Here is a 72,089-nt window from a genome sequence, read left to right as displayed (position 1 = left end):
GCAATATAGGCCTACCTCAAGAAACAGGAAAAATCTCAACTTAACAATCAAATTTTATACCCAAAGGAGCTAGAAAACGAAGAACAAAAAAAGCCCAAAGTCAGTAGAAGGAAGGAAATAATATACATCAGAGAGGGAATAAATGAAATAAAGACTAAAAATGAGAAAAAAAGAAACAATGGAACTAAGAGCTGGTTCTTTGAAAAGATTAACAAAAGTGACAAATCATAGCAAGACTAACCAAGAAAAAAAGAGAAAGGACTCCAATAAAGTCAAAAATGAAAGAGGAGATGTTACAACTGACACCACAGAAACACAAAGGATCATAAAAGACTATTATGAACCATTATATGCAACTGGACAACATAGAAGAAATGGATAAATTCCTAGAAACATACAACCTTATAAGGCCAAATCATGAAAAATTAGAAAATTTCAGTAGACCAATTACTAGTAAGGAGATTGAATCAGTAATCAAAAACCTCTCAACAAAGTGCAGGACCAGATGGCTTCAATGGTAATTTCTACCAAACATTCAGAAAAGAGTTTATACTTATATCCTTCTCAAGCTCTTTGAAAAAATTGAAGACGAGGGAACACGTCCAAACTCATTTCATGAAGCCAACATTATCTTGTTACCAAAACCAGGCAAGCACACCACAGAAAAGAAAATTACAGGCCAGTATCACTGATGAACATTCATGCAAAAATCTTAACAAAATATTAACAAACCAAATTCAATAATATATTAAAAGGACCCTACACCATGATCAAGGGAGACTTATTTCAGGGATTCAAGGATGATTTAGCATCTGCAAATCAACACCACATTAACAAAATGAAGGATTAAAAATCATATAATCATCTCAATAGATGCACAAAAAGCATTTGATAAGATTCAACATCCATTTATTATAAAAACTCTCAACAAAGTGGGTATAGAAAGAATGTACCACAACATAGTAAGACCATATATGACAAACCTACAGCTAACATCATACTGAATGATGAACAGCTGAAAGCTTTTCCTGAAAGATCAAGAACAAGATAAAGATGCCCACTCTTGCCACTTTTATTCAATGTTGTATTGGAAGTTATAGCCACAGCAATTAGTCAAGAAAAAAGATAAGAGACCCCCAAATGAGAAAGGAGAATTAGAACAGTCACTATTTACAGATGACATAATACTATATATAGAAAACCTAAAAGACTACACACACAGACACACACACACACACACACACACACACACACACACGACCTAATAAACGAATTCAGTAAAGTAGCAGGATACAAAATTAACATACAAAAATCTGTGGCTTTTCTATACACTAATAATGAACTATCAGAAAGAGGAAACAATCCCATTTACAATTGTGTCAAAAAGATTGAAATACCTAGGAATAAAACTAACCAAGAACAAATGAACAAAAACAAGTGCAAGATCCGTACACTGTAAATTACAAAACATTGATGAAAGAAGTTAAAGAAGATACAAATAAATAGAAAGGTGTTTCATGTTCATGGATTAGAAGAATTAATATTGTTAAAATGCACATACCACCCAAAGCAATCTAGAGATTGAATGCAATCCCTTTCAAAATTCCAATGACATTTTTCACAGACCTAGAACAAATAATTCTAAAATTTGAATGGAACCACAGAAGATTCCAAATAGCCAAAGAAACTCAACAGAAAGAACAAAGCTGGAGGTATCATGCTCCCTGATTTCAAACTACAATACAAACCTATAGTAATCAAAACACTATGGCATTAACATAAAAACAGAAACACAGATCAATAAAACAGAATTGAGAGCCCAGAATTAAACCCACACTACTATATGGACAATTAATTTATGACAAGAACTAAAGACATATAATGAAAAAAGAACAGTCTCTTCAATAATGATATTGGGACAGCCACATGCAAAAAAATGAAACTAGACCTTATCTTACACCACACAAAAAATTAGTGCGAAATGGGTAAAAGACTTAAACCTAAGACCTGAAACCATAAAATTCCTAGAAGAAAACATAGACAGTAAGCTCTTTGACATTGATCTTAGCAATATTTCTGTGGTTCTGATTCCAAATGCAAGGGAAACAAAAATAAAAATAAGCAAATGGGATTACATCAAACTAAAAAGCTTCTTCATGGAAAAAGAAACTATCATCAAACAAGAAGACAACCTACTGAATGGGAGTTTTTTGCAAATCTTAGATCTGACAAGGCATTAATATCCAAATATATAAAGAACTTATATAGCTCAACAACCACAAGGAAAACAAAAGCAAACAAACCCAAAAACTGGGCAGAGGATCTGAATTGACATTTTTCCAAAGAAATACAGGTGGACAACAGGCTTGTGAAAGCATGTTCAACATTACTATTACTATTATCACTCTTACTCTTACTCTTACTATTACTATTAGTGGAGATCAAAACCACAGTATCATTTCACACTGGTTAGAATGGCTGTTATCAAAAAGACAAGAGATAAGAAGTATTGGTGAGAATGTCGAAAAAAGAGAATCCTTGTGCACTGTTGGTGGGAATATAAATTGGTGCAGACACTGTGGAAAACAGTATGGGGATTCCTCAAAAAATTGAGGCTAGAACTACCCTGTGACCTAGCTATTCCATTTTTGGGCATTTATCTGAAGAATACAAAAACTCTGACTTGAAAAGATATATGAATCCCTATCTTTATTGCAGCATTATTTAGTCAAGAAATAGAAACAACCTCAATATCTATCCATAGATGAATGGATAAAGAAGATGTGATATCTTTAAAGATATATATATATATATATATATATATCTTTAAAAAAACATATCTTTAAAAAACAAATGAACAAAAGCAAACTCATAGATGCAGAGAGCAGATTGGTGGTTACCTAAGGGAAAAGGGGGTGAGGGGTGGGCAAAGTAGGTGAAGGGGGTCAATTGGACGGTGATGGATGGTAACTAGACTTTAGTGCTGATCATTTCGTAGTGCATACAGATGTCGAATTATAATGTACACCCAAAAATTACATAATGTTATATACCAATTTTACCTCAAATATATGTGCGTGTGTATACACACACACACACACACACACACACACAGAGACAAACCAGAAAAGTAGAAATCTAAAATTCTCTATCAGGTGAAACCTAAAAAGACATTTCTCAGAAACAATCCTTATAGAACTTTCACAGGAGCTATATACTCTGCAAAGAGCTAGGGAACAGATGATAGTGTATATTTGAAAACTATCCCACTTTTACAGACCTTACTCAAAGGCATACCACTTAGGCTGTACCCTAACTTCCCTGGCTGATGATCTCTATACTACAAATTCATCACCTGGTTTAGGACTGTAATTGGCAAATGGCACCAAATATTATAATGCTATTCAAAAATTACATAGAGATAATTTGACTAAAAATATATCATTATGTGGTCTTCTGGTATTGGACTTATGACAAAAGATTCTTGCTTATTCCCTGCAAATTAAACAAGTATCTGTTATCTTGGTAAACTGACACCTGCCTTCAGTATATCCTCTGATAGCATCAAGTGTCTTTCTGACCTATTTCCTGCCTCCAGAAAAAAAAGATCTTGACATAATTTAATTCAAAGACAAAAATTGGGCCTTGAATTAAGTTAAAAACTTTAGCCATTAAGAGGAAATTTAAACTGTCTTCTTCTGTCTCAAATTCTCTTTAAACATGGGGAAAATTACCCATGCTCTCATTCAGAGAATAAAAGGTGAATGGGACTATGTCACTAAGGCTGTATTGGTTTCCTATTAATTCTGCAACAAACTATCACAAACTCAGTGGCTAAAACAAAACAAATTTATCATCTTACAGTTCTGGAGGTCGGAGGTCCAAAATGCATTTCACAGAGCTAACATCCAGGTACTGGCAGAGCTGAGATCCTTCTGAAGTCCCTAGAGGAAAATTCATCTCCTCGAGTCTTCCAGCTCGAGGCGACCTGCGTCCATTGGCTCATAGCCTCCTTGCATTTTCAAAGCCAACAATCTCATCACTCTGACCACTGTTTCCATAGTCACAACTCCTTCTCTGTAACTGTCCTCCTTCCTCCTTTCACTTATAAGGCCCTTGTAATTATATTGTGCCCACCTGGATAAACTTAATGGTAAGGCCAGAGCTGAGTAGTAGTCTTAATTCCGTCTGCAACCTTAGCTCTCTCTTGCCGTGTAACAGCATATTCATAGGTTCCAGGATTGGGAGGCGGATACAGTTGGGGGCCTTTATTCTGTCTCTAACAGAAACCAACAGGTTCGTGAAAATTACACACTGATAGTTTGAAACAGAGTCACTTTAAACTCTGAGCTCCCCAGACGAAACAAGCGCTTTCTGAAGGAAAGAAAGCTACATTTATATCCCTATCTTGCAAGTATATTACTAATGAATGTGGGAAACAACAAAATCATGAAGGAAGGTAATGTGGCTAATATCCTTTATACGATTCTAAACTTTTTGGATTAGGAATAGGAAATGTTCTTTTGCTTTAATATGGGAACCCTTAGCTCCTGGCTTAGACGTATGTTACAAACATTGATCATAAGCCTTTTCTTAGTATTTGTGTTGCAGTTCTCAAATTTGTGATCTCTAGAGACTTAAATGCTGTTATGCATTTGCTATGGCTCAACACTCCAACAAATAATATTCCCACTTAAAAAACAAGAAAATTAGACAAATACAGAGATGGGGACAAATATCATCAGACGTTCTATACACTCACAGTGGTGCAGTTCTGGACTGATTGTTTTCCAGATGATAATCGCCTGCCTTCCAGCTTAAACTGAAGAATGACCAATAAGGAGACAGAACTGAAACCAACTTTACCCCTGAGTTAAACACTACTTGTATCTTGGAGCATAAATTCCTGTCTCATTATTGTGTTACGCAATACTGAGAACAAGCAAAGATAGCTTAGCTGCTTGCTTCAGAAAACATCTGTTCCTAGAAGATAAACTATCAACCAATAACCATCGATTACTTCTTATAGCTAACAACTCCTTCATCAAGTTCTTCAAGGGGCACCTGGCTGGCTCAGTCAGTAGAGCGCGTGTCTCGGCATCATGAGTTCAAGCCCCACATTAAGCCTAGAGCTTACTTAAAAACAAAGCTAAACATAAAAAAGTTCTTCAAGATCCTTACTTCTCTGTGTCTAAGCCAAAACTATTATAAATATTGCCTACTGCCAAAGAGTTCTTTACCTTGAAAGACCTTAAAATTACCCAGCCCACACTCTAAAGTCGAGAAATATTCTTCCCTGACTTTTCTAAGACAGTAGTGAGGGTCTGTCAAGGCACATTTTTCCTTTTGCTGCTGTAAGTCTAGTAAGTGAAGCTTGCATACGCAACAGGTTTTTTAGGTGGTCATTTGGGGAGTTTAGAGATGACAGGGTCCAAGCCGGAAAACTACCGTCTTATGGTAACTTCCCTGCCCCTATGCTGAACTATGCAAAAGTTGAAGGGGCAGCCATTGTTGCTACCCTTTACTGAGAAACTTCTTCATCAGTTCAGCTATGAAGTCTGTGTGAGGATCCACTGGGTTGTCACACAAATAAAACCACTGTCCGTCATCTTTGACGGTGTTCCAAAGGGGATAAGGTTTCCAAATGGGAGAAGATTGAGGGGAAGTTTACATTTGAAATAATATTATCATAATATCTTATATATAAAATCATACATATGGTAACACATTTGATATCATATATTCTATCCCATTTATGTATATTAAAATGTATATATAATATTTTAAAATTTAAATTTCTAATTTCATCAGGTGTCAGAAGAAAGTGATATGATAAATTTTCTTGACTAAATCTAAAATATATACAACTGATGCGTACGGATGAATCAAATTCTCAAAGAAGAGCATGACTTTACTAAAATACTTCTCAATATTTTTAGTTTCTATAAAAAAGGATATGCCTAGCTTATCTAATTATGATATTAGAGCATTTTTAGTAGAATGGTAATATCAATGAGACTCATTGTTTTATCAGTTTTTACTGAGAATTTGCGGGTCTATAATTATGAATCATCCGGATATACCATGCACACACTGTCATACTGTCTATTTTCCCTCACATATCATGGTTCTATCATGACTAGTTCTAATTATGATGATTATTGCTCAAGTAATCTAAAATTTTTTCTCTAAAATATAAAATTGGCTTAATTTATTCATGTTGAATAAGTCCCAAATGAATATTCTCACCTAAGCACATAATTTGCAGGTTAAGAAAATAACACATGGTTCAAGCTCAGGGTGAACTGTTAAATGTCCATAACCACTTGAGCCAATCCTTTTTATATAATTCATAGTCCAACATAGTAAATTAAGTCAAATTCAGGGAAAAAATAAAGAAGCAGATCTAAAGATCTGATTTTTTCATATAAGTTCAACATTTTCAAGATTTTATTGTTTATTGATTTTATTGTTTGAGTGGAACATAAAACAAAAAACTTAGGTAGGAAAGCAATGTTTATGAATTAAAACTAAAAGAGCCCTAACCCCAAAGAATATTTGAACAAACAAAATTCTAAATGCTTACCAACTCGATGCTCTCCAGGACATTATCTTATTTTGTCACTTCACCCACTTGATAATATTCTAATACAATACCTTGACTCTTGATTTAATTTGAATTTATTACATTGGTTCTTGATAAGCCCTTGCCTTAAGATATACCAAAAATAAATCATCTCCTTCACATTCAGATTATTTTTTTAAGCAAAGTTCATTTAAGACATAGAGGTTTTAAGTTGAAAACTAAGCTTCTCGATAAAGTCATCCTAGGGTCATCCAATCCCAGAATTGACTTTGATGTAGAACAAAAGTGATGATGGAAAAGCAAATGCACAGCGTATTTCAAACACTAGAGGGAGTGAAAAAAAGAATTTGAAGGATGGGATGTTTTGGGTTTGCAACAACTACAAGCAGATCTTTCTCAGAACATCAGCCATAATTCAACAATTAAATCTGCCAGTGCACGACCAACCTTGCTGTGCAACATGAATGGTCTGTCTCAGATTACTTAGCATTGGATATTCAAGCTATTCAGGAACCAAGTACTCTGTATTGCCTTGCTGTGTGACTTTGTACAAACCATTCCACCTCTCTGGGCCTTAACCCTCATGTATTAATTGAAAATAATGCAAAAAATAAAGTAGTCATAATTAATTAAGTAGTTATAAAGCTACTTGCTCTGTATTTTAAATTAAATTACTAATATTAATTAAAGGAGAAGCTGCTGAAAATTTCATGTAATGGTTACATTTTCAACAGATTAACTAGAGGGTAGCTTCACCACATGTCTCTGCATCAACTTTATCAAAGCTTTAAATAAATATGTAATGATATTAATAAATATAAATACATAAAATAATAAATATCTTTTCATTTTAATGGGGATCAAAATTGATGATCAATCTTAGATTGAAGAGTTACTTTCTCAAAGAAGCCTTCTCTGACACCCCCATCACCTCTTCTTCACATTTGTCTCCAAAAGACTAAAAGACCATCACCATCACCGCCATGTGTGGTTAAGCAGAGACATGCTATAGAAGGAATTGAATCATTAACAGAACAGTTCTGAGAGTAAGCAAGAACTGGTTTTAAATCCCCAAACTACCAAAATTCAAATTTTAGTGACCTTGAACTACCTACAAAACTTTTCTTAGCGCTTCTTTTCTTATCCATAAAATGGAGCTGATCCGTGTCTGAGGAATTTTGTAAGATTTATATATGGCAATGGAGTAAATCTGAAATTCTACCTTGGTAAACAGTAGTTATTAATACTTGACAAATGGTGTGGTTTTATAAAAGTGTGTTAGCCAGAAGATTCACCGCCAAATTCTAAAAGTCCCTTTCAAGGGTCTACGTTTCTACGCTACAATCGAATGAATCTACTCACATTAATCTAAAATGATTCTTTCCGAACTTTCCTTGATGTTATCAGAAAGTGGCAAACAGCTATTTTCATAAAACTGTGTAATGGTTGCTAACATACTTAGAGCAACTGTAAGATACCAGATATTGTAGAATACCATAAATTATTAAATGCATTAGAGAGGTGCTCCAATTTTTAAAATTTCTGTCTTAGAATCAATGAAGTATCCTTAACCATTCATAACTCATTAGAACTGGGACTTTCATCCCAATTCTACTTTCCAGAATTTTCTCACCAGCTCATTTACTTTCCTGCCTGCACACACTCATCCCCTCTCTTCCAATGTTCTCCTTCTTAATTTTACTCCACCTCCTCCTGATGTCTTCTCCTATCCTTCCTTCCCCAGAATACCTGCAGTCCTTTATTTGTTCCTATCATGTTGGAACATAAGGCATAATGTGTATGTTTTATTTGTTTTATCCTATATCAGAATGCAAAGTTCTGAAAGCCCAGAAAATCTTGTCCATTTTTGTGTTCTTCATAGGATAGAAACTCAATATTCATTGTTTAATCAAATAAATGAAACTATAGCAGAATTAGTTACATTTCAATGAATGGTAAGTTGTTTCTAAATATTTCAAAGATAACCAATTACATGGAGAAAAATGATGTTAACTTACATAATTCTTATTTTAAGTAATGTAAACACAGAATCGTTCATTCAATCAAGTAAAATGAAAACCAGAAATATTCTCCACCCCGTTTTTTGACCACTAAAGATGTTGTTTAGTTCAAAAGTCCTTAAACACACCCTTTAGTTTCCTGTTATTGGATACATCACCCTCTAAAGTGGAAAGAAAGACAGTATTTAATGATCATTATCTTTGCAATAAGGTCCTGAACTATATTGAACAATAATTATACGGAGACTCCTGTAATACCATGACATCCTATAAAATACTGCCCAAAACTGAAGGGTCTGAGATTCCACCCTGTTTACAAGTCAGTCTGCTCAGCTGCCGGGGCTTCATGCTAACGAGAGACACGGAACCTATGAGTCAAAACAAAAAAAAAGTTTATTACCCAAAGCAATACTAGTGGCCAAAGAATTATCATTTTTGTACTACTTCTCCAAAACCTCAATCCCCACCAGGTGATACAAAGAGGGTCACATGACACGTGGACACAGTTAGTAGCAGGAAAGAAATCCTGGGCTTAGGGAACCAAATCTTTTCTACTGGGCAGCAAGCATCCTTCCTCGTTGCTCTGGAAGGGAAATACTTTCTCAATCTTCCAACGCTGTAAACATATCTGCCCTCTGCTCCAGAGAGAGATACTTTCTCTAATTGTGGAGACTGCTTGCCGTATAAACATTCTCGAAAAGATTGTCTGGAAGAAAGACACTCTGTGCCTTTGCTCAGAAGATGGGCAGAAAAGTGAGACACCTACAGATAATTATCGCCCTACAAATGCTACTTACTGACTTCCATCAAAGCAGAGTTCCAGACTCCAAGATTCACTGCTCTATCACACGTAGAACAGAATCAGTTCTGCAATAATGTAACATAGGCATTCCTAAAAAGTGCAATGCTATGCAAAATTATGCGATAAAAATAACAGAGCTTATGGGAAAAAATGGTTTAAGGAGCACAACACTCAAAGCTTTGCCAATGACACACTAAAAATAATATAGAAACCTAATAAAAACAGTAGTGTGGCTTTACACATATGAAATATTTAGCTAAATATAAATACTCCAGTAAATATGACACTTTACCTTGAAAAAACTGAAGTTTATTTGTGGAATTGACTGTTGAGAATTTTGGTTCTGAGTTATTGTGAAGCAAGGGAGAAGGTTATCTAAAATCAGATGGAAAATGTAACAACAGATGTACATGGGTGTGACTCATAATACACGCAGCGACTGAGATAGGCGGCAAATGTTTGAGGCGCGTGTGCGTGTGTGTGTGTGTGTGTGTGTGTGTGTTGTGTTTTCCTCATGACTCAGCTGAGCTGGGTGCTGTTCTCTGCATTCACCTGCTGTTTCTCATGGATAAAATCAAACATAAAGGAAAAGAACGTTTGCGTTATGCTCAAATTATTCCCTAATCCATCAATCTTGTTGGGAAAAAATCACATTTTCAAGACAAATGCTATAACTATATGATGATCTAGTCACAAGTAACCCATTGTTCTTATTCATTCAGGAAAGCATACTTTTGTAGAACTTTACCAGCTAACATTCTTGTTGGCTTAATTTGAATTAATCTATGCATTTGAACATGCATTCTTTTTATTGGTTTGTGTTACCAAAATAAAATATAGTTTTAAAAATCTAGAACAATTTAGTAATTCCTTCCTCATCTTTCTTTGCTATAATCCTGTTTGTCTCCCCAGAGTTACTGGGTGACAGTTTTGTGTTATCCTTCCAAGTATTTGTTATAGTTTTATACACATGTATAGGTGGTTTTACTTTTTTCTTTCTCTCTCTCTCTCATGTCTATGAGATCATTCTGTGCTTATGGTTTTGAGACTCATCTTTTCCATTCTGAGATTCAATATATTGCGTAGGTATTTGTGTTAGGACATCATGCTCATGAACTGTTATCTAATACTTCATGTTGTGAATGTCAGCTGTTACATCAATTAACTCCTTTTCTATAAACATTCTTGAAAAGGGGGGGAAAGTATTGGTGATCACATCTGAATTTTCTGCAGAATGACTTCCTGGCAATAGCATTAATGGATGAAAGAGTACACAACTTTACATTTTGATAGATATTGATAAATTATCTAAAAATGGACACTATCAAATTACACTCTTACTCTTTTCTCTGTATCTTTGCCAACACTGGATATTATCCATCTTTTACAATTTTTGTCAATATTATGGGAATTTATTTTCAGTCTGTATTTAATATAGTTAACCAGTGAAAATGAGCATTTTTTTTCATGTTTCTTGGTTATTACATTTCATCTCTGAATTCTTTATTCATAGTCATTGCTTGCTTTTGGCATTGGATTTTTTTGATATGTTTTTCTAAAATATTTATTTGCAGTTTTTTTTTAATATATTATTGTTAACAATCTGTTGTCTCTTAAATTTGGTGCAAATAATTTCTTCTAATATGATTTATATTTTAAATGTGGCATGGGTCACTTCAAAAAAGAAAATTTTATTTCTATAAAATATTCTGAAAATTTTTCCATTGTTTCCTTAATGTAGAGAAGAGTCTCTGAACTAATCAGGTGTTAGAAAGTGTATAAATAAAGTAAGTGAGAGGGGGTTGAGCATTAAAAAATACAAAGAAAGAACAAAAGGAAAGGAAGAGAAACAGCAAGCCCAATAAAGTATAAAATGTCAGTGAGGATCCTGAAAGACACATCAGCCTTATAGTGCTTTTCTCCTAGATGAATCCTGTTAAGAGCATTATGACAAAAGTAAAGCTCCTTTATCTGGGGAAGAGAAAGCCTTCCAGTAAAGAATAACACAGATCTATAAATAATACTAAGATTATTTTTGCATATGTAAAGAAAATGTAAAGGGGGATGCTATTATTAGGTTTAATTATAATATCAATTAAATGGAAAAGCTACATTTGATGGGTTCGGTAATATTGCATGCGAAGAGTTTTCTATAAAAATTTCTAATGTCTTAGAATTAGTGCCACCCCAAGGTCATATTCCATTTCCTGGGTGTCCAAACCAAAGCTCTGAAGCAAGGTGGTGGAATAAAAGCACTTGAGGTCTCCAGACTCATAATACGAAAGGAGATCAAGATAAAAACAAATAATACACAGGCTTTGTCTGAAACATACTTGTAGAAAGGATAAAAGGCAGATATTTTCTACTTTGTTTCATAACTTCAAATCATTCAAATATATTTATAATTGTTGGTACCGTTCATTGTGTAAGTAAATAATACTTTTTGAGAACAATTTAAAATTTCTTTTCCCAATACGATCACCTGCATTTGCAAGGTCAGTGTAAAAAAGAGGCCAAATTGTGACAATTCAATGATATCTGCCTTCTCAGATTAAGTGGAAAGAAATCCACAATCCACAAGGGGTTGAAATATGTGAGGGTGTGATTATAAGACCACTGTCCCTTGAGAACCTGGTAGAAATAAGATATGTATCTCTTGAGGCCGTTCCAAAGATGAGAGAAATTTAGTGAATACAAACAGATAGACACGTCGCCCACATTTCTCAGCTCTAAACATTATGTTGAGCATAGCTGGGTTCCATTATTGCAGTTAGGCTGTAGGGCAGTGATCTGGACCGGCTTTGTTCTCCCCAGTAAGAACTGATGCATTTCAAGTCGCTAATCAGCATTGTCTGTGCTTTTGCTCAGCTAATCTTCTGGCAATGTGCGATGAACAATCTGCCTATTGACTGTCTCAGCGGTTGCGAGTCCCTCCGCCCTCACCCCATGTTGATCCTCCTAGTTTCTGCTGGCTGCTCTTTTTTCCTATAAAAGAAGGGGGTATAAAAAGCTGGCCATTCTCTTCCCCTCCCCCAAGATACAATGCTCACTCTCCTAGCCAGTTCTCTGCTCCCCTCCTCTCAGTGATTCCTTCTGGAATTTGAAAAATGCTGCCTAATTCTTAGCATGTACTTGGATCATTACTGAGTTTCAGGCCACCTTCAGTTCCCTCTCAAACAAGAGAAGAGTTTTTGCTTTATTGCACTGTGTGTGTGTGTGTGTGTGTGTGTGTGTGTGTGTGTGTGTGTGTGTAGAGCTAATTTACAAAAAATACGGACATTTTGGTAACATCTGTCTTCACTTCATCTAGAAAATACTTGTGATTAACACTTTGTATTAGGAGCTAGAGCGGGCAGTCAGGAAGATATTGACCTTTGTATTACTGAGATAAAAATACACATTTGCCAGTGGATCTCTTTATAACACAGGCCTAAGAAGGGAATATGGAAAATCTCTGGATTTCCTATCTTAAAACTTTTTATCATCTGCAGTCCTGCCGAAATAAAACAAAACACGAATTTTGCCAAGACTCAGCATGAATTTACTTTTAACAGAAGGTGTAGGGGAAGCTGTAATATAAAAAGTACTTAATAATAATTTTTAAAGCTACTAGCACAACACAAAATATTATTGCCAGATACTATGTAATTTGACTTTACCTGTTCATGTAAAGCTGCTCACACTCAATTTCAGGCAAATTGTCTTCATTTGCTAAGAGCAAAGTTAAAAGGGAAAGCAGATGATTACCTCTGTTTTTACTCAGCCTCATCTTCTGGTCTCTCTCCATATAACTATAACCACATACAACTCAACCACATATAACCAGTTCTATATAGATAACTACTGTATATAACTACATATAAACCCAAAATAGAGAAAATAAAATTCTGCCCTGGCTGAAGAACACATACCACAAAGAATTATTTGCAATCCTTGGACCACAATCTCCTCCCCTTCTTTCCTCTTTTTTCTTGTTTCTCCAGAGGAAATAAATACACACATATCATCCTTGAAACTGAAAAATTTAAAAGAAATATATACTTCCCCTACTTATAATAGGAGGATCTTAGAATAGTCATTGCTTTAAATACCCAAGATCTCTGGGCATAGTTGATTCTTACATATAAGCTCAAAATCTTTAGAGATCCATTCTAGACCATCTGTGCTTTTGCCCTACGGGGATTCAGACAAACTAAAAATTGCCTGTGGATCTAGTAAATTTATCAGAGTCCCTTTACTAGGCAGCTTATTCATCTAGAATTGTGCTATGGTTACTCCAAATTTTCTGCTTAGTCTAGGAATCTAGGCCTCTCCTGGGGGCATGTAATAAAGTTACATAAATTTTAAGGATTCAATGAAAGAAACAGCTGAAAACTAACAGATTGCCGATATAGTCACTAGGCCCCCTGTGCTCCCACAGTGCTTTGCCCTTCTCCTTGTAAGCACTTGGATATATTGTATTGTAATTTTTCTATAGCTGAATCTATCCTCTGGCAGACTTTGATCATCAAAGGACAACTTAAAGGGAGCTTCATTTCTCTTACCTCAAATTTGTGCAATGAGGCAAATTATAAATATATGTGAAAATACAGAAATAAATAAAAGTTGTCTTTCCCAAGATCCTAGTACAATGCCTGCTGTATGTTTGGCAGACAATCAGCTCATTTGATTACAAGAACTTATTTGTGAATTAATATAGAGGAAGGAAGAAGACTCAGATCTTCTGATTTAAAACTCATTTGAATTCAAACCTTCTCTTGTCTGTAGTTCTCTTTCTAGCCACTACCTCTTTTCCTTATTTTTCTGCCAAACCTCTTGCAAGAAATGTCTGCATTTAGTGTCTCCAAGCAGAAGTGTCCAAGACTACTGAAAGTCTTAACAATTCATAGGTTCCAAAGTGGAAACTAAAAGATTGAAAATCATGAAGTAATGATAGTTTACTTAAAAAAAAAAAAAATGAGCAAAATTAGAGAACATAGAGCCCTCTACAGAAGGGTCAAGTTTCCAGAAATCCTCATGAAGATATTTATTACATTTTCTTATCTTATTCTGGCTTTCTAACAAATTCCAGTAACAGTATCTCCTCCTAATTATGATAATTTTTTAAAGATTTTATTTATTTATTTGACAGAGAGAGAGACAGCCAGCGAGAGAGAGAACACAAGCAGGGGGAGTGGGAGAGGAAGAAGCAGGCTCCCAGTGGAGCAGGGAGCCCGATGCAGGGCTCGATCCCAGGACCCTGGGATCACGCCCCGAGCCGAAGGCAGGCACTTAACGACCGAGCCACCCAGGAGCCCCACCTAATTATGATTTTTAAACTGTTCTGCATTCTCTGAGGAAAATAATTTTGAGGACTCATTGCCTAGTCATCTTGGTGCATGGTATGACTCATTTGAAAAACTCTTCACCTTCTGAATCTTTATCAGAGCCTTAAAAATAAATTCAATTGTTTTGTACCACTTAAAAGACTTAGCTCCAGAAAAGTCGAGTAATCTAGAGCATAGTTACTCAAAGACACCCAGGCGCACTCCTCAGCACTCTGGGAAAATTCTCTACCTGGTAGGTGGGTTTGTTGAGTTTCAAATGAGGGGACTCTGGGCAACTCACCCAAATTTTCTCATTTAATGAGGTTTTGTTATTGTTCCTTTTTAATGGACCTCTACTATGAAAGCATTGAGGCTACCAAAATCAATACCATCTTGCAAGGTGGATCAAGTTCTTCATTCAGATTGGTAGACAAAACGTAAGGGAAGATTCCACTTCAACAGCATGGCTCCAAGGAAGACTATAAGTAGCAGAAAAAAAGTGTTGCAATGATCTAAAAGTTTCAGACCTACAACCCTGTAGCTTTTCCTATTTATGTTTCACGAGGTTGTCAGTGGGCTACTCTTCAGATTGTTTTTAGCATTGAGTTAGAAATCTTAAAGAGTAGAATAGAGCCAAATTCCCTAATTTGTTCTGTTTGAGAATAGATCAAGAGCCTAGTCATACACATATAAAACCTGCCAAGACCTAAAGGAAGGGTCCCATAAACTTACTCTCCAAACACATACTCTTTTAAATATCAAAGCTCTAATTTTAGTGTTTTATAAATGGTTAGGAAGTTTTTAAGTGACTTCCTTTTATTATCATAAACAATTCTGCCAAAATATGAATGGAGGAGTAAAAATAAATAAATAAACACAATACCCCCAAATCAGGGGGGACAGTGAAGATGGGACATCCACATTGAAAAGACCCAACAATCACTATTTCCCCTAAAAAAAATCTTGAGAAGTGCTGCATCTGAGAGGAAAACACAGATACGATTATAAGTAGTCGAAATTATACCTTAAAAATAGGATTTAAAACATACTTTTATTCATGCCAAAAAAAAAAAACTTAAAACTAAGTGGAAAAGAGATTTATACTTGCTTGATGTAATTTTATAGACTCCCACAGCAACCAAAAAGAAAGTGCTCATGAACTGAGTTAAATTGGATCATATATAGGCTCAAAAATCTTACAGTAAAATAAAAGAACCCATTAGAAAAATGAAAAGCAAAATAAAGTTTAAAAATGTCTGAAAGTAGAGATTGAAAAAGGAGAACACTGTGACAATTCAGAAAATGATCTTTGTACTAAGTTATCAAGATGTTAAGGATTTATTATTATTATTATTATTAATACATAAAGAGAATTTTCATAGATCACAAGAGATAAACTCTGAAATCAGACTACTTGGGTTCAAATCCCAGCTCTTCTCTTCTCTGTGTGATCTTTGGCTGTTGACTTAACCACTCTGTACCATTTCTCATCTGTATAGTAAAGACTATCATAAAGCCAACCTGAGGATAAATTGAGTTAATGCTCGTAATGCACTGTGCCTGGTCCACTGTCAGTGTTCCGTAAGCCTTATTATGCTTAGCCTCACACTTCCATCTTGGTGCATGTATATAGTTCAGTATACAGTTCTCAGGTCAAGGCCATGCTAGGCTTGTACGATCCAGTAGAAAACAAAGAAGTCATACTCCTCTTTATGTGTATCTCTCAACACATACCACCACACATTGTAGTGTGGCCTGATGTCCTTCAAATTGGAGAGCAAGGTACGATCCCATTTTCTTTCTTTCTCAAAGGCTGAACTTGCACAACTATGTTTCACACGTTTCAAATGCAATTCCTTGAATTTTGAGAAGAATTTCCTTTTTTTTTTAAAGGTACTTTATTGAATAAAACCCCACCAGTTTGTTCCCTGATCACTGTTTCCAAAGCTGCTCTGACAAGAGGACATCACCAGTCAGAGAGAGAAAGTGTCAGCAGGGGGCTTCTCTTCTTTTTCTGAGGGTCTGTGATGTTTGTTTTTCAACAGAAACTGAGCTCTAAGTAAACACAAATTTTTATTTCAGAGTAAACGTTTTCAAGTTCTACAGCACCTTTGTTTTCTGAGAATGTCAATTTCATGTTGGTTCCCCCGTTGATAGAAAAAGAAATAAATCATTTAAAGAACACGTTTATTTCTTGCAACAAAACTGTCTAAGGAAATAGTCAAAATGTTCAGTAAAGCAAGGCATTTGCTAAATAAATGAAAACTTCACAAGCTAAATACCGAGCACATGTATGCATGCATGCCCACAGAAGAAAGGCAGAAAGAAAGAATAAATAAGTCATGATACCTTTTAAATAAAAAGTGCCATGGCATTCTATGTCTCTACAAAGATGGTAAAACAAAAACAGAAACAGATTTGGTCTCTGTTTCCCCAAAACCTTGGTATGCATTTGTGTTCCGTCTTCTGAAAAAAAGGAACTTGAAATTCAACATGAAACACAGTTGTGCTCAAATTCTGCAAAACATACTTACTAGTGAAGTTCCAAAATGTTGTCATCAGTAGGAGAGTCACAAACGAGTGGGAAGCAAGCCCTTCTAATTATTGATAGTGATCCTGTTTGTTACTTTTACATGTTAATTTAACCACTGCTTCTAAGAATCAGAGACAGAAGACCCAGGCTGGACCCGTTATACCTCAGACTGTCATTCCTACATCCCTTCGAGTCTCTACAAAGCTGTCTGCAAGTTGAAGTTTTAATGAACACAGTTTAAAGAGCCACAAAATCAAGTGGAAGGTTGGCAACCATCTGTTGAATTTGTGCTCCATAGATAGACAATCCCCACCATTTAGAAACTGGAGTGGATTGTTTTGCCCTGAATGGTGTGAATTTCCTCTCCAGGCGGTCCAAAAGCACAGATAATGACCACGTTGTACTGGAGAGGCCTGGCCTAAGAGCTGGGAGACCAGAAATAAAATCATACATTGTATTCCTTCTTGAGGAGGTCAACTTGCTTTATGCACACTATCTAATCAATTCTCAAAGCATTCCATTGAAATGAGGGAGAGGCAGCTACAATATTCGCTTTACAGATGGATAACCTGAGGCTCTGAAAGGTTAAGCAGTTTTCCAAGGTCGGGAAAGGCCATTTCCACACAGCGACAGTTACCTGTGTCACGGAGGCAAAAAACAGCAGACGCAGCCTGCTAAGGGCTTTGCTTAAATGGAGGTGCAGTACCTGCCTGACTGCAGAGAAACACGGACCGAGCCAGAATTCTCCGCAGAAGCTGGCCTGTATGCCCAGATTCACCAGATGATTGACAATTTTCTATTCAACTTGAAACTGGAAACAGCGAAGCAGGGGAAAGAACAGGAATGAGGTCACAGATCTGCTATTTATAGGATATCAGCCACCACACTCAGCTGCTTTTCAGTTAAGGTGAATATTGAATGCAATTTTCTTTCTCCAACTCCATACAGAGAAACTATTTTCAGAAAAGGAAATTATAGAATTTAATAATATTTCTGGTGACATGGTGATTTGCTTTGTGACGGTCTCAGCAAGGTTTACCACATATTCATCTGGGCTTATTGACCATAAATAAAAATGCAGTCACATTCTTTCTTGCTCCACAGATTTTTTTTTTTTAAATAAGGCAATAAAGATTCCATGAGCTTTTTTATTTTTTTCCCCCTCACCTGCAAAACATTCATTGAATTTGCAAAGTTATAACAAAACAGAACACCAGTGTGGACGAGGAAAACACAACACGGCCTTTTACGAAGTAAGGAATCTAAAGCAGCCTGACCTGCCTGTTTAGCTGCAAGAGTTAATTCCTGTGAAAAATACACTTCCGCACATTTCCTTCGGCTGAGCGTGGTCTGAGGCTTGTGAAGGCTTCAGACAGCGAGCAGAGGCGGGCCGGAAGCCACCGGTTCTTTTGATGTAGATTGATGCATGACAGTAGCCCCTGTGCTAAATATCAAGTTTTCTTTCTCTTCTGCATTTTTCCCAAATCATGAAAAGAGATTCCTTCAGCCCAAACGCACAGATAATAGTCCTAGAGCGCACCGAAAGTTGCAGATAAAAACGCCTCGTGTTTTCTGTGACTCACCAACCGTAACCAAAACTAAACCAGCAAGCTGAAACCGCGAGGCCTGAGTGAGATTCAAGATGAAAAAGAAAAGGCAAAGAAAACCCAGGGAGGAAACTGCCCCTGGAGTGTCTCTAAGCTTCCAATTTGGAAAAAGCTGAAGGAGAATGAGGGACTGAGGACCCTGTACTTCTCCTCCAGGGAAAAGCCTCTGGAATAACTGCTGGGGAGCCCTGGGCATCCCAGCCAGCCTGCAGCTCCTCCTGCTGAGGCTGACCCGCTGCCAGGCCCCTGCTGCTGGTGCCCACAGTGACCCCAGTGGGGCTGTCGCCCCGGTGTGCGGGCCGCAACCTCCTAGAAGTCTTGTTCGGCATGCAGATTCCCAGGCTAACGGAAGCTGACATTGAAGTGGTCGGTTTGAAGGGATCCGGAATCTGCATTCTACCCAGAAGCTCAAATAGTCCCAGGACCACACTTGGAGGCTGAGAAATGTATTAATCATGTCCCCAGAGGGTGTTTCCAGAACTGCTCACATACTCAGGAAGCCAGAGCACCACCTTCAACCCTGTATTTGGTGGACACGAGGAGCAGTCTATTTAATGGATAATTACAGGTAAAGGCCTAAGAACAAACCTAAAAGATATCATTTAAAGCCCTCTTTTTACCCACAAAATGAGACAGAGATCAAATTTGTTTAAATAATCATGATTGCAGTTGCCCATCTGGAATTGACAGTTGATTTTACAAGACAACATTTGGCAAAAAAAAAGATCATTCGGGGGACATTTCAACACTACTATCCATCTTTTGAGTATAAAAGCTACTTCTACAGAAGCATGTTTGATTGTGTGTGTGTGTGTGTGTTTCTTCCTCTGACCAGTATCTTCTGGGTCTTGCCCTTCCCCCACCTCACCATATGCCAGTCTTTCTTCCTGTGCCCTCACTGTCTCCTTTGTCTCATTTGACAGCCCCCCTTTGTCCTCTTTTCCCCATCATCCAGCTATTGTCGATACAATAAAGCTTACAGAGAGGATGGCTCATCAGCGAGACTGTTGACCAGTCTATGGAGACGAGAACAAGAATCATCAAAATCATAATCCAGTGTTTGTTAACATTTTAGAATTTAAAAGCATGTTCAGGTTGTGTCACTGACATCCATGAAACAAACAAACACACACCGAGGCAGCGGTATTATGCCGAAGGAAGGCACTGATGTTGAGGGTTCAACAGCACCTGTACAAGGCCACGCTGCTGGTAAAGGCAGAGCCTGAACTTGGACCGAAACTTTCAGTTTTAGTCACACCACTCTTTACCCACACTGTTTGGGGGAAGGACGGCTCCTAGCACCGCTCAGATTTTTGATATTATTGAAGTGTTCCAGTTTGAAACCAGGTTAAAAAAAATTGATTACATAAAACCACTGGACTGTAAACAGGATTCAATTTATCCTGAGGTAATTTGTCCAGTGGTGTGAAGAAAAGCATTTTTTTTGCATTTTCCTAGAAAGGGAGGTCAAGAAAAAATAGCAGAGAACACCCGTCCTGTGAACCTGGGGAAGGAATGAGCGCTCCGTGTCTGGGCACGGACCCCGCCTCTTCCAGGGATCCTGGTGGTCTTCTAATTCAGTTCAATGGATGCTGGAACATTTTAAAGTTAATCATCCCAATCAACAAAAGGACACTACTCAACCACCCGTCCTGTGTTTATTAGAAAAAACCCACTGACTTAGCTGAAATATACAGGAGAACAACATAATGTTGCAACTCTTCTGTTAAGAGCAACAACGGAGAGCCCGTTCCGTGTAGGCTGGCACACCAGACAGGTCGTGTAAGAAATCGCTTGAGAAGGCCAATTCTCCAAGTTAGCTACTAAGCTTGATCAAATAAATTAGACAACACGTTACTCTCCACTGTACTTTATAACTTGTAGAAACAATATTTGAGGCCCAGAAGGATTCCCAAATTGCACCGTTACTCTTACAGCAGGAGATGCAAATGCTAAATGAAAAAAAAAAAAAAAAGGCAATCAACTCTTAAGTGCTGTGTGGTCCTCTAGGTGTTGTAAAACATCCTTAACATCATTTTAAGCAAATATTATAAGGTTATTTTTAAAAACAATCCCTCCAAACCAATTACAAGCTATGCTGAAGTGGCTTAAGAGAAGGGGAGAAGGACTCAGTGCAATTTTAATTTGCATCCTCTATTGCCAGAGCGTAAAACTTAGAAATTTCTAGGGATGTGATTTCAAGATGTCCAAGGAGCAGTGTCTCTTTAAAAGCACATGGCAATAGATCATGCTTTAAAGTCAGAATTCTATCCTACATTCCTCCAAAAAGAAACTGACACCTCACATGGCTGGGGGTGTTGTTGTTGTTGTTGTTGTTGAGTCAAAATATGCTCTAACCTTCTCAGAGTCCAATGCTGAGGCAGTCATCACATTTGGCCGCTATGGGCAGCAAGGATTCTGAACACTCAGCAGTACATGGATATTTCCTGCTTACGGAGGTCAAGAGAAGCAATGGCTGTAAATCTGAGAGAAAGATTTGACCCAGAGGAGAGACTTAATGGCAGAGTAGTGATGTAGATGCCAAATGAACTTTACCTGCGCTTCATATGCAGAGGATACTAAATAAGTACTCACGTAGACATAGAAAGAACGTAGGCTGTGTGACATAGCCTTCCCCCCATTTTCCTCTCAAACCCCACTAGCGTGTTCTGGAAAGTGGTAATACTCTGAGGTATGCTGTCTCTCTCTATATAGAGATATATATTATATATATAGATATATTTTTAGAATACAGTTACACGTATGTCCATATTTATCTGACCTTCTCTTATTGCATTTCCACGCCTTATAAAAATGGCCATTCTATGGTGTACTGGGGCCCCACCCCAACATGCTTCCGTCATGGATTCCTCCTTCTTTGAAGACTCAGTACTACCGACTTACAAGAATTGGGTAAGAAGTTGTCAGATAGTGAAATCATGACATAGTCCAGTGTTGTCTTGCTCTTCACTCCTGCCCTTTTCCTCACAGTCACTTTCCCAGTGTGCCTTCGCCTGCCAAGCACCCAACCTGATTTCTGACCCAACATCCCTGCTTCAGAGGAAAAGCAAAACTCCTTTAATAAAATGAATTTTCAATAGCTAATTTATGTCTTAATGTATTCCTTCACCTGGGAATTTGAATAAGGATTACATGAACTAATGGTGGGACGAAGGCATTTGCCACAGGCTGTTGGTGATTTGGAAGGTTTTCCTGGAGCCCCTCAGATACTGCTTTGTAGGTGACCAACGTCATCCTCCAGAAAGTCCTGCGTGTGAATGTGGGTGGAGAACGGCTTAAGGTTCCACATGCAGCCTACAGCGTAGAATGCTGCAGAACGCGTTCTCTTGCACTGAAGCAAATAACTTACTATGGAATTGGTTTAGACGAAAATAAAAATAATATCCCAAAAGCTAATGAAATGTTCAACTCAATGTGAAAAATAAATACAGGCTGACTCAGGTCATTCAGCTCTTATGCCTAAAATGATTCCAAATAATTTGAAGAAAAGATGATGAAATGCTTGAAAGTCAAAATCAAGTATCTTTTAATTGATCCAATAAATGTTTAATGCTTCACTTCACTTCATTTTGTGGACACAACAAGGGAACACTTGGTAGATGGTGATTTGAGACAGTTGTTGAAAATTCCCTCCAGGGTGGTCATGCTAGATAAACAGTGCTAGTACGTTTAGAGAACATTTAATGTACTGTATCTAGGTTTTAATTGTTCTGCCCTAGCAATTCCCTGGGGACCACGCATAACAAAAGGGAGCAAGAAGATAGACACAAAGAAAAATGTTGGCTGTTTGCTGCGGGGAACCAAGTATATTTATGGGGGTTTTATAAATGTTTGCTTATAACATATACACAGGCAGATGTGAGGGCGATCTGGTCATGACATCTGAAATCACATGAGTCACTGAAAAATCTAGAATCTATCAGGTTGAGTTCTCCATCTTGGTGAGTGCTCCCTATCCTATGCGGGTCTCCCAGAAACTCTGCATTTGGTCAAAGAAGAGTTCTTAGGCCTTGGAATATACCAACTTGCACACCTAAGTAGCTTGGAGAAAAACAAAAATACAGCTTTGCTTTATACATTTATGAACTGCAATGTTTTATTTTTAACTTCAAAGCCATCTAAAGTACCCAAGATAAATAAAAAAGTATCCCAAATGGAAATGGCAAATATCGACTTCTTTAAATTAGCTTTGCAAATATATTTTATCTTCTTCTTGCAATCACGTTATTAGGCTACTTTTCCTACTGAATAAGAGAGGAAAAGAAATGAATTTACTATTATGTGATCAAATTTACAAAGATTTTCACACGGCATTTATGATAGATTTCACAAGGGTATTGCCATATCTAACTAATCAACTTTTATACAGAATAAATTTATTCAGAATAAATCAATGACAAGAGTAAATAAAACAAAAGCAACGTTCAGGGAGCATATTGCAACATCAATCTTGCAAAGTGTAAAAAGAGGAGTAAAGACAATCAGAGCTGAAATTAATAATTTTGTTCATTTACTAATTTTTTGTCCTAAACCTGTTTTTATTGTTCATAAACTAAACTTTTCTATTAATAATCATCAAATTTGTATATAACAAATCTGAACATTTTCTTTCATGAACTGATTATTTTTTTTTTTTTAAAGATTTTATTTATTTATTCGACAGAGATAGAGACAGCCAGAGAGAGAGGGAACACAAGCAGGGGGAGTGGGAGAGGAAGAAGCAGGCTCATAGCAGAGGAGCCTGATGTGGGGCTCGATCCCAGAACGCCGGGATCACGCCCTGAGCCGAAGGCAGACGCTTAACCGCTGTGCCACCCAGGCGCCCCCATGAACTGATTATTTAACAGACATATACTGTATTAGGAAATTCTTAGCACACTAAACATATTATTAAATAAATTTCAAATAATGAAGTTAGTGGAAAAATTACTATCCTGGAAACTATACATAGCTCATATACAAAATGGATGTATACCAACAATAGAAGATGCATGATACACAACTGGGAAAGCTTAGTTTGGAGCTGAAAAGCTAAAGCCAAATCTAACGGAAACTTCCCCAAAATGCTAAAGGGTAACCAAAAAGAAATGACTGCTAAGAAGAAAAAAAGCTTTCATGTTAATAGATGACTATCAAAAACAACTCAAACCCAGCTCTTAAGTATGCTAGAAGTTTCCAGCTGAGAGGAAGGAGGGTAAGATGAAAGAAAACTAATCAGGACATACCCCCGAACAAAATTCATCTTTATTATGAGGTGTAGTCCCTCCAAAATGAACCAGCTGTTAAAATATCAAGTCCAAGAAGGTCAATATTTCTATGGAAGTCAAGATGTGAGTCCTTTGACTTTAGGGACATGTCCTACTTATCTGTGTAACCCCAGTAGCTGACATAATTCCACACTAAAAAAGGAAGGAAGGAAGGACAGGAGGAAGGAAGGGAGGGAGGGATTGAGGGAAGGAAGGAAGAAGGGTGCCAGATGATGAGACAACATAAGCACATTTTATTGCTGTAAATGAGTTAAAATATTTAGAATCCAGCAAATTATATTCAAGCTTAAAGATAGTTGTCCTAATTCTCAGAAAAGAGAATGAGATGCATTCCAGAATTCATGAAGTGAGTAGTGAGTTTGAAGTTGATCCCCAGCCATTTTCCAGCATGATTTGTGAAACAGACTCTAACTAGGTAGGCTCTTAGAAAATAGCACAGTGAACACTAGAAGCTGGCTTGATTCACTAAGAAAAAGTTATGTAAACCAGCCTCTATTTTACTTTTTATGTGGGTCACTGAATTATAAATTTATACGGATGCCTATATTGGAAAGCCAATATAATGAATCTAACCTTCACAAGTTATTGAATATGGCTTCATGACATTCTTGATTGTTTATACAGTTATGTGGGATCACAGCTGCTTGACACATATCAAAAAAGTGTTTATTAACAGGATTTTATTAACCAAAAGTGTGGTTTCTAATATGTTGTTCAAAACCTTAGTCTGGAGACCAATCTTGGGGTTTTTTGTCCTTTTCTCTGTTTTGGGGTTTTTTGGGGGGAGGGTGGGGGCAGAGGGAGAGAGGGAGAGAGAATCATAAGCAGGCTGCATGCCCAGTGCAGAGCCCGATGTGAAGTTCCATCTTACAACCCTGAGATCATGATCTAAGCCGAAATCATGCGTTGGGTGCTTAACCAACTGAGCCACCCAGGCGACCCCAACCTTGTTTTTCAAATGGATAAGATAGCTAAAGAGAGAAGGGGTGTCCTAAAGCTAGAAGAAATAACAACAAACAAGATTCAAAATTATCTTAATAAACTGAAATGTTAATCTTAATAATAAGTTTAAAATTTAAAAGGATAAACATTAAATCTTGCTTGTAAGTTAAATAACCAATTGGCTAAGTATACTGCTTTTGTAAAAGTCCTGGTAATTTCAGTTAACTAGAAATGAAGGACAAGCTAACTGAATCCCAACAGTCCAGGGGTCCATGGATAGAATTCAAGGGGGTCTATGAACTTGAAGTGGGAAAAAATATGTATGGATATTTTTACTGACCTCTAACTGAAATTTAGCATTTTCTCCCGTTATGAATGTAGTCAAAATATCACAGTAGTATTAGCAGGACTGTAACTTTATCAGCAACAGCAATCACAGATATTTTCCTATCACATTATAATTTTTGCATATATTTCTCAAAATGGTATTTATTCTCTACTACTTCAAAATTAGTATAATTATTGGAACCACCACTAGGTCTTATAATAATACACAAATAAAAAGATGTATACATACACATGTATAGCACTAAACCATAAATTTCTTTTCGGTACTTTATAATTGCATTTTCACATAATTTGTTGGTTTGTAATTCTATGCATTATATTTTATGCACTTAAAAATCATTATTCTGAGAAGTGGACATTTTAAACCAGTGACATAGGGTCTGTGGTGCAAAACCAGTTAGGAAGCCCTTCGATACAGTTAGATACACTGCTTTAGCATAGGCTGCATGGATAGAAACTTGGGGCAGTGTTTCATGGAAAATCTGCCAGTAGCTCACACAGGCACAGGTCATGCTTGGATCTGCATCTCAATATGGAGATACTGACAACCAGAATACATTCAGGGAGCGGAGAGAAGCCATGACCAGGATGATAAAAGTCTAGAAATTATATCATGAAGAACCTAATTCCTCTGGGAGCAAGCACTCATTAATGCAAAACACAGAGAGGAAAGATGATGCGGCGGAGGAGGGGGGGACAAGTGCTTTGATACAGGCAGAACTACAAGCATCTCCCCCTCCACCACTTGGGGTCTGTATCTTGAAGATAATGCGTATGGCGCAAGTCCGTGATAAGGATTAAAAAGAGTAGATATTTAAGACTAAGAGAGCTTGGCACATAATAGACCCCCAAGAAGTTGCATCACGGTTGGAATGGTCTTGACAAGGAAACCAAAGTGCTCGCATTCATATGCCCGGGTATCTCCTACCCCAGCAGAGATGGGGGGGGGGTAGTTTGGACAGGGCTCTCTGCCCTCAGGACTATTCCAGGAAAGCTGAACAGCACTGCTTCATCCTGCTCCAGGAGACAGGGACAGGAGAAACGGTGCAAGACAGAGTTTAGTTTACTGTCATGAAGAATCGCCTAGACATCAACACTGCCCAACAATTGCCTTGACTGCTTCATAAAATAATGAGAATCTTGTCTCTCCATGTGTTCATGCGGAGACTAGATTCCCATGCCTTTGGGATGTGGTGGAAGAGTGCGCTGAGATGGGGTGTCCGCCCACCAGGCCTCCCAGGTGACCTCCAACTGTACCTCTCAGAGTCTCTGTGGCCTCATGAACAATGGTTACACACAAAGAGCGTATCAGGCTGTCAGATTCAACAAATGGTTTTCCTCTGCTTCTGAGGATGACCGTCATCGTTTAAATAAACAGGCCATTAATTTGAGACTAGAATTCTCTGCCTCTGTAAAACAGACATAATATTGGACAGAGAATATTTATATTTCAAAGAGATAAAATGACAGTCATAGCTGCAGGATTCCAAAATGAACTGAGGTTCAATTTTGTAGTAATTAATGACCATATAAAATGGCTGAAATGATAATAAAAATGTACATGAGAATGCTATAATCAAGGGAATGCTTAGACAGACTACTGTTTTCTCAGGGGAATTACAGTCCTAACATCAGTTCCAAATAGCACCAACAAGCCCCTTTAATGAAAAGGTCCATCTCCAAAAACAGCTGAGTAGCAGGTTGAGAATTTCTACTTTGAATCCCAGCAAAGGAATCATAAACATGTTCTTGCCAGATGTGCTTCCCAGATGTAAGGACACTCAACATTTTAGCAAGTAAGGGTCGGCAGAGAGGAACAGGAAAGCTGAAAGCAGTACATGAGTTAATCGGTTGTTTTAATGAATATCCAAATACCCAAGAGATACTTATCATATACCCCATAGCTAACAGAAAGAACTTTCTTCTTCTTTTCCTTTCTTCCTTTTCCTTAGCATATTCATTCTCTTCATTCCCTCGCTCTCCCTCTCTCTCTCTCTTTCTCTCTCTAGATTTTTTCTCTCTCTCTCTTTTTTCTCTGGTCATTTCCCCTCCTCAAAGGGGCCCCTCAAATTGCTTTCAAAATCTGAGGTTTCCCCGTGATCCCACACTTTCACATGCCCTCCCTGCCTCCCGCTCCATCTCCCTTCTGCGAAGTCTATTCTTCAAAAATAGAAACAACTTTTTCCAAGGAAAAGCACAACCTGATAGAATCACAGTTAAGTCACTCACATTTCCAAATAAATTAACCACAACAAAAAAGAAGTCTGAGCAAAATTTCATGCCATTTAGACCCACAGTTGGCCCTTGAACAACATGGGTTTGAACCGCATGGGTCCACTTATACATGGATTTTTTTTGATAAATGCAGTACAGTACTATAAATGCATTTTCTCTTCCTTATGATTTTCTTAATAACATTCTGCTTTGTCCAGCTTACTTTATCATAAGAATGTAGTATATCATGCATAAAACATGCAAAATATGAGTTAATCAACTGTTTATGTTATCACTAGGTCTTCTGGTCCACAGTAGGCCATTAGTAGTTAGGTTTTTGAGGAAATCAAAAGTTACACATGAATTTCCAGTTGTTTAGTGGATTGGTGCCCCTAACCCTGGTGCTGTTCAAGAGTCAACTGTATTTATGTGCACAAATATTTACTATTACGTGGTATTTATCCAGATATAGAAAAAAACTGTAGGAAAGAGATTTCAGTACATATATTGGCATCTAAAGATTTTCCACATAAAATGTTTCTACATTAAGTTCTGGTCTAGGGGCACCTGGGTGGTTCAGTCAGTTACGCAGCTGGTTCAGCTCAGGTCATGATCTCAAGGTCATGATCTCAGAGTCTTGAGATCCAGCCCCATTTTGCCTTGGGCTTCCTGCTCAGCGGGGAGTCTAATTCTCCCTCTCTCCTTCTGCCCCCCCCCCCCCGCTTGTGTTTTCTCTCTCTCTTTCAAATAAATAAATAAAATCTTTAAAAAACTTCTGGTCTAATTCACACTTCATGTAATATTTTACTGATGTCCTCTCTACACGGAGAATAATTATTGAAATCCTCTCTACAGAAGCAGCACAGTGTATCTATTATGCTGCAGTTTAGAAATCTGAATGTTGCCCCTGATTAAACGTGTGTCGTCACTGCAAAAGTTCCAAGAGAAAAAGTCACTGGGCACCATACTACCTTGGGATGTCCAGTTAATAGCTCAAAGCCCCCCAGAAGGGGAATTCCCTGCTCAGAATTTCAAATCCAGGAACTTGACTTTTCCCACCCCCACAGTGAAACCTCTTCTGAAGAATGAATCTTAGCAGCCACAGTCCCAGAGAATGATAAGCTCCATCCCAGTTTATTATTAAGATACTTTGGAGATGTAAGTGCTAAAGGGACATTCTTTCTCTGTAGAAGTTTTATGGGTATTTGGCCTAAGATACCTTGGTGAGCAGTGAATTAGGAGAGAGAGAGTTTTAAAGATGAAGAGAATGTTTGATGGTGGAGCCTAAAGTGTCTGTGTCAAGGTTGGGTCTATCATTGTGTCTGAACAATTTCTCAGAACAAGTAGCTCTTCTCCTGGAAAGTACTAGAAAGGACACTGATAATGATGGCCTTTTTCTACTTCCTTATAAAACCCATTATTCTGATTATTGCATTTTTTCTTTAGATACATAAATACTTTCAAAATATATAGTCAAATATTGATGATCTGGGTACAATTTATATTTTTTAATTGATTTTGCATTTCCCTGCTCTGATCTACTAATTTGTTGATATTAGCGTTTTACCCTAACATGACAGTATGGAGGAGATTTTTCTTTGAAATACAAATATAAAAAATGTATGCCTGTTGGTAACGAAATGGAGCCAAGACAATTTTCATATATTCACAGCAAAAGTGATGCATTTAGAAGCTACATACAGCTCACAGAGAGTAAGACTGACTCCTGGCCGCACCATAGGCCTCTTGTGTGAGCACCGGTCAAATTATTTAATCTCTCAGATCCTCAGTTTGATCATCTACAAAGTGAGAATAACATCCACCTCCCACGTTATATCATGAAGACTTCACTGATGGAATGACGTGTGAAGAGTCTGATGCACGAACAGGCTGTGGCACATTCTTCACTCGGTTCCTTCTCTCTCCTCAAGCTCTCCTCGCCAAAAAGTCAACTTTTTGCAGCATTGCCCATTGCATTTGTAGCAAGTTAAGCAAATTCAGATGGGACTCACATAAGTCTCGCACATTTGTATGTGCACCTCCTTCCTCTCCAATCATCTATGGAGATGGCTTTTTTCATGAGCATTGGCAAAGTCACCTTCAGGATTAACATCTCCTCTAACATGTCCCCTCACAGCATTGCATTCTCAATCTGTCCTGTGTCAATTTGCACTCGATGACATATTGCTCAGTTTCATTACTTCCTTAGTGCCTCATGGCCTTGATTGTTCAACTTCTTCACAGGAAAGATTCTGCATTCTAGTTCTTTGAAACTGGCCCCCTCGGTCACCTAAACCCCCACCCCTTGCTCTAGCTAATGCTGCAGTGGCATTAATTTTGTGTGGACTGTCTGGCTAACGAGAAATTATTTTAGCACTACAGAAGGAGGAAGTCTACAGAGGAGCTGTTAGGTATATCAAAGCAGCAGAAAAAAGGAGGGGAATCACAGAAGGTGAGAAAACGGTTCTTCCCCTCCTCAAAAAGGCAAATGATTTATTTGCTTCAATATCACAAGGAATACAGGTACCTTCCCTGTGGCTGCTCTACAAATAGTGGTAGCAAAGAAAAGTCAGAAATGCAAGTATCAAAGCAGAGATAACAGAAACGCTTGAAAAATAAGAAAGCCACAATAAATCAATAGGTACTTAGAGTTACAAAGAAATTAAAAAATCTAAATGCAAAGGTTTTCTCAAGTGTATCTTATGTTATCATCTTAAAACGTTCACTATATAAGCCTATATTTTCAAAAAATAAGTGTCTACCATGACACATACAATTGAATATATGTGGACTGGAAGTATTAATAACTAAACCTATCCATGACTTTTGAGTTAATTCTCTGTTAACAGAAGTAAAAATGAATAATTTCATCATGGATAAAATGGACAAGAGGCGATGTTCTCCATTTATTAAAATGAGATGAACAGAGAAAAAAATGTGGAGCTCATAGATGGTTATCATCTCTGTTTTCCCATAAAAATCCTTAAAGAACTTTTTCCTTCCTTTCATTTCCCAAGGAGAGATATTAATTCCAGAAATGTGCCTCTATCCAGATGGAAATTTCATGTTCATTAGAAGAGAATTACACCCAGGAACAAGTATTTAAATTTTGGACAGATTTTGAAGGAAACTCGTAAATAGGATTCAAATTAGGGCAAAATCAAATCATAACAGACAAATGGTAAAGCAAATCCCATCTTGATGTGTGGTAGTCAGATTTTTACTAAACAATAAAAATGGGAGGATAGCTTCAAGATTTAAGTCTCATTTAAAGAGAGCCCCATTAGAACTCAATAATTCTGGGATGCCTGGGTGGCTCAGTTGGTTAGGCGTTTGGCTCAAGTCATGATCCCAGGGTCCTGGGATGGAGTCCTGCATTGGTCTCCTTGCTCAGCGGGTATCCTGCCTCTCCCTCTGCCTGGTGCTCCCCCTGCTTGTGCGCTTTCTCTCTCTCTCTCCCCCTCTCTCTCTCTTTGACAAATAAATAAAATCTTCAAAAAAAAAAGAACGAGATAATGCTAAGTGATTGTGATAACTTTAGTATCGCACAAGCAATGTAAGATTTTGATTAACATGATCTGATGGATGGAAAAGAAATGTTCCTATAAGAGTGTTTTAGAATGACTAAAATTATTTTTAAATAACTTATTATAATAAAAACATTTAATTTCACTATGTTTTCTGAAAAGCATCTTGCTAAACCTTTCTTATTAACATCAAAGTGGATTTAGGTCGATGTTTTGAAACTTTTAGAGGACTTCATGACACGCTGAGGTAATTCTTGACACTTGGGGATCCCCCAGCATTGATAGTAAATCACTTACCTGAATGAAGACTACAATACTCTTCAGTGAAGAGAAATTTAAAGTAAGGTGACCAAAGACAATTCTCCTGCAGGAAAAACTCTAAAGCACATGTAACGTCTTTGAGAAGTAAAGCAGAGGAAGCCCTTGAACTTAAAACATGCTTCTTCCTAAATGCTCATAGCTCTTAGAAAACGGCGTTCATTTCAGTCAAAACTTTTTTAAAAAAGGACAGATGGATAAGAAAGAATGGCAGCAAGCTCTGAGAGTTTTAGAAAGAGGTTTACAGGGATAAAAGAGCTTAGAGAGGTCGTTGACTTGGGGTCACTCCAAGATTAAGGTGTATGTACATTTGCCATAGTGAGGACATTTGGTCAGAAGCTATTGGACAAAACAGTGTGTGTGTGTGTGTGTGTGTGTGTGTGTGTGTGTGTGTGTGTGTTTTGCATGTTTGAATGGTTTGAATGGCTGGAGTCATCTATCTTGATGAATCTAGTTGAATTGTAATCCTTTTCTCTAGGAAGGAGATACAAGGTTTATAATGTGGATGGGACCACTGAGGTCAGTCAAAGGGATAAAAGACAATAGATCCATGTTACCATTTTGGATAACAGTAAGAAAAGTTAAGATAAACTAAAGAACTAAGGAATAAAAAAGGAAGTAATTTTCTTTCTTTCTTTCTTTCTTTCTTTCTTTCTTTCTTTCTTTCTTTCTTTCTTTAAAGCAAGCACTTTGCAGGCACCAGGATTATTTTATTATGGTAATTAAATAACTGCCAGAATTCTTAATTTTTACTAAGGGACAAGAGAGGGAAGGAAAGGAGGAGAGGGAATATGAAGAGCTGAGACAGATGGAAACAAAGGGAAGAGAACAGAGAAAGATCATTGACTACTGCCTATCTCTCTCCTGCAATCTCTCATTTTAAAGCTAGTCTATGACAGTTCCATTGATTTGTCACAGGTTAAATTGAAAACCTCTAGAGAGACTTTGTAGTTGGAGATAACTAGCATCTATTGAGAGCCTTTTTAGTTCCAGATTTTCTGACAGACACACTACATAAATGATCAGATTAAAATCCACAATAGTCTTAGAATGTAGATACTACTACTGTCAATGTTTTTAAAAGATAAGAACACAGTAGTGTGTAATGTGCCCCGGGCCACACAGGTAGCCAACGGAGAGCCTGGGATTCAAACGGGTCCTTTAATCTCCAAGTTCAGGTTACTGATTGAAGACAATGTAGCGGTGTCGTTATTTCATCACCACATCATTATATCAGTAACCGCATAATTCTTTGCATTAAGCAACTACTGTGAAAGTTGCTAGCTTCCCACCATTTTCCCTCTGCTTTAAGGACTTTTCTTCTTGTCTGTTCTCCAGTTATTTCAAATTAACTTCTCTAGAACTGAATATTTGTTCCAAGCTCAGCTCCCCGATGTTCTCAAGGTCGTAGCTGGAAATCTTTTTCCATGTTGCATTTATATTGTTTCTCACCAAATATCTCCATATCAGGCCAACCTTTAAAATAGATGTTTCCATCCAGCATGCCCTAGCCCACACTCCAGCAAGATTTCAGATGTGTCCCAGATATTAATTCCCTCAGGCTCCCAGGCTGGCAGACCACAACTCAAGAACAGTAGCCCCCTCATCTGTTCACACGGAGAGCTATAATATGTTTTTCTGTACAAACTATGATCCTAAAAGTTTGGGTAGACACTGTTCCAACCCATACTATGCATCAGATTGGTTTGTTTGAAATATTTCTTTTGCAATTTCTTTATATTGAACAAAAACCTGTATACTATATCTCAGTTTATCTATTTGTAGAGTAATGATTTTCAAATTTTTTAGTAGTAGAAACCATTTTCCACTGTACTCAGGATAACCAGCTTTATCATCATGAGATGGAAATATAACCACTTTTGAAAAATATATTTAAGTAATTTCTTGAACTACCACATTCTTAATAGTAGAAGGTCCAGTATCTCTCCCCAACTACACTTTTTCTGTGAATGCCAGATCTTATTCAGTCCAAGTTGGCTTCACTTTTCCCCCAAATCTTCTGTGCAGAGAGAAATGAATCAGACATCAGACTGATATTGTTGATGTTTTTTGCTTTTGCAGCGTGTGGATATCAAAGACTGGTTCCGGGGGCGCCTGGGTAGCGCAGCCGTTAAGCGTCTGCCTTCGGCTCAGGGCGTGATCCCGGCGTTCCGGGATCGAGTCCCACATTGGGCTCCTCCGCTGGGAGCCTGCTTCTTCCTCTCCCACTCCCCTGCTGTGTTCCCTCTCTTGCTGGCTGACTCTCTGTCACATAAATAAATAAAATCTTAAAAAAAAAAAAAAAAAAAAAAAAAGACTGGTTCCGTACAGTGTCATAAAGCTGTTGATTGCCACGGTTATTACAGGTCTTGCATGGGCCACAGTAGTGAGTTCTACCGGGACCTCAAAGATGTCAGGAATCTAGATTCACACTCACATGTTCAGCCATTGTTACCCAAAGCACCAGACCATTGTGTCTGGCTGCTAGGAAGATTCCAACCTTCTTTGATTTTATGTAGCTCCCCCAAACTGGTACTCAATCCCTCCGTTTCTTTGCATGGGAGCCCTTTTTGGAGAATCTTGGTATCTTTTTCCGCCTCCAGGGCTTGTTAGGTACCACTAGGGTCCACCCAAAAAGTTTTTGGACTTTGTATATGTCTGATCAATTACATGTTGGGGTAACCATAGATAAAGATCATATCTAGAAATACCTTTTAACCTGAAGATTCTTATCCTTAACTTACTAGCAACTGCACTGATATTGACATTTACTCTGAGACCCTTTCAAACAACTTAGATAAAATTCAACACTCTGAACGAAGATTTTTGCCACTAGGCTGGATCTCATCTTCTGGTAAAGAAACCTTAGAGGAAAGGAATTCAACTTGGTATATGAATGTGGTTTTCTTTTGTCAAACTGACTGGATCCCAAATTATAGGAAGGTAAATCAAACTTAGATTCCAAGCTGAAGGCAAAAAGTACTTCCCTTCGTCCCCTCTATTTCAGCTTTTGGTAGATAAGTTCTAGCCCAAGTTTATCTTTCTTGATGAAAACACCAAGTGGCAATCAAAGCAAGCTAATATTTTGAATTTTTCCCCCCGTTCTTCCAATAACTGTACCTATACTGGCATGTGGTCTCCAAGCAGGCAACAATATATTTTTTACAACCATATATTGTGGTCACCAGTTTTCCAACCTTCAATATCTAAGTACTTAATACCTCCTTCCTGATACTTCACTAATACCCTCGAGGCTTCCACTGATTTCACTTAGCCAATGTCAAATTTTAGGTTCTGTTTTACAGGACCCCATTCCTTGTGTCAAGTTCATTATGACTTGGGTCAGCTGTATGTAACAGATATCTTACAAATAACAGTGGCTTAAACAAGATAGTTTATTTCTCTCCTATTAGAAATCTAAAAGGAGAGTATCCAAGTAGGTATGGCAGATTTATGGTTCAATGAAGTTGCCAGTCTTTTGATTTTAGCTATCATTCTGCCATCTTTAGCACATGGCTTACATTCTCAAGACCATCATGTGCCGACCCAAGGTGACTGCTGGAGCTACTGGCATAATGCCCCATTCTAAATAGCAAGAAAAATAAATAGAGGAAAAGGAGCACTCTGATCTTTATAGGGAGACCTTACAGAAATATTACACACAATACTTTTCCTTAATTCTCATTGGGCATAACCTAGTCATATGGCCACAGTTGGATAAAAAAGGAGGCTGAGGGGCGCCTGGGTGGCACAGCGGTTAAGCGTCTGCCTTCGGGGATCGAGCCCCACATCAGGCTCCTCCGCTATGAGCCTGCTTCTTCCTCTCCCACTCCCCCTGCTTGTGTTCCCTCTCTCGCTGGCTGTCTCTATCTCTGTCAAATAAATAAATAAAAATCTTTAAAAAAAAAAAAAAAGGAGGCTGAGAAATGTTATCTTTTAGCCAGGTAGCTTGTGCTGACCTAAAAACATCAGGAATTTTTTATTAAGGAGAAAGAAGAAAATCAATGTTATAGGATATTTCTCATATATCATTTTAGAAATTTCTGATAGAAGATTAAGCTAAGTTTATGTGTCTACATTTGTCATCAAACATATTTAGTTACCAAAGCATTAACAAATGATTTCTTTCTATTTGCTTCTGTTTTTCAGTCACACACACTAGAGAAACTCACTAGAGAAACACACATCTGCAAACTCAGACCCTTTTTAAAGATTAAACTGATATATATTCATACAGACACATACATATAATGGACATAGAGTCCCTATCTATGATGAAATAAGCCCCTACAAAAATGAAAAATCTACCGCCCACAGGGAATTTGTTTGCCATAATTCATTGTATAGAATAATATTTTCTTATTTAGATAATATTTATCAAACTTAAAACTAATAGCAAAAGAAAATCATTCTAAAGAAATTATATTACGGAGATGAAATTTTGGCTAAATTTTAAGCTAAATCAGATTTGTAAGTTTCTCCCCCAAAATTGAGTTACTTTCTCCATACCTATAAACTTCTTGAATTCAGTTAGCACTAGACATAACGTATTACAGGAAAGGCAGTTTATTTTGCTGTTTATTGCCCCCAGAGTACTGGGTATCACCCAGGAAATTCCAGTCTTAGGAGGATTCCAACAAACAGAGCTGAGTGGTTCAGATTGAGGTGCAGCTTGGAGTCAGAATATAGACAATATTCTAAGTCAACGTGTCTCAATTATTTCATTCAGCCTTTATTCATGCAGGCTCCTATAGTGAGACATTTATTAATAAACTCTGAGAAAAAAATGGAGTCAATATGTCAATACATAATCTTCGTTACTGACATAATGAAAATTAAAATTTATCATGTTCACATATCTAGTATTTATTCCGTGATAGATAGGAGTTGCATATAGTTTTTTTAAAAAATTTTTATGCTGTATTTTCATTATAATGTACAATACCTGCATTTTCTTGATAAAGATACTCACGGCTCTAAAATCAGCCATCAATTAGCAGGTTATTTCTGTAATACAAAGTTCAATGTTCGTATAAAGTAGCCCTTCCTCCTTTTTACTCTATCTTTATCTAGTAAAAATCCTGCACATGGAAGGTATTCAATAAATGAGGTTAAGTAATAGGTAGGTCAGTGGTAATATTAGAATTACCTTTTCACAAAGAGCTGCATTAAGAAGCAATGTAGGTCAGTCCTGCAGAGTCTGAGCAACTGGTTCTGACACTGGCAAACGGTTCATTTTGACTAATTCTAAAGATCACTTATTACCAACACATGCAATTTTCACTCACTGGGGTCAATAGCAGACATAAAGATGACAAAATGATTCCATCAGTATTACTATACTTCAATCACTGAGTAGAGACAAGATCTTCGAAGGTTTCCAGACATTCTAAAACCACTATGTACTCAGTAATTAGAAAAACCTATTAATAAGTAAAAGCTACCAATAATACAAGTTGACTTTACTGTTATCCATTGATTTGGGGTGGGGGAGGAGATTTATTGCATTTATTGATTTCATTTGGCAATTTATATACATGATATTAAAGAATCTGTGATAGCATAGGGAAAGTAAACTTGAGGTCATTGATAACAATTTCATTAGTTTTCCAGTATATAATATCTTCACCCTTTTTAATATTTCTTCCAACCTAGATATATTTTCCTCATCTTCAGTATTTGATAGCTATATTTCCATTTTCACCATTCCACTAATAAACACAAAGAAAATGGACAGAGAAAAAGATGGAAAAGAAAAAAGATCACAGATACATGTATACATATTGAATATTTATTATTTAACATAAAAAAATTAAACAATTAGCCCGAATCAAATTAGGAGAGCTGAATGTTCGTCCTGAATCTATCCTTAGTTTCTGGTGACATTGAATAAAACAGCTACTTTTCTGAGCAATGACTTTTTTGTCTGTAAAATGGGAATGATAGTCGCATTTCCTCTTCCGTGGCACCTTCCGTAAGAATCTCCTAGAACAATTTACATCAAATACGTTGAAGTATAACGAATTCTATAGCAATGTGTCAGCTTTTATTAAAAATTTAATAAAAATTCATTTTATTAAAAAACAAAGTAGGACATGTGATGCTCGTCAAAGAGATAATTTAGGTATTTCAAAATGATTATTTGCTTCACAAAATTTTGCCACAAGATTAATATTTTCAGTTAAGTGAAGTATGAAAGAGGAGAAAGGTAAAAACAGGAAATTCTGCGTATCTCTTGGAATAAATTATTACTCAATTTTTTGGTTCCTGGCATAAAATGCTTAGTAAAAGTCTTTCTTTGAATTATTTAGATTATATTAGGAAGTAAGTCATAGTTTATTACCAACGTGAATTTCACTCCACTATATTCCACCATGAAGGCATCTGAGTGCCCTCTCAGTACGAACAATATATTGCAACCACTAGACAATTCCAGACGTCACTATTTGGATTGCATCCAGCCTGCACAGCCATACAAGACAACCTTGGTCAAGGAACCATGAGCCTGTTTCCAATACACTGGGACAGAGTAAAGGATTCTAAAACAAATTCTTGAAACTCTCAGAACATACGAAACTACAAATATATAAGACTATAAATCCTTAATCTTGAATCTAACAGTGCAGAGAGTTTCGTTCTTTAAGGACTCCTAACACATCTCTAAACAGAAGACCACTAATTTCATTTTGGGAGAACGTATCAGAAACGCAGTTACTGCAGGAAACAAGGGTTGCAATTGTTCCAATCACTTATCTACAGATCTAATTACTAGCATTTTCCAAATCAGAACCTCAATGTTTGGATACATTTTGCATTCCCATCATTCTAAACTCTGTAAAATGAAGAATATGTTTTCACCAGCCATCTACTTTGACAACTAAAAAAATAGCTAAAAATGGTAGCTCTGGGGTAGGTGGAAATACGTATGAGTTTTGTGTTTTAAACGTGTCTTGCATATATGTTGTAAGATCACAAACTATTCAGTCGCCTCATGCAGTTTTCTCTTTCTTGGAGATATTTATCTCCTTTGGAGTAATATGTTGCATTCCGGAATGAAAAGACAATAAAACATTCCCTTCAAACAGTGTGGTTTCATTGCTTAATTATTTCGCAAACTAAAATGAAATCCAAACCAAATTCAGGGTTTAGAATTTTCTAATAGCTTATAAATGATTTAATTTTGTGTGTGATTTCATTAAATTTCATCTTTTATTCTCCTTCAGCAAATCATTGCTTAAAAAGGAAGTCATTGCTTCTCTAAAACCCTCCCCCCCATCTTCCTCTCCCCAGATTTCAGCTTTCCACACATTGCTGTCCTGGAGAGTAAGTCCAAAAAGTGAGCTGGCGGGACATAGCTTACTTACACAGGCACACTTATGTGTACAGTACTGTTCTCTGCTCAAGTTCTGCACACACACATTTACACACACACGCTCCAAAGCAGGTCACTGAAGATTACAATCATTCTTCAGGAAATAATCTTTAAGAATGAATGAGCTAAAGACGTTATGTGTCAAGCCTATTCTCTCTCTTTTTCCTCTTCCTGTCTCCCTCCTTCCTTCCCTTCCTTACTCCTTTCTCCCTGATCCTTTTTTTTCCTTTTTTCTTTCTTTCTCTCCCTTTCCCTTTCTTTCTTTTTTCTTTCTTTCTTTCTTTCTTTCTTTCTTTCTTTCTTTCTTTCTTCTTTCTTTTCTTTCTCTCTTTCTCTCTTTCTTTTTCTTTTTTCCTGGAGAGGTTTCTGAAATTCAACAGTGATTTCTTTAATTAAGAGAGGGGAAACAAAAAAAAAAAACTCAGGAGAGAACAAGGAGGAATAGTAAACCGCTCCCTTCACAGCCTAAGGGGTTAGTTACAAAATAAACATTTCATAGACTGGGCCACATCTCCTATAATGAGACAGCTCTGGCTAGTGAGTCTGCAACTGAAGTCCCCATTAAGAGCATTCACTTGGAAAAAGTAAGTGACCCACTTGTGTTGGCGAAAGAGCCTCGCAGAGGATGTTTGTAACCACCTACAGCATTTTTTGACAATCTGCCCTGTGCTTACCACTGCCTTCCCCGGAGGCTCTCTGCTGCATTTTGTTTTAATGGTTCAGCCTCCTCGCTGGTGATTCAAAGTCTAAGTTCTTCCTGTTAGGCCTCCATATAAAATAAAACCCCTTAACCTAGAGAAAAAGGGAGGTGAGAAGCGTGTTCAGTTTGATTTTCGGTGGGACATACAGAGGCAGGAAATTAGTATTAACGTTTTTCCTCCTCCAAACCAAAACATTCTGATAAAAAATGATTGTTCATATTCGCAATATTTGCCTTGAGTTCCTTGGAGGAGAGGTGCTATACAAAATCTGAAAACAAGTAATGATCAAAATGCCTTAGAATAAAAAAAGAACATTCTAGTAATAACCTCAGAGATGTTAGTATCAGTCCAAGAAACTCAGGGAGAAGTCACACTAAAAATTTTTTGCAATCTAGTGGCATGTCACATATCAGAAAATATCATGACCCATCAAAAATTAGGTCACTATCTGTAATGTAAAATATATACACACACTGTTAATGAACATGAGATGCTGTTTATATTAAATCAGGGGACTATAGAAGTAAGGGACTAACTTGCCCAAATGCATTGGAAAAATAACTGAATTCTCGCTTGGTGTTTCCAAGCAAGAAAAACTCAACAAGAGTCATATTTCATAACATTAAACATGAAATGAGACAAAAATCTAAACCATCCATTTATTTGCCTTTCAAGCTACAATTAGGAGCTATTAATTTATGAAGGTGTTTGTTCACTTGTCAGCCAGCACAGCACTAAATACTGAAACACATAATTCACTTCCAGTTCTCTTCTATCCCCTACATCTATTAGACCCGCTCGCAAAAGGCATTTTTCTTTCTACTATATTAAACCATTGATTTCTGCTCTGTGTTTTGACCATTGTGTTCAGAACTAAAGAAAAATACACCCAAATAAATTTGCTGTCACAAATGTGGAAACATGAGCTCCTTGAAATGTCGCTTTAAAAAATATATTATTAAGTAAACATCTCGGGAGTGAATTAAGACATCAGAGATACAGAACAACTTCTTTACTCCAAGTCTTCACTGTTAACCATTTACGTCTGCCGGCTATTGTTTTCTTCAGCTTTAATATCTCCCTGATCTTTTTCAACTACCCAAACCCAGGGCAGATTGTACAACCCCACATTAGCACCACATTTTTTTTTCCTGCTTCGGCAATCTTTGAAAATGATAGCCTTAAATTGTCTCCCTTCTCTGAATTCCTTTCGTGGCTAGATTTCATACTATGCTAGTTAGGACTTGATTTTTTGTGTGTTATGTGCAGTAGTTCATCGTTCATCCGTTCTTTCCAGATTCTTTCAACATTTATTGAGTGCCTACTGTGAGCCAGGTATGGCTCTAGCTGTTGGGTGTATAAGAATACATGCAACAGACAGAAAGCCCTGCTTTAAAGGAAGCTTAGATTTTATTGAGAGTTTCAGATAATAAGCTATATAAATAAGTTAAATATAAAGTGTTAGGTGGTGATAGTGCTAAGAAGAAAGCTAAGCACAGAAAGGAGGTTAGAAATCTCATAATGAAGATATATGTGAGGGGAGGTGGTGTGTAGGTGTGAGGAGGGTTCTAATTTATCTCATTTTGCTGAAGACAGCTGAAAACTTCCTTCCAAACTGACATAAGAAAAGGCTCTTGCAAACCACTGGTATGTAGTTTTTAACACAGCAATGGACATCATATAGGTAATAATAAATACTCAGGACTTAATTGTTTTTGTTATCTGCTATTATTTTGCTCTATAAATGAGCTATTTTTGGGGCACCTGGGTGGCACAGCAGTTGAGCGTCTGCCTTCTGCTCAGGGCGTGATCCCGGCGTTATGGGATCGAGCCCCACATCAGGCTCTTCCGCTATGAGCCTGCTTCTTCCTCTCCCACTCCCCCTGCTTGTGTTCCCTCTCTCGCTGGCTGTCTCTATCTCTGTCAAATAAATAAATAAAATCTTTAAAAAAAAAATAAAAAAAAATAAATGAGCTATTTTGCCCTCTGTTTCTTATTCTCTGATGCGAAAGAAAAGAAAAGATCTTTACACTCGGCTAAAAAAAAAAATAAAATAAAGTAGTTTTGGGGAGTCTAAAGTCTTGAATTTTGAACTCAACTCTACTACTCGTTTACTATGCAACCTTGGCCAGATCAACCTTCCTTAGGCTCTCTTTCGTCATTTGTAAAATAGTCGTAATACCTGCTTCCAGAATAAGGACCAATGAGGTCAGATATTTGCCAGTATTTGTAAGCTGTTATATAACTGGTGGTTATTACTACTATCCAATGAGAGGTTTGGAGGGACGGAAATTTCCAAGATGCCCAGTTGGAGGGAGATGCATATAAAAGGAGTCTTCAGCTGCAAAGGGCTGAATGAGGGCACTAGAGCTTCAAGAACACGCTCATAACATTTTCACAAGGCAATGTTTTGAAACTTGCCCAAGGGCTTTAACCAATAAATGCCAAAGTTGCCACCGGCTAGAAGGAATAAATCGCCAGAAGCCGTACCGTATCTGTTTCTTGCAGTTTATCCTTAAATGCAGAAAGACAGTCATACACACAGGGAAATACCAAGAAATAACAAGTCAATCAGCCCTGAAGTCATTACCAGGAACTCAAGGCAAGCCACATACTTTGGTTTCAATAACTAACTGAACACATGCTTCATTCAGGCCTGCTCCTAGATACTTTTATGGTTCATAGTTAACTCTGCCAGGTAAAGGTCTTGCTGCTTCCCCGACCATGGTCCCTGGTGCCACTATGCAGTTGCTCCCCACCCCCATTCTCAAGTCTGTAGTAACCACACTTTGTATTCCACTTTAGCGGTTGAGAAATAGCGTGTTCCCAGAAGCCATGGAAAAAGACCCAGGTGTGTGTTGCCAGATGAGCTGTCTGTCTATTCTAGTGGCTCTTTGTTTCATGGCTGAGTATATAAAAATGCAAGGATGGAACATGGGACATCAAAAAAAGATACTTGACTCACCATTTCTGAAAAGCATCAAAGTTAAATTATTTGGATTCCATTCAGACACAGAGAAATAAAAATTTGAAACTAAGTATATGGAGTAAACAGTCTTTAAAGGGAACAAGAAAAGTCTTGTGTTTGCAAAGAACTGCAAAGGAAGGCTCTTTCCATGTCTTTTCTCATGGCATTAGGAAAGCGGGCTTTCACCAGAGCACAATGCTTGCAGCCCAGCTGTGATGGCAGTGGTGATGCTGTTATCGCAAATCCTTTTGCATTGTCACTGATAACTATTCTGAGTCGGATTTTTTCTTCCCCCAAGGCAGGCAATCTCCTTTCAAGCCAAAATTGCGCTTCGGTGGACCATTGGAATAGTGAGTGCTCAGTGAACCATACAGTTGCCACAGGGATAAGTATTCCAGATGTTGGAAACCAGAGGTTAAACTAGGTTTTGTTTGCCTTACTAACAGACACCTTTCCACTTAAATCAGAAAGACTCATGAGCCTACAGGAAGTGACACACAACCTCAGAGGTGTTTACTGTCCACGGTCTGTAATACCATCTCCCTCCACGCACAGTTGTAACTGCAGAGACGTTCCTGGACATGTGTTCCCAGCCCTAAGTAATCTCCATAAACTTAGCCATAAATCTAGCTACAGCTAAACGTGAGAGTTTCTGTTTTGTTATTATATATCTTAATCCTCCGTGTGGAACATCACTCATTCCACGAGAAAAAGGAGAAGAAAGGCATTGAACAATAAAATCAGCAATGTGTGTCTCCAGATCATGAAATAGTCAAGAGTGAGCTGGGCTGAGTGTAACGACAACTAGAATGGGAAACAAAGATTCTCACAAGCCCATCACAAAACTGGTCTGGTCTGGCCCCCTCTGTTTAGTAGTCCGGGCTCTGCTGCTGAAAACGTAAATGTGGAGGAATGTGTATCCTTGAGTGTGAGTGCTAGCAGCCGCAGGCAAGTACAGAGAGATGATTAAATTTCATATCAACTTTTTAAAATGCCACTCTATAAAAGTGTTTTTTTCCTCTATAAAACTGTATAGGTAGATGCCAGGCTCATAACCAATTTTTCTTATACAGCGATAAAATACAAAATCATTATCGTAACAGCAGAATTACAGTATTTAACTACCTTGACTTACATGACAACCTGCTTAAATCAGGAAAAACAGAAACAAAATTGTTGACCAAAGCTAATGGAAATAATTGATCTTATTTTTAGGCCTAACCTTAGCATGTGTGGATATGGACTGAATCAAAATAAGGCAGAAAGGGAGTTCCAGATAAACATGGAAGATTGAACACAAAATATTTACCATGTTTTCCTCCTAAATTTGCTCCTTTAAAATAGTAAAAAGCAGATACTCAAAAGGTAAACAAAAAAGAAAGAGGAAATAACAGGAAAAAGATTTTTATTTTGAAGTTGGAACCCAGAAAGGAAGACTATGTAATAACTAATACAGCAGAAACTTCACCCCCTTTGGGGGCACCTGGGTGGCTCAGTCAGTTAAGCGGCTGCCTTAAGCTTGGGTCATGATCCCAGGGTCCTGGGATCGAGTCCCTCATTGGGGGTCCTTCCTCAACAGGGAACCTGCTTCTTCCTCTGCCTGTTGCTCTCTCCTTCTCTCTGACAAATAAATAAATAAAATCTTAAAAAAAAAAAAAAGAAAGAAAGAAACTTCATCTCATTTTAAGGAAACTCTAGAAATGAACCAAATTTCACTAGGATTCTGGAAAGTCTTGGAATATGGAGGCAACAAATACCTGTGAAAATGAAGTATACAGCTAAAAGAAGTCTATTTAAGAAATTCATGGAGATCTGTACCTTAGCTGCTCAAAGATATAGTCCCTTCCCCAACTCTGGGAGAAGACTAGAATCTGACTTTCTAAGAACACTGAGTGACAGAAGCCTGGATATAAGAAAACTAGGCCCAGATGAGAGCTGGGATCCGATTCTTAAAAGAGGGGGATTAAGTAAAAGTCTATATTCTGAACACTGCTTCAACCTCCTTGCTTGGCAAAGTTCTGGAAAGAATTGCCCCTCGGGCTTATGCCTGTTAAGCTGAGCATGGGAGAATTACTCTGGGGAGAAAAGCCCCACAAATGTTGCCATTTGGGGACCCCTCACAAAGAATTTCAACTTTTCCATCCTACTAAGAAGTCAAGCATTTAGTAAGTTCCACCCATAAATACAGATCTTCTAGTCAGCTTTTTAATGCTTCATTAATAAATATAAATAGGTTGCTAAATAGTCAAAGAAATTTGATGGGAGACATAGACAAACATAAATAAATAGAATAATGAAACGTGGAAGATACGAAAGCAAGGAAGAAAGAAATAAAGCCTATCATCAGTATCTTTATAATAAGAAAATATTACATTCATGCAATAAGAAGACATTGTTTTTTTCAAAAATCAGAGAACTAAAATAATAAAGAAATAAAGCCTATCATCAGTATCTTTATAATAAGAAAATATTACATTCATGCAATAAGAAGACAATGTTTTTTTCAAAAATCAGAGAACTAAAATAGCATTTAAAATAAAATATATGGAGCAACAAATAAAAATTCAGTAGACACGCTAGCAGATAAATTTGAGGGCACTCCCTTAAGTAGAGCAAAAGAGAGAGCGAGATGGAGAGATGGAGAATGGGAGATAAAAGAAAATAAAAATATAAGACCAAAGAGATCCAACATCTGAATACCAAGAGTCCTTGAAAGAGAAAATAGAAAAAATGGAGAGGACAAATTACCAAAGAAATTATTCAGTAGACTTATCAGAATCAAAGGACATGGGTTTCCAGGTAAAAAAGGTCCCAACAAGGGCCCAGGGCAATGAATGAAATGACCTATATCAAGGCACGTTGTTAACATTTTGGGCCACTAGAAAAAAATAGTGAAAATCCCCCAAACTTCCATATTTTTAAAAAATTGTTTGATTTTAAACAAACAACAAAAACAGATTCTAGATGGCAGACAAATAATCAGAAAATAGAGTGCCACCCGTTTTCTCAGATGCACCACTGGAAGATAAAAGTCTGAATGAAAATTATTTCTAACCTAGAATTTTATATCCAGGAAACTATCAAATAAGTGCGAGAGTAGAATGAAGGTATTTTAAAACCTGTAAAGTCTCAAAAAATTTAACTTTCATGCCTCCTTTCTTAGTGACGTGCTAGAAAAGGCGCGCCAACAAAATGCGTGTGTGAGCTCAGAGAAAGGGGCATTTGGGATTAAAGAGGACCAATCGTACAAGAGAGAGTAGGAACACTCCTCTCATGAGGATGAAGGGATATTCTGGGACAAGAGGTGAGGTGTAGACCTATGAAAATATGTTCCAGATCGAAGCAATGGGATGGAAGGCTCCGGGAAGGATGCTTCCTAGGAAAAAAAAAAAAAAAAAAGGAAAAATGAGTGTTTACCTGGTAGGCTTGAAATTCTAGTAAGGAATTTTGAAGAAATTAGTGGTGGGCCCACAAATACCTTCACTTATTAGTTTTTAGGTAAGCAAAAAGCAGTACAAAAAAGAAATATAGTCATGGTATGCTGTAGAGTTCACCTGTGAATCATGGTTAAAATAGTACTGAATATTGGAGGTAAGATGGTACTAAGGGGAGGAAGTTGCAGGTGAAATTCAGAAATTAAGATCTAAAACTGAAAAATCAAGAAACAGTATCATAAGCATATCATTAGAAAGATGGATGTGACTACATCTACTACTAAAAACGTTGAAAGGGGCGGCCTCCAAGAGGTGAGCTGAAGGTAGGCAAGACTGAGCCCAAGAACTTGTGCTTCCCTCTGATCCTATAGGACCACTTGACTTTGACACCAGGTATACTTTCGTGTTTTCCTCTGATCCTATAGGACCACTTGACTGTAAAGCCAGGTATAACTGACAAAAATCACTTTTCATTTTAATTGAAAAGAAAGAAGAGCTAAAGAATGATGTGCTGTAATAGTTTGGTATATCCAGCTACTAACTAACTGGGGAGATTTATACAGAAGATTATTGTTAAATTGGATTTTCAGGGAGAAGTAATTTAACAAGAAGAAATGAGGAAGGTGAGCATTCCTGGCAGAGGGCATAGCTGGTACAGAGATAAAGAGGCAAGAAAGGGTGGGCCACATTCAGGGGCCTACAGATCGTGGGCAAAGGTCATAGCACGGGGACACGATGGCAGTGGCCTGGAGGGAGGTGGGTGGGAGTAGGCCCAAACGAACGGTGGGACCTGGCAATTCACACTAAGGGGTCTGGACTTTTTTCTGTAGACATGGGTGCTGACAGCATATTGAAGGCAGAGAAATAGCATAACAGATTTCCATGTTGGAAAAGTATCTTTGACAGTGGAATGTAAAGGGAATATAGAGGCTTGAGACAGGAAGCAAAGAGGCCATGGAAGGGACTATTATAAAAGTCCAAGGAGAGGGGGACAAGTGACTAAAGCAAGATAATGGTAATGTGGCTATAGAAACATGAGGACATTAAGAGCTACCAACTGGGAAACTGGTTCAGGAGGGGAGCAGGAAATTTTAATTACCCTTTGAGACACATATCATCATCCCCATGTAGGAGAACTAACTTGACAAGAGAACGCAACTAGTAAATGGTAAAATCAGGATTAAGCGTAGGTCCCTCTGAATAGGGAGGTCAGGCTCTGTAGACTAGATCACAGGGAGACAAAACATATACTTCATATATAAAATGAGAATGATGATAGGACCTGACTCATATGATTGTAGAGAAGAGAAAATGAGAATGCACATAAATTTGTTTTTCAACCTAAAAAAGAGTGACATAATGTTGGTAGCTAAAACAACTTTGCCTTAGGCCCAGCCATTCCCAAACCTCTTTATTCACCACATCCACTCCCTGCAATGCTCTTGCGCTAAGGCTTGACAACTTTCATTTATGTATTTGACTTTTACATAAACTATAATTGTATGCAGTTGTACATACGTAAACCCATTTTCCTGGAAAACGGCCTGTTTGCTTTAACCTAACCTAAGTTCCCTTGAAAATCAAGAGGGGCTTTCAGCCTCTTCACATGGAATCTGTCCAATACTCTGAATCTATTTGATTCTATTCAAATATATACTGACCCTTGGCATTTAAGGTCCCCTTCCAATCTCTGAATTGCTATGCAAGATTCAAGCACAACTTTCTTTCCCTGCCAATAAAAAAGACAGATTGAAATACAAAGACAGAGATTATTTTTTAGTCAACACACAGTGCACAACCTACGTGTGCACTGCAGGTTGGGTTAATGATATTCAAGTGCACGGAATCTGTGGGAAACAAAAGCACAAAGGTCTTATCTTTGATATGCTCAAAGGTCTCCAAGTTTTTTATTATTTCTGTTTCAGTGTGACACACATTGTCTGGAGGGTGGAGCAGGAGGGGCTCCACTGGCAGCTCAATTATCTCTGCCTCATTGTGAGCCTCAGGAAAGGATATCATTTACTCTGCCACCTTTGTAGCTCTTCGCGCATCCGATAACCTACTTACGCTTTCTAACCAGCCGAGCAATCTGGACCCTCCAAAGACGCTGTAAGTCCTTGGCGCTGATTTCTCAGGCTACACCATTCAGTGTCTGAGTCTACACTAGCTACCTCACCAAAACACTGAAGACAACAGCCTGCTGAAAGAAGCCTTGCTATCGTGTATGGGGGTTGCTGTGATGGTGTTTCTAATACTTTGTCAGTTTCTCTAGTCATGATCATCTGCCTTAATTTTCCTCCATGATTGCACCACATTTATTGCTCCAGTAAACGTCGGCAGGGGAAGGGGGGTGGGGAGGTACCTGAATACCCAAGGGGTTGCCAACAGGCATGAAATCACCTGACAGCCCGGACCTGCTGTCACAACAAGAACATTCCTGAGGATCCAGTTGCATCGTTGGTGCTAATCCCAGGCTGGAAACATCAGAGGAAACTCAAAGTGAGTGTGCGTTTTATATAATTGGAAAGGAAAGGAGTGAAGACGGAATTCTCAGGAGGTGGGAAGAGAACAGAGTCACAGCCTCTCGGCCGTGTTCTTAGGGGAAATAAATGAAAAGCCACATCGTGCTTACACCTCTGCTGGAAACAGTCAAAAAGAGGACACTTCGTCAAGATGAGCAGTCATATTATCACAAATAAGATAAAATCGCATTATTCATTGGTTTTTATTGTTATCATGACTGCATGATTCTGCTTAATTATTCATTATCATTTTTCTCCATTTTGTTATTATTGATGATACTGCGTGTGTCTGTGTGTGTGTGTGTGTGTGTGTTTTCACCCTGTAATAAAGCCTCTTTCCTTAATCAGTCACTGTTTATTTTTTGTACATCTGTCGCCATGGTGCAAGAGACATAATTGTTTTTCATTTTTCTGCAGGCAGAAGGATGGAGAGAAAGGGAAGGCACTGGAAAAGAAAGGCTCTCCCCAGTGCCTTGTCCATCACACATGATGAAGCTATTCTTACAGGCAGTACATTTTCCTCTGACCTTCTCAGCACACAGGAGGTGTGGCATGTGTTTCAGGGAAGAGGAACATAACCTGCAGGAGGAGTTAACCCAGCAGGACCATTAAACTGTTACAAGTCATAAAACGCCTGTGCCCAAGAGTGAGTCATAAAAACTAAAAGATAAAGTTGTTAAGTATATGCCATTGCCTCAGAAAAATTCCTTCCCCTCTATTTCTGTCTAAACGTGACTTACTTTGACAGGAAAAGTTTATAACTACCTGTGAAATCCATTTAAAATGTAAAAATTAGAGCAGTCATGTGCTTCAAAGGACTCATTTTACAGAAGGAAAAATTGAGGCTTAGAGGGGTTGAATGACCTGTTCAAAGTCACACAGCAAGTCAGGGGTAGGCCCAGGAAGAGGACACCAAAGCTCTTGAAAGTTCTGTCTCTGCTCTAAACCACAGCCCCCCTCCATATGATTTCCCAAAACTGACGATGATGAAAAATAGCTTATAAAATGACTTAGAAACTATCAGTGAAACCTATGCTTGTCAATGGCAAAAAAAAAAAAAAAAAAAAAAAAAAAAAGTTTTACTTGAATCGGTGTTTCTCCCCAAAAATCTGCTCATTAAATAGAATTTACGTATATTAGACTCTGCATTGTTATGATTTACTTTCAGCAAATTGCATTAATCTTTCTATTAACTGTGGTAAATCAGAGAGCTCTATTATTTTAATTCATAGTCTACCACATAGTGAAAGCCAACTATGTGTGAAATACTGTGTCAGATGCTAGGAGGACAAAAAAGGTCTCCTCTGATAGCTCAGTATCAGTGAGGTTGGCTTCAATCTTCTATAGACACCTCTTCAAAACTTCTAGGTAAAGTCTACTTGCTTCTGTGAAAACCTCACCCCTACCCACTGTGGGAATCCAACCCCTTTCTCAATTCATTTCTGCCCCACCTGAGTCTGTTATTCCATCCCAGGTGTGCAGTAAGATAAAGAATGTTGAGTGTCTAGGACCACCAGTTACCCCTTCAGGACCCACCGTCTTGATCAGTTGAGTTGTATTTCCAGGAATGTGTGCCGAAGGCAAGCCTGTCTCTGTTGTGTGTCTCCTGATACATGAAATTCATCTGTGAAAGATAGACATGGCAGGAAGGGAGAAGGGAGAAAGGGACTACCACAGTGAACCCCACACTGAAGATTAAGTCACTGTCCCATTACTGTGACTTGGTATGGTAGACTGACTTAGCAACTCCAGTTCTTTACTCTTCCTGGTATCCCCACCTTTTGCTATAAACTTTGCAGTTCATTCCACAAAAAGGGATAATCATTTGCCTGCCCTTCGACTGTGGGGAGCCGCTGTGTAACCTGCTTTTGCCCACAGAACATAGCACAAGCAACAGTGAGCCGGTTTCAAGCTTCGTTGATAAGACAGCTCATGTGTTTTGGCCAGCTCTCTGCGCTAATGCCCGCGCCATGAGGAGATCTTTACCTAAGTAGCTTCTGCGCATTCAGCTTGAGCCCCACGATGAATACATGTGGAGTCAACCAGAGACCAACCCATGGGGAAGAGCCAAGCCCAGCTGGAGGCAGAGCCCCCTGCAGAGCTCCGCCAACCCCCAACCAACCTACAGGTGCAAAAGAAATAAATGGTGTTGTCATATGTCACTGGGGTTCGGTGGTTAGTTAATACAATTGCTAACTGATAGAGAAGAGGTTTTTTACTTAAAAAAAAATATTTTATTTGTTTATTTGTCAGAGAGAGAGAGCACAAGAAGGGGGAGCTGCAGGCAGAGGGAGAAGCAGACTCCCCCCTGAGCAAGGAGCCCGACGCCGCACTCAATCCTAGGACCTAGGATCAAGACCTGAACCGAAGGCAGATGCTTAACCGACTGAGCCACACAGGTATCCCTGGCTTTTGTTTTTTAATCTTTTTCTTTTTTGCTTCTTGGAGTAAACCTGATCAAGGACAGAACCACTTCATCACTTAATGGATGTTCTTTTATTGACGTGAAAGTCTGTCAAATACCCATTCTAGTAATGGCTCTTCAAAATTCTCACCAGGAATTCATTTAGTCTTCATTTAAGGGAAAAAAGGATGCTGTCCTTTTCTAAGAACAATAAGTGGAACATTTATCTTTGGAATATAGAATTCGTGGAAGGAGGAAAGGTTGGCAGGAACTAAATTATACAGATTTTGTAAGTATGAAATTAATTCTGTTTTGTGAGAAGTTAGGTCATTTATCAAATATGTTACACAGGCACGTTGGAAAACGACTAGACTTAGGGGAATAAAAGACGCAAATTGGGTTGAGCTTTTTGGCTTGGATTTCTGGGAGAAAGGGGAAGAACAGAAATCTTAAAAATTAAAAAGTAAAACAAATTACCGGCAAAAGAGAGCTTTGATGAGAAAAGAGCTTTGATGAGCTCTAGGAGGGAACTTGAGGTCCTCTAACATTTACTGGTTCGGCATAGAAGGAGGAGCCTGCAAGAGGAACAGGGACAGAAGAGGCAGAGTGGTCAGATAAGAACAGAGGTGGTGTGCAAGGAGAGCAAAAACAAGAAACGACAGGGTCAACAGGGTCCATTGCTGCTGAGAGAGCCAATAAAGAGATGGTGGGTTTATAGATATCAAAATGTGTGTGAAGGGGTCATCAGATATTCAGTCTTTAAGAGAGAAGCTAATACAAGTAGAAATATAAAGTAAAAAGAGAAGGCTTTATTGGAGTGGAGGAGAGCAAATCATTTATTAATTGTATAAATAGTAGGTATGAGCTGGGGTAATTTATTGACAGACAGCCCTTAGTGGAAACATGAGAAAATGAGGGGTAAAGAAACTCAACAAAGAACTGGAGTGACCAGGACTATGCTAGTTAGTCAGGATTTCTGTGTTGTGGGGAAGAGAGGTGCAACCTTTGAACTCGATAAAAAGGGGAATGTGAAGAATCCACATAGAAAAGATCTTGGCTTTTGGTTCTGTAAGAAATCGTCTGTCAGGTACCAGGTGCTTTTTTGTATGTCTTGCATATGATTCTCACTCAATGCTTATAGTTACAGCTAATACATACTACTTAATGTGCCAGGCATTTTTCTATGGGCTTTCTATGTATTACGCCATTCATAACTTTTCTACAATGTCAACGTTACTCCCTTCCTAAAGTAAGAATAATGAAAGAGTTCAGTTGGGTTAAGTAATTTGCTGAGAGTCACAAACTAATAAACAGCACATCTGGGTTTCAACTCCCTGAGTCCAAAGTCCATGCCATTTCCATCCTATCGGATTACTTGGCTTGAATAAGGAAGAGGAGCAAAACAGAACTAGGAAGTGAAATCAGAGATAACCGTCAAATGTTTAATTTAATAAATGCGCCAGTCTCATTTTGGCTTAGATATGCACAGACAGTGTCCTGAAAATAGCTTTGCCTAAAATTGGCTAAGGAGTAGTGGATTCTGCTGAAGCCAATATTTCAAGGAAAAAGAGAGACTAAGACCCCGTAACTGTGATTGTGAGTGAGAGAACTCTGTCTCCTTCAATTTGTTTAAGTGGTGGGGATTATTTGAAGCACTGGGAACACTGGATCTTACCCCTCTTTCCGTCTCTTTTCCCCAACACATTGAAATACCTCTGCTCAGTGTTCACACTCAGAAACACTCACTTGAATATGAGGTTTTTTTTGCAAAAAGAAAGAACAATCATATAGCCAAAAGAGAAGATCAGGTCTACTTTTTACTCTAATTCACTTAAATATTTGCTTTTTGGTTTTTTTGATCTGCAGCCAATTTCTACCATGGTTACCTCATAGGTTCATGGTGAAAATTCAGTAAAACAGTATATGCATAAATACTTTATAGACTATAAAGTGATATACGAATGGGATATTCTTAGTCCCCTGAATATTCAGATTCTAAGAGACTGTCCCACACTCCATGAGTTCACTAACTTTCTTTTCAACTTCCTCCATTTCACATCCAGCTCTCACTATTTCCCAGAAGGGACATACTCTATGCTCACCAGTGATTATTGCTGATTGCTAAAGGCTAGGTGGCAAAGAATTGTAGAGATATATTATTGATATCAAAACTCAGGGAAAGCCAAAGGACCTAATACTCAATAATATCGAGGTAACTATCACATTTCAATCTTAGATGTACATATTTCTATATTCTAACATCTCTGAAATCTAGATGCCATCTTGTATTAATGTGATAAGAAACCATAATGTGGTATAGATCAAATCCAGCCTACCACTTGTTTTTGTATGGTTCTAGAAATAAGAGGTTTTCAATTTTAAAAGGTCGAAAAAAATTCAAGAGACAAATAATGGTTCATGACATATGAAAGTTTTATGAAAGTTAAATTTCAGCATCCATAAATAAAATTTTACTGAAACACAGACACATCCATTTGTTTTTGTGTTGTCTATGGCTGCTTTCTTGCTACCATGGCAGAATTCACTCCCTGCAACAGAGACCTTATAGACCTCAGAGCCTACTATCTGGTCATTTACAGAAAAAATTTGCCAATTCCTTCATATTTAAATTGACAGCATTTTATCTTTCTCAGTGGTAGTACTAGTCAGGATTCTTTAGTGAAACTGACACAATAAGAGATATGTAGAGAGAGATCTGCATCTATCTACCTATCAATCGATTGAGAGATGGCGAGAGGGAGTGGGAGACTTACTATGTTTATTATGAAGAACTGGTTCACACAAAGGAAGCTAAAAAGTTTCTTGATCTACTATCTGCAAGGCTGGAGACCCAGGAAAGCTGATGGTGTAGTTCAGTCTGAGTCCAAGGGCCCGAGACCTGGGGGAGCCAGTGGTGAAAGTCCAACTGTAAGGGCGGGACAAGACTAATGCTCTAGCTCAAGCAATCAAGGGGGAGAATTGTCCCTTTTCTACCTTTTGTTCTATACAGTCCCTCAATGGATTGGATGATGCCCTCCACATCAAGGAGGGCAATCTGCTTTACTCCGTCTACCGACTAAAGTGCTCATGTCATTCAGAAACACTCTCACAGGCAATAACATTCAGCCAAATATCTGCGTACCCATGATCCAGTCAAGGTGGCACCTAAAATTAACCATCACAGGAGTGATACAATAATGGTGCATTTTATAACTGAGGGCCTCTTATAGTCAGTGAAATATGGTAGATTCTCCATGCTAGTAGCTTTTACTGAAAGTTAACTTTTCTTTTACTCAGGGGATGGTTTACTCATCTGAGGAAATAAAAAAATGACTGGGCTTGATTGACTTCAAGTCCTCCACTTTTTTTTTACCTGACAGTATGGTGATAATATTGGGAAATTTATTTTTCTAGACATTTCCAAAGCACAATAGCTGATTTCATGTGTTCCTCTTCCTTAGAGTTCTTTTTCAGATGTATATACTTTTCCACACGTTAGAGTAGAAAAGTTGGACTTGGCAATCAGAGAGATGTAGTCTTGAATCCTCACCTTATCCCTGACACACTAAGTGGCTGAGGAGCTATTCAACTTTTCTGAGTTTCCCTCATAGAAATTGGGGTTTGACACATGTATAGACAAATCTCTCAGATTTTCCAGTGTCTAAATGGTGATAACAGGGCCCCCAAGAAAAAATATTTCTTAGGAAAGAAATCTGGCATAAGAAAATCATTTCCACAGTGTGCCCTGGAGTTTGAGAAAGAGCACAAATTATAAAATTAGTGTGTCAGCTGAATCCATACCAATCCAAGCTAGTTTGCCTGAGTTAACCAAGACGATAAATGGAAAACTAAAAGAATGTTCTCATTAAGTGAAGGCCCACACCACCCAGCTAGTGGACGCTCTCTCTGAGTATTACATCAGAGGCAGGGAGTATTTGTGTTTATCGATTGCAGAAGACAGCAGAGCAGTTTCAGCCTGGGATGGAGAGCTCAGAGGCTGGGCCATCAGGAAGAATCTGCACCTTGGAGCAAAAACACAAAGGCACTGTGAAAGGACAAAGGAAGGACAAAGGATTTTCAAATGGAGACTACATATATTATTTAGAACTCTTTTGATTACATATGAAAGAAACCTTTTAAATAAAAACGTGAGTTTATTGGCTCCCATGACCAAATTATAGCAAGAACAAGGAAAGCAGAAAATAAGAGGCTCTCCTACTTTCAGGACTCCTGAGGGAATAACTCTTTATGTTTGGTTTCATTTTTCTCAACGTTCTCTTCTCAGTGTTTGAAGTGCCTTCTAGGCTTCTAAGTCCCTCTCTCCTTTGGCTCAGATTTAGGAAAATCCCAGCGGAAGCCTCTGATTGGCTGATTTAGGTCACATTCTCACTTCCTGAATGGATCTGCTGGGTAGGAGGTAAGTCTCTCAGTGGGACCGTGGAGAGCACGTACTCTAAAACCCCCAAATGTTGTTAGGCGGGCAGGCTGGAGGAACTCCTGTTTGGACCTCATGCATGTCCAGATGGAGAGCAGCTGAGGAAGAAAGGATACTCCCCAAAAGGAAAGAGGCACAGATACCGTCCAATGTAAAGGAAGGCCAATGTCCATGTTCACGACAACAGGATCTTTTTAAAATTTAGGGTAATGGGAAACAACTTCATTGATATGGTAAAAATGGCATGTAGAAGATATCTACTGTGTAGAGGGCTCATCTATGCTACCCTAATCCTATAACCATTAAAAACATACTTTTTCACTAAGACGAATTTACAAATTGTAGAAAGGAGATTTAATAGAGAAACAATTTGTAGTTGTGGTAGTTGCTCATGATTCAGATTTCCTGGTGTTCATCAATGGATATTCTAGTAGTCTATGAGCTCTGTTTATGAGAATTAAGGACCCCTGCCTTAAGCACAGTGCAGACTGCATCAATGGATGACAAAAAAACAAACAAAAACAAAAATAAAAACAAAAAAACACCATGAAAAATTTTAGGATCAGTGAAGGGAAGCTAGGGCCACTCCTGAGCTTCTCTCTTTGTGTTGAGGAGACTTGTCCGTCGACACATCATTAGAAGGATCTCTGGGAGGTTTCGGCTTCTGGTCAAGGGATGACTCAGCCCTTATACCATCTTGGTCCCTCAACTCTAATACACAGAGGATGTTGCCCTTTTGTTAGTATAAGAAGGACCCAATATACAAATATTTTAAACAAGACTCATTTCTAAACTGCTCAGAGACATTTTTTTCCTTATTTTTCTTTCCATAGCTCTCTAATTTCTTCTTAACATATTTTCCTCTAAGCCTCTTTATTTTTAGTTTCAATGCCATAATTTTTTCCTACTTAGTGATTAATTCTTACTAATCCTTAGTTTTATCTATTTTTACACTTAAACTTTTTATCTTTTGGGTTTAAGTATTTTATCTTATTCTTTAATCATCTCTAGTTTTATAATTTTAATGATCCATCCTTTTATCTTTTATTTTAAATCTCATTTGTTTAATCTTATTTTCAAATTCAACATTTTATTCTACTGGAATTTTAATTCTCTCATACCCACTCTTACTTTATTCTCTTTTCTACTATTCTCAATTTTTACATTTGATTTTCTTCTGTAAGCCTCTACTGCCTTAACATTTTTTTTTACCTTTTTTCTTCTACTTCCTCTGTTTCTTTTTAAAAACATATTTTTATAATGGCTGACAAGATAAGTGCCAAAATAACAACAATGATTATGATGATGAAATTGATAATTAATAATAATGATGACATAATAATAATAGAGGGCTGAGATTGAAGCCCTTCTTTTTCTACATGCCTCTTTAGGCCTCCACCTTTTCCTCCAGGTGAATCCCTAAGTCTCTTTCAAGGTGATCTCCCTTGAGATATATACATATACTCATACAAAAAACTTACTTCAGGAGATTGGAAATATCTTTAATCAATATCCTCAAGATTATTATTTTCTCTACATAGAAAGAGCAACTCATCTATTGAGATATTTGTATTTTCTGAGATCTTATACCATGTTGGTTTTGGCAATTTGCAAGCTTTGGCAGGCAAGTGAAAATGGTTGGTGAGACATCTTGCCTGAGGCAACATCCACTATGCAGTAACTCTAGCCTGAGCTTCTTATAAACACTTGGCCACCACCAAACCTTCCTATACCTGCACATGAAAAGACACCTAGTGAATAATTCATAGCTGGGCTCCTGCCTCTGCTTGGACAGACTGCCCTCAGAAATGGCAGTGCCTACCTTCTACACTTTTATGACAGTTAAGTGAGTTGGTGTTCATAGACCCCTCAGAAATATGCCTGACATAGAGTAACTGCTATATGTTAATTAAATTTTAAACATGTCCATTTAAAAATGGATCCCACATGTTCAGTGGTATCATAGACAAATCCTCTCTTGGGTCAGGGAACTCAAGTTCTATTTTGTCACTGTGAGGATTAAGGAAAAGCTAATCAAAGCAATAGTCAAGAGGTTTGTTGTTGTTATTTGTTTTGTTTTTGTAATGGGGTCACCTGGCTTCTCTGGACAACCTTCATAGCTTTTTAGAACCTATATTATTCAGATCAGACAGTTCTTACTTTTTCATCTTTTTTCCCTTGGGCACAGGTAAGTGCCTGAGGCTGACTTTCTTTAAGGATCTTTTCTGTCTCCTTATGGTACATGTGAGACCAGTAACTTGGGGAATTTAGACAATCTAAAGAAAGAACAAATGACCATTTATCTACCTCATAGAGATGGTGCCCTGTGAGTTTGAACTGATTATATTACTACTAAATGAAATTTTCCCCCATCAGGGATCTAGTTGGGGATCCTTATAATGCCCCAACTAGAAAGAATTCTCTCCCTACAAGGGCTTTGTCACTTTATTATTGGGTGCCTCCCTCCCCAGCCTTTAGGGAATTGACATTTCTATCTTTTTCTGCATGAAAACTGGACCCTCGGGTCTTTCTCAACCATTATTAAACACTCTCAGGCAACAAATAACTCTTCAGCTGATTTGCCAATAAACCCTACCTCAACACAGATGACCTACTCTTGAACACCTGTAGAATGCTCATTTCCAGAAGGTACTATCTTGTATATATAGGTTGTCAGGTCTGGGTAATTCTTCTCTGCTTAGGACAGTTCTTTACCTGGTGATAATCTACCTACAAATATTGACAGTTACCCTTTTTCAATTAAGTAAATTTCCTATGACTTTTTCTCTCAAAAGCAGTGTTTTGTTTTGTTTTTCTCTTCTGAGACTCAGTGCCTCAGATCTTACAGTCTTCTGTATTGTGGTAAAACCATTTCTTTGGAAGAGAGCTGAATTTTAAAACATCCATCAACCCATATCTACAGTTTCTGAATCATTTCTTTTTCTGGTAGATTTGTCATAATACTTATCTTTATTTTCATACATATATTCCCCAGTCAAGGCTCACTCTGTGTGGATATATGATTGTCGTTGAACGTTCCTCTGTACTATCTACAGCAGAGTCAGGCATCTTGGATATGAACACCAAGACTGCTGGTGGCTCACATGTGGAACACCAGGGCCACTGGAAAGTGAATGGATTGCTTCTCCATGCTTCCCCACCTGTTAAAGACCAATTTATTTATGAAAATATTTTTAAAATCACTAAAATTATGTATGAACAGAATACCGGTGGTGCTGAGTGGTAACATATGGAATAAAACCAGAGTTTTCATTTTCCCCACATTTTAACTTCTGGAGTGGCTCTGATGCAGTATGTCTGTGATCCTGGTTGGACAGCAGGAAGTAAGGAGACTGAAAAGTGAAAACTTTACAGATGAGGAAGTTGCTCTCTAAGCAACGTTAAAAGCTAAGCATTGACACCATGAAGAAGAGATTGCTTCTCCTATTAATGAATAGTTGATAACTTATGCTGTTTATACTAAAATAACAGGAGTAAAAGAATAATATCTTTTCCCCCTTCTAGCAAAATTACTACTAAGGGAGTGTCTTTGATTAAGAAAATATTTTATTATATCATTTAAAGTATCCTTTAAGAAAAGAGCTCATGAGAAGGTTTGAAGACTTTGTTTTTGTTCTGGAAAGGTGTGGGAGAGAAGAGCCAGAAAAACTGGGGGAGATTGCAGCCTGTGTACAGAGGGAGCAGCCAGGAAACCCCTCTGGAGACACACAGTGGCTTAGTCAAACACCTGCTATAATTTAATCTCCATGAAGGTAGGAATCTTCGTCAGTTTCATTCACTAGTAAACCCCCAAGCATCTTGAACTGTGCCTGGCACAATGTAAGGACTTAATAAATGTTGTAGAAATGAATGAATGAATGAGTCGGAATTTTCAGTGTCCAACTTGAAATCATTTGTGTTGTTGGAATGTAAACTCTTCCCCAATCAAAAAAAAAAGGTCAAATTTACTATATTCCAAAATTCTTCATGCATTAGGAATTTGCAGAGGAGATTGAGGCTGAATTTCACATCTGGTGAAGTGGTGAGCAAGAGAGACACCATATGTGGGAGAGCGGAATGATCTCAACCAAATTAATTCAGTGAAGGCAGGGACCCTAAGTCTGAGGTAACTGTGAGAAATAAAACTTGAATGCACACACAGAAAGAGTGAGGACAGTTTTGGAATACCACAGGCCACAGAATCAGGCTTCAGGCTGATCTTCGGTAGAAACTAAGGGATCTCAAGTTCCCACCAGATACCTAAATTCCACCCATGGGGACTAGATCAGGACTTCAAGAAACAACAACATAAAAACACATAAACATACACACACACCACCAAAAAAAAAAAAAAAATGATAAAGTTAGTGTCGTGACTTCAAAGAGAAAGGTTTCGGAGTTCATTATCCCAAGAAAGCATTAATTGAAACCATACTAGTCTAATGAAAATATATTTTGTCTTTTTAAATCCTTAGAAAAAAGAGTTTTCCTTTTAATTGGATGTTCTCCCACTGTGTTCAGGTAATTCCCGCCACTTCCCTTCCCCCCCCTCCCCCCGCCAGAAGAATAGCCACACTTTCTAAACACCAAGACATTCAACATCCTTGTCTTTCTTCTGTCTCTGTGGGATTCTCAAGGTGGAACTGAGGTTGGGGTTGACAGATGGGGGTGGGAAGAGCCATCTCACATATACATACAGCTCTGCCCTCCTCCCTCAGATTGGCATTCTGCTCATCTGGGTTGAGGCTGACCTTACATGGAAGTAAACAATGTTCACAGCCCTATGTTGGCCCTTGGGCTGCTGTCCATGCTGATGCAAAATACCTCGTCACCTACAGACTCTGCCCAGACCACGAGTCACGGCCCCATTTGTGACACTAATTCACCCATGACCTCCAATCTCTCCATGGGGGACAGAGCATTCTGCTGCCAGTGACCAATGTTCCTCTTAGTTGATCTCACAGTCTCTGCTGTTTACTTCTCCAGATGTTGGGGAAATGTCACACTTTTCTTACATTTGCCCTTCTGAAGAGATGCCACTAGATCTGAGAGTCTTTCGGGCCCTAATGATACTCTTTGATTCGCCCCTCAGCAATCTGACGTCTGGTCTTATAAATCTTTAATGTTTTCTGTGTCCCTTAATTTCTTGGGGCACAAACATTTTTCTCCCCAAGGCCCATGGGAAGGGGAAACTGAGTCTATGCATTACCATTTATACACGATTTAGTGTGAAAAGAGCACTTGCTAAACACTGTTCCCATAAAACACAAACTACCTCATCCCGGCTTCCTCTTATTTTTATATCCCTATTTTCCTTGGGTCTTTTCCTCCATCCGCTTATTTTCAATTGATGTTATCTAGCTGTATTAAATATAATTAAAGTGTTCTCCAGCTATTTCTAGAACAAGATGGTATAAAATTAAATAAACATATCCATACAGGCATATGCTCATGCCAAATGCAGCCAGGCTTTTCACTGAATCACTGGGGAGCGGGACATCGTCTTCACTACAGCTTCACTACAGGTTCATCAGATGGTCTTGACTAGCTTGCTTCCCCCCCTTTGTTTTCATTTACTCTGGCGTAAAGGGGTATCATAGCAGTTAACCTATCTCCGGGGTGTGTTCAGGTTTAATGAATAAATGTGTATAATGTCTTCAGAGTGCCTCACGTGAGATGTGCTGTAACTGCACGTTATTAGTGCTGCTATTACAGCACCGCCTTGGGACCCTCAGCCTCTAAGCTGGCTCGAGACAGGAGGTCTCGGAAATAATAACAACTCTTCTCCCAATGTGCCTTTCTCCCTGAAACCTCAGAGAACTTAAAGGCATTACCTTATTAATGTAAAACCCAGCACGAGATGGATGGGAATGACTACTGAGTATTTCCCGTTTCCAGGTGGGAGACATTAAGGCAACCCTTTCGCGTTTACACGCAGCTCACCTGTAATGGAAGCACTTACCGACATTCTTCACGCAAGAGACACAGCCTACTTCACTCTTTCTCCACCGAGGCATGGCACTGGGTAACGCTGCTGGGAAAAATGGGTTCCAGTCTGCTATTCTTTAAGTTTCTCAAGATAGTGATGAGAGAATCAAGCCACATTTGCATATAAAGAAACCTAATGGTGATCATATATTTTTATTTAGCCATGGTTTGGTTAGCTAAAGAAAGCATCCAATTTCTCTTTTTTTTTTCCCCTATAGTGATCTCAGTGAAATGAACGAGACACCTCTATTTGTGGTTCTATAGATTAATTTAAAATGACTGACACATTGGTGTTAACGGGCACCATTTGGTAATCAAAATATTTAGTTGATAAGAGACATTTAAAAGATAAGAAATCACCGGCTGGGGATCGAGTGTGTTTGCCTATAACTCCACCACTTGAAGGATGAGGAAGCTGAAGACTTTGGTTAAAATCAGCCTGCTTAAAAGTAATTCAACGACACTTCTTAAAACTATAAACGAGACAGCCCTTTCCTGCAATTAGTTTAAACTGGGAAGCAATAATAATATGATTTTCAGCCTCAGTATTGTGCTATCCTTGATACCTGTTATGATCTATCCTGATGAGTCAAACTCCCTTACAGCAGTAGTGTTCTTTGGGCTCTTCAGTGATGAAGTCTGTTGGAATTGGGCTGCAAAGGACCCGGTTGGATTGGTCTCTTCAAGGGTACAATTACTACCCCTTCTATTTGTCATGGTGAGCCCTTTTTACATTAAATTTCCTCCAACATTTTTATAAGTGATTTTTCAAGTAAACTCCATAATTTCACTGTAGAAAAACTGGCATTACATACTGAGATGATGGGGATTTTAGTGAGTTGTCTGCTCATGCCAATATGTATTGGAAATAGAATGAGCCCCTGGGCTCTCTGTCACTTGGTTAAACCTCGGGCATTTAGCTGACATCATTCTTTGGCATTTGCCTTTCTTCTCTCACTCCTGTACCAAAGGGTAATGGAAATACAGTTGTCAGCTTCAAATTATTCAAATGTGAAGAAACTAACATTCTGCCTTCCCCATCCGAGCCCCACCCAGCCCCACCCAGACCTGGCACCTCTATTCTTTAATAGCTAGTGGGAAAAGAGCCCAGACAATCTCCATGTCAGACATTTAACTTAGTCTTAGGCCACTTGCACTGACCAATTCCTCATGCTTCACGTAAAAGCAGAAATAGATGGGAATTTGCCTGGGCCGGTTATAATGATGTATGTAATGGAAACATTCCTTTTTGACACCTGAAGCAACTAGCTTCAGCTTTGAAGCATGAGATTTGCTTTCCCCATTTTAGCATACAAGCTTACAAATACTGTTATTGATCATAAAATTATCCAATCTTTTTAAAATACAGCTATGCTCTTTGATTAAAGTGCTTTCTACTGCCATAAATTTCAGACTGACTCCCCCTCGGTGCAGAATTTTCTTTCCACTTAGTTTTTTAAAGTGTCGGCCATTAATTTTGTTGAGCAATTCTTTAGTCTCATGTCAGTGGATGGCTTAAGCAGGTGGAATTGGCAGGTTCGTTTTACTCTCAGCTTAGCAGGGTACCAAACTGTCTTCTCTAGGAAAATACTGAGTTATGCTGCTCTCTGACTTTCTGGAGAAAAGTGCATCCTGCCTTCTATTGGGCCTGGGAACTGGAACTATAGCAAATCCTGTTGTGATTCAGACTTGGTCACATCACTCACTCCTGTGCTGACATGACTCAGCTCTTCCTGGGTCCTGACAAGCACACTCGCTTCTCCCATGTCAAAAAGAATCAGTTCACCCAACTGGGCCGCCAGTTGTCTGCATGTGGCCGAAGGGAACCGTTATTGTTTGCTGAGAGCCGATTGTAGTACTTGTGTTACAAATCAGTTCAAGCCGACTCACAGCTTTCTCTCATTCCAAAGAAAGATATTGAGGCCAGTGCATTGTCAAGTAGATTTCGAATTTTCCCAGGTTATAACCCCCATTCACCGCTAGCCAAATCAGAACACTCCAGATTATTTTTAAGATCAGTACTTTTATTAAAACAATTAGAACAATGTCCGAGTAATTTGCATTGAAGGATATGATTTCCTCGGGAATATTTTGAAAATTAGTTTTTAGCATTATTGGGGTAAGTTTTTATTTTTTTCCACTGTGCTATTTTAGATTTGGCCTGAGGAAATCTTTTGGAACATCGCTCTTGAAAAAATTCACTCCTAGCCAGCGATCAATCACAATTTCAGAGTGCTTGATTACCAAAAAGACCGAGATAGAAAAACCTGTCATTACTCTTCATGTGAGCACGTGTCACTGCTGACAGCAGTTGCTGCCTATGTTATTGGGGGTGATTGAAAAGATAGATTTGATAACAACATTTTTTTCCCAATGTTTTGGACATGGAAAAATGGCCTTCGATTTGTGGCTATGGAACTTATTTGATGGACCCTGTATTGCTTTCAGTGAAAAAGGAGCAGTAGTTAGTAATAATCAATGTGATTTTAACCCCCAGTGTTTTTATTTATCCCAGAGATCAATATCTCTATAGGAGCACTCCCTTCAATCAAATACACTATGGAGAAACTCTGTTCATCATCTTAACCATATCCATTTCTCAGAACCAATGATTAAATAACTTCAGCATGTATGAATTTGTTTGGGGTGTCCTTAAAGTAGGCTAATTCTGTTCCAGTTGAATGTCCTTGATTATATGGTACTCAGAAGGAGATTACAAAACATTAGAAACTGTTCAAATGTCTTTGTGTTAATTAAATTGCCAGAAATTTTATCATGAAGCTGTAATGATTCCAAGGCCTGGCAGGATGTAGCTCCTTTAAAAGGAGCAACACACTGGAAAGGCAGCTGCCCTTCGCTGGCTTAGCAGGGCTGAAATCAGCCTGCCTGCTAGAGCCCCCGGGGACTGGGCAAAACAGCCCTTTGGTACTAAATCGATGTATGAAAGTTTTGCAAGGAAATTTTAAAAATGCGTGCAGTACATCAGACCTTGAATCTGCTCAAATCAGGACAAGGTTTTCTACCTTTTTTATTTCAAAGTCCAGAACTACTATTAGAACTTGGCAATGTGACTTCTCTCCTCACCTTCATAGCCTGCTAGAACTCATTTCATGAATAATATTTTGGGGACTTTCTCTTGATTCTTATCATCGTACTTTTTCTTCCACTCTTTGGAACTTGATGGGAAATGTCCCATGCATTATTCTCTTTCGTGTGAACTTTGCAAAACCCTCTGGGAGAGTGTTTTCCCATCGCTTGGCTTTGAATGTGGGAACCTTATGATACGATGTGATAATGAACAATGTAAAATTGTTGGTACAGTGATAGCATCCAGGTCCATTGAAAACTCCTGTGTGTTTTAAGGAGTCTGGATGGGTTTCCATGAAATGTGTCTCCCTAGAGGTTTTATTCTCAGTCAATTGTCTCTTCCAATAAATTACCAAAATCAGAACCTGGAATTTTCCTCAAAATTACAAGGAGCTTTCTGGCTTGGCCTGCTGAAACTTTAACACTTGAAATTTGAATCCAGGTAAAACTTACAGATTTCTTTTGGAATCTGACACTGCCCAGTTTACTAAGAGATTTGCCAAGATTTGATGAACCTTTCTATGAACCTCGGGAAATTTCACGCTAGGGCTGAAACCGGAAACAAAGCACATTTCACTAGGTGTCAGATTTCATCCTGACCAGCTCACCAGGCTCTCCCCCAGGTTGTATTAATTATTTCCTGCCTCAAGATGAGGGAGAAAGATTAACTGGCCTCACACTACAAAATAAAATAGTCCAAGGAAAAAGGAGTCCCATCGAATATTATCTGAAGAAGTTGACATCACAATATGTCATCACAATATGTCATTTTCATCTGAACTCATTATTTGACCAGTGGCTTTGTCACAATGCAGATAGTGTTTGTGAAAATAAAAGCATAGAGAAGGACTAAAATTATGACTCATAATGAAAATAACAACAAGCTCCACAATGATAGTTTCAGAAGGAAAGAAGAAAGGAGTAAAGAACTTTAACCCCATAAAGCCCTTGATGTGGAAGAGGGAATTCAAAGGCAAACATGCAGTGTATAAAACTTCACAAACTTGGTATATCTCGGCTAGTAATTGTGTGTAATTCTCTTTTCAAATAATAAATTTCTATGTGCCTAAATAAATGATACTTCTTCCTTAAATGTGTTACTCAAGCTTTCTCAACCTCAGCAATATTGACATCTTGGACTGGATAATTCTTTGGTGTGGGGGCTTTGTCCTGTCCACATTGAGCAGCACCCCTGCCTTCTATCCACCAGATACCAGAAGCAACTCCCCTACGGTCATGATCATCAAAAGACATCTCCAGACATAGCCAAATGTCCCCTGTGGGGCAAAATCACTCCCAGTTGAGAACTGTTTGTGTGCCCTGTGTCTTCAAATACCTCCAAATTCAGCAGTTTGTTTCTTTCCATGAGTTCAAAACACTATACACATCAAGACCACAATTGCTAAACAACTTCAAGAAACATCTAGGCACAATCATAGAGTCAATGAATTGGAAGGGATCTTAGAAAAAAAGGGGGATCATAACAACAGCAGCAGCCACAATAAAGTAAATTCTAAAGTGCATATCTATTAATAAGGAAACAAAAATGTCCTAAAAAGAAAATGCAAAGATTAAGTCCTTTTAAACTTTTTGAAGAGTCAGCGTATGAAAATGGTTGCTGGCTCACTCTGCAAAATGTTAGAGCTGCATTGTTTAATACAGTAGCCATTTACCATATGTGATTACTTAAGTTCAAATTTAAAAGAAGTAAAATTAAATTGAAAATTCGTTCTCTTAAGTCACTAGTGCCCAAAGCTAAATAGTGGCTAGCGGTTACCATATTGGACAGTGCAGATAGAAAACACAAAAAAAAATTCTACTGAAGAATGTTTCTTAGATGCAGGGGCAGTGGGTAGAAGTTCCTGTAAGGTAAGTTTCAATTTAATAAAGAAAAAACATTACAAAATTAGAGCCTTGCAACAGTTATCTTCCCAAGAGCATGAACAAAGTTTGAGCAGATGCCAAGAAGGAATTTTTGCTGGGTAGACTACTACACCAAATGAACAGAATCCTCTAACTCAGACTCAAAAGGGCCTATGTATGAGTTTTTATAATGTTTCATGTAATACGATTTTCATCATTTCCAAACACAACCTCATGGAACCAGAAGAAACATTCATATTTTAAAATTGAGACACTGCAAATATTACATAACTTCTAGGGCAAAACTATATTCACAAATTGAAGACTGCTTCACTTTGTTCTGTGGTGAGTTCTGTTCCCTACTTATGTGCCTTCAATTTTTTTTAAGTGTATATTATTACATCAATATTTTCAAATTAATTCCTGACATTTATAAAGAATGAACCTTAGTCATATGCCATTTTAGTTCATACAATATTCAAATGCAAGATTTAGTTCTGTGTTGCAGGGAGTGAGAGACAAGGGCTTAGGATCCTCAGAGCATGAGAGGGAATTTGAGTGGAAATCCAAGGCCACAGCTCCTCAATGGAAAACGTATTGCTCTTATATTTGCCAAACAATTTCCAGTTAAAGGAAGGAGTACTCTGGGAAGAAATTAAAATTCAGGTAATAATTGAGGATAAATTCTCAGAAAAATCCAAAATAAACTATGTATAGTCATCTGCTTATCTATGAGCCTTTTCCCCCCAAAGCAAAAAGTCCACTCATACACACACACACACACACACACACACACACACACACACCATTTACAAATCCAGTTCACTTAATTTCAAGGAATCAACTAGTACCTATTGAGAACTTTGTTTTACTTATGGTCTTTATTTATTGTGCTTTGCTCTATTGGTTAAGACAAAGAGAAGACACAATCAGCATTCTAGGAAGCTCAGTAGCCTAAGACGAATTAAGGCAACACACAAATACAATGAGAGAGTGATGGTAGGTAATACTGACCACAAGGACAATTCTCGTTAACACCGTAAAGTGACTGCTACAGCTAGAGCAGTCAATGAAGGCTTCAAGGAGAGCATGACAGGAGGAGAATTTAGATAAGTAGATGAAGAGGTGGAAAGGAAACCCTGGGTAAAAAGTGGAAAGTGCAAAAGCAAAGCAATATCTTGATGAAGGCAAAAAAAAAAAAAAAAAAAAAACCCTGCACATTAGGATGGGGGTTATGATAATGAAATAATGGTTGAATAATGAGCAGAGTCTAAGTGTGGGTGACCTTGAAATCCAGGCAGAGAATCATAGACCAGACATGCTGTGAAACTGGAAAACAGGAAGTCTTTACACACTGTACAAAATCAAGTGGCACATGATCTTGCTTAAGGAAGATCACTGGATGCAGCCTGCAGAATGAATTGGGCAGGGTGGGTTGAGGAGGAGGAGAGGAATTATGATACCAGCCTTGTCAGAGGGCTGATTGAGGCACAGCATGATGAGTGCTGGGATATGGTTGTGGATATGGCAAAGTCTGAGGAAGAACGTTCTAGTAATGAAGAATGTTAAATATTTGGTATGGATTATAGTCAGGAACTTGACATCTCTACTGGATAAATTCACATACAGGCTTCACTACAAAGAGATAGTGGGCTGTTAGCTTCTCAGAGAATCTTTCAGCCCTATGGTGCTCTGATCCTCAGCAAAAGAGAATCACAGAGGAATTAGGTTATTTCTTTTCTTGATCTTTATTCTGCTGTTCCTTGCTGAGCTGCTGGAGGGCCAAAGGAGATCACATGCTTTCTCTGTGCCTCAGTTTTAGTATCTATAAAATATAAATTGGTTTGTTACCCATCTCATGGTGATGCCGCAGGGTTTGTGAAATATTGGACCCTGGAAAATATTGGGCATTTGGAAAAAAAAACTTGTGATAAATAGTAGACAGAAGCCATCTAAAATTAGATATAGACTTTTATCTTTGAGAGCTGCATATTTCTTACTCTGAAGGTTCCTAGAGTCCATCATGAACAAATATATTCGCATATACACACTATGAACAGTATAGAATATTAAAGTCCACAAATCTTTTAAAGTTCCAGAATCTAAATGACGAGTTATACATGCAAAAGCTTAAAAAGAATCTCTTCAAGCTAAGTGATTTTTCTATGCATTTAATACTCTAAAAAGGAATATGTGAAACAAATGTTAAGACAAAATGAAAAATCTTCATGAGCAGTCAGTAGGAGGTGAAAAGAAGTAAATCATTCTCTTATAAACAACACCACCGAAAAATCAATTACCATCTCCTGGTCATCAAGCACAATGCTTCCATCCAAGGAGAAGACTATGTGTGATACCAAAAAGCCACACAGGAAATGCCTTATTAATGGCTGGAATTAGCTGATGTAAAAGTATGAAAAAACCTTGGGGAACAGCTAGTTCCACCCCTTCACTTTCAAAGGATGAAGAATCTGATGCTCACAGGATTATGTGGCAACCGTAAGGTCACATGGCTAATTTGTGAGAGCTGAGACTTGGACTCCCAGTCCAAGGACACACTATTCACTTTTCATGGCTCAGAACTGGTCTTGGAGCCATATAGAGAGTAATCATGGGTATATAATGCTTTAGATAAAGTGATAATATTTTTCTCTCAGGGGTTCCAATCTTGCCAGAAGACCAAAACTGAACACTGGCAGCAAAGGGATGGAAAAGAATGAGTAAGAAAAAGATCTGGAACATTCAGATTAAAGGTCTCTTTTGAGTCATCTCCACTATTTGTCCTCACTACAACAGCTGGTCTTAAAGGCCAGCAGGAAGGAAAGGGAGGAGATACATTATAACTTGTAGATAACATATATCCTAGAAAAAAGACGAACATTAAGGGAAAATTTCCATTTTTTGATGTATTAGAAAATATGAGAGGTTGCTACCGAGAAAGCAGAAAGACCGATCAAAATTGAACTGAAGAAGTGAAATTAACCTCAAGACTTTGGAGAACAGAATATGTAACAAAGAGGAGGAGAAAACCTATGTGATTAGATCCACATATTGGGCATGAGAAACTTTCCCAATAAGGCGAACCAGGATCTTCTAAAGAAATATGTTGCTAGGTTCACACAACATTAAGAATGCTTAACAAGTTCAAGATACCTTTGAAATGAAATGAGGTATGTCTGTTGTCTAATAGTGACGGATAACCCTCAGAAGATGAATTTAGACCAGTCCATGTGTCAAGTTGATATAAAATAAAGTAGAAGTAAAATAATGTGTAACATCTGGTGGAAATCTTGCTTGTATTTCCGGAACCCACCAACCTCTACCAGTTGTGCTTATTCACATGAAGCAAATAATAAGGGGGACAAATAATAAGGCAAAACATATTGGGAGAGACAGAATCTATATCTGGTGATTTTGATTCCATGAGGAGAAAGATAAAAATGTGAAGACTCGGAACACCTGGATGGCTCAGTTGGTTGAACGACCCACTCTTGATTTTGGCTCAGGTCATGATCTCAGTGTTGTGAAATGGAGCCCTGCATCAGGCTCCATGCCCAGCAGGGAGTGTGCTTGAGATTCTCTCTCTCCCTCCCCCACTGCCCCTCCCCCTACTCTTTCTCCTTCTCTCTCTAAAATAAATAAATAAATTTTTTTTTTTAAATGTGAAGCCCCATGGACTATTTGCAAATTTTCTTCAAGTTGAGTCTCATGGCTTAATAAAAGAAAGTATTTAGATGATGTTGAATAACTACTTGTTTTTTCAGAAGCCTATCACCCATTATGTTAAAACGGGCAAAAAAAAAAAAAGGTTGGGAGTATTTATTGAATTATTATAAAGAAAAAGAACATTGTGGCTTCAGAACACTGGAATAGAAATAAAAAATCTGGATTTAAGTCATGCATTTCTTCTTCTATAAAGAAGAAATAATTATACTTCTTCAGCCTTTCTCAGGAGTTGTTGGAACACTCGAATGCAAATATAAAAGCAATTTTGCATGTATGAAGTATTAAACAAAAGCAATTTAATATAATTATTTGTAGACTTGATCTGAAAAGTGTTAACCCAAAATTTGAAAAAGAGAGATAATTACTCAGATAAATTGATGAAGCTGGGAATAATCAAAAGGAGCAGATATATACGGGAAGCATATGTTTTCAAGAGCAAAGCATATTTTCAAGAGAAAAGCATAACACCAGGGTAATACTAACAGTTTCAGATGATTATATTCTAAGTCCAGAGAATGCTATAGGAAGGCAAGCTTGAAATTTTTACAAAAGACAGTATGCGAACCTGGTGTGTTAATAAGATTTGAAATAGAGCAATGAATGGTGTGTTTACCAAAAGCGTACTTATTAAAAGTAATTAGATTATAATACAATAGACCAAGACTTGTGAAATTACATAAAATTCCATGAACTGCCAGAGTAAACTAGAGAAGAGACCACTTAGGTGAGAATTTAAAAAGAGAGAGAGAGAGAGAATGTAACAGAATGGGAGGACACTTCTGATGTAGGATGACAACTTGTCCTTGTTAGCCTTAATAATCCCAGTGTATGTCTGTTTTCCAAGTGTAATTGCTAATAGCACATCTTCCGCTCTCAGAAGTGTCCTGATTTAAATAAAAAGCATGTGGTGCTCCTGGTGGAGTGTAAATATAGACTGCAAACTTAGATTACATTTATAAATGCATAGTGTGCCAATGAAAAAAAGAAAAAGAGGCTCATTGTATTTGAGCCACACGTACAGTGCTGTGTTAAAACCTGGTTCCTATACATTAAAACAAACAACAAACAAACAAACAAACAAAAACCCCTAGGGTAACTAGGCTAGTAAAGGGCTGCAAATTCTATCATAAGATAATCAATTTAAGAACTAAAACAAGAAAAGACTTAAGTCTAACATGATAGTGTCTTCAGTGTTTTATTGGTGTTTCATGAAATAATGGTGATTCGGCTTCATCTCTAACAGTGTAATAGGAAGATGTAGGATTAATAGGTAGAATTTCTGGAAAGGTCGATTTCAATGGACTGTGAGCAAGCTCTTTCTAACACTGAGAATTGTTCTAAAAGGGAATGAACTGCTTTGATAGCTAGTGAGCATCCTGTCCCTTGTTGAGTTTAATCAGAGGCTGGACGTCTGCCAGTCGTGCGTGATACAGAAGCAAATCTCACTTTCCTAGGAGTCTGGACTTGAGTTCTCATTAGACTCCATGTATCCATAGCTTAAGTCTTCAGCAAATGAAGTGTGCTGCTTCTTTGAGCTCTCAGGAGCTCAGGAAAGGCAGATGGCCAATAGCCACTTAGAGCTGTAGATTCATAAACAAATGAAGTTATTGTTTATAAATGTACAAGTAAATAGTTTTTATTAAATACCCAGTTTATACCAGAGCTTTTCACCTGCAGTAAGACTTTTGATTCTCATCATAAACACATGAGAAAATCACAGTTATCCCTTCCAAATAGAGAAGGAAAATGAGGTTCAGAAAGCTTCTGATGTGCCCAAGGTTATTCAGTTAAAAACTGGTAGAATTGGGATTCTAGTAAATGTCATGTGAAACACATCTATTCAAGCTGATTTTTATTTTCTGCTCCGAATGCCCCAGCAGTGTACCCTCCTGGAAGAGCGCTGAAATGCTCTATTGTTTTACCTCTTTCTGTATTTTCCACAAAATCAGTACAGCATCACTCTTTGCAACAGAAAATTAAATACCAGATGATACCAGAGGAATGTGCTATGGGAAGAGTCTTTCTCCCCCTCTCTGTGTATGTCACCTCTTTTGGTGATACACCTCTCCTCTCTCCTACAGCTAAAATTAAACCAGT

Source organism: Ursus maritimus, unplaced genomic scaffold (assembly GCF_017311325.1).
Source record: "Ursus maritimus isolate PB19 unplaced genomic scaffold, ASM1731132v1 scaffold_13, whole genome shotgun sequence".
Lineage (NCBI taxonomy): Eukaryota > Metazoa > Chordata > Mammalia > Carnivora > Ursidae > Ursus > Ursus maritimus.
The sequence above is the reverse complement of the archived record's forward strand: the minus strand, read 5'-3'. Positions refer to the sequence as shown.